The 72089-nt window shown below is 33.7% G+C and overlaps 1 long non-coding RNA gene across 1 annotated transcript; it reads right to left on the bottom strand.

The window, feature by feature from the left end:
* Positions 1–15904: 15904 nt before the first annotated feature.
* On the bottom strand, positions 15905–53605 carry LOC134472933 (uncharacterized). Its single transcript, XR_010042967.1, has 4 exons — positions 53462–53605; positions 47995–48096; positions 23474–23602; positions 15905–17200 (listed from the first exon to the last, which is right to left on the bottom strand). It is a non-coding gene; the product is annotated as an uncharacterized LOC134472933 (long non-coding RNA).
* Positions 53606–72089: the final 18484 nt, after the last annotated feature.

The raw sequence follows: 72089 nt of genomic DNA, 5'->3' as shown, positions 1-72089 counted from the left end.
TTTACTGGGTGAAGTCTTTTCTTGAATAATTATAATTATCAATTTTTCATCAAGAGTCGCTCTAAAAAAATCTTTCTTTGAACTATATTTGTAACAATCACATATAATGTTTTCCCAAATCTTCAGACTAAAATGAAGTTTTTCTTTCCATTAAATGGCTTAGCGACAGTATTTTATTGTTGAATATTCTCTAATTAATATAAATGAACCTGGTGAGAAATGTGCATATAATAACTACACCAGTTTATTAAATGTATTGGCCTTGATGAGAATTTTCTATTGCACTAATGCAGTCAAACATTATCCTCTATTTTGTTAGCTTCAAGGTTAATGAAAGTTGCTGATGGCTGCAAAAGAAATAGAGTCAAACAATAAACTGCATGCCCTTTTGTTTACTACTAAATGTTGGTACTGGAAATATTTTTGTGTTTCTATTCATTTGCATTATATATTTTGGTCCAATTTTCATTTTAAAAGCAACTGTATCTGCATCATTAAAATTTTTAATGCAAGAGATGAGGAAATTAATAATTTAACATTTTAATTACTTATTTTATATTGATCAATCTTTCTTTAAAATGTTAAGTCCCATGTTACACACTAAGAATAAAATCAATCTAAACATGCTCACACACATAAATACTGTAAATATTTCTTGATGTAAGAAATATACTCAAGTATTATTTAGGCTCTAGTGACACAGAAAATTTCACTTGCCATTTCTTATTCACAAAGAGGGATGAGATGATGAGGAAATGGAATATAAGATAAACTATTAAATTGTATATTGCAGCAAAGCAACCATAACATGATTGGCAGGGTTTATTCAGGTCAAATGCTCTGCTCTGAAAGCACCCAAGTGACTTTAGTTTTACAGCTAGATGATTAGAATGTTTATATTCTATATAACACTAATTTTCATGTCTTCATCTTTAATGAATATAGGAAATATTGTAATTCATTGCTTATCAGAAATCCAGTGCTTTCTTGATTTGGAATCTTTAAAAATGATAACTAAAAAAGATACTATTAATCTTTTTCTGTATTTACTTCTATCCATGCTGGAAACAAAAGAAAAATCAGCTTGCAACTTAAAGTCTGCCTTGAATTATACTGAAATCAAGTTTTGGACAATTGGTTCTTATTATTGAAATTCCATTGCATAAATGCAGTGCCTGTAATTCATGCAAAAATATTTGAGTTTAGCTTCCACTCACCCTATAGATATTGAGATTGATTTGGGTGATGCTTCGTTTGCATAAAAATAAACAAGCTATTTCAAGTTTGAGTAATAAATATCAATAGAATGCTTTAGTGATTGTAAAAAAATTTTTGAGAAAAATTTGGGTATAAACAAGAGATATGTTGAACACATTTAATGATTTAGTAGTAATTCATTAAATGACCCAAATTCTGTAGAAAACATTCAATTTAATCTACAATTCAGCTATAATAGCAAGTGTGAATACGTATATATGTATGTATAGTATATATACATACATACACATTATAAATACATATCATATACATAAATATCTGTATGTATGTGTGTATATACACAAGAATTTAAATAGCACATTTCTAGGACAATGAAATAGCCATAATATGTATATATACATATTATATATACATACATACATATATATATATAGATATAGATATAGATATAGATATAGATATAGATATAGATGTATGGCTATTTCATTGTCCTAGAATTGTGCTATTTAAATTCTTCTGACCTGAAAGAAAGCAATAAAAACAACTGGGTTATAAGGCATTTGTCATAATTTCTCCTATGTTGATGAGACACACAGAGAGAGAGAGAGAGAGAGAGAGAAAGAGAGAGAGAGAGAGAGAGAGAGAGAGAGAGAGAGAGAGAGAGAGAGCAATACTTGCTTATTGAAATACAATCAATATAAGCATGCTAGATGGTATTTCACTCCCAGGCCACACTGAAGTGGATGTATTACAACAATCAAAAGAGGACATCTACACTCTTGCTACCAGCACTGTAGGCTTAGAACCCCAGATTTGAAGCGCTTCTCCTTCCGTTCTGGACTTTTTATGAAGTGCCTCACACTGTCTTCCCTTAGTAACTGACATGACTTCTGTAGCTAGCTGCCTCCAATTGGCCTACAGCTGTTCTTCCAAAATCTGTGCTAGACCCTGGCATTCCAGTAAGCGTCATGCTCATGGCCTTCTACCCTCTTTTAAGACTAACTGTAGCATCATCTGGGAAGATCAACCTCATCTATCCCAGTTAAATTATCAATAGGCCACATGCTAAAATGTATCTCTAACGTTTTATTGTTTATCTGGCATTAAAATGATCTAAAATGTTCATTTGATTGCTGTATCTTCTGTGTAGAAATTTGGTGTGGGCTCCTGAGAATAGGACTAAGCATGTATCTTAGAAATACAGTGGAAGATATGGCTTACATAATTATCAATCTTCTGATGTTTTTCCTGCTTTTCCCACCGAAGGACATTCTCACAAGTCATTTATAATGAACTGCTTCCTTTTCGTTATTGTGACCTGAGAGTTTCTGATTCCTCGGATTGTGGAGTCTCAGTGTAGGGAGAAGCCATTGCTACTCAGAATCCAGTGATTTTCCCTAGAGCAATGACTATTTTTTATCCGCAGCAGTAAAAATATAGGCACAGGTAATAGTCTGCAATACGATCTTTGATCTGATGTACTCTTTCAGAAGTGATGAGTTATAAACTAAATTTTAGAGATTAAAAATAAAAATACAGCAGCACTATGTTATTTTTATATGTGAGGAAAGGTAAATTATATAACTAATTTTGTGAGGAAAGGTAAATTTTATAACTAATTTAAGGCTAGATTATATTTTAGTAAAAGAGAAAATGAAAGTGGAACAAAGGAGAAATAAGCTGGCTGGGTAGCAAGTAAAACCTGAGGATTTATAATCTGAGAATAAAGGAAAGATTCTAGTGGATTCAGTAGTACAGACATGCAAATAGACGGGATAAAGGTAGATGATTGTGGTAAGATAGTTTAAAATACTCTCAATTTCTATTTGAATAGTAGTGAGCCTGAGTAAAACAAGACCAGTACCACCATGAAATATATAGTACACTTAGCATATTAATAGTGTTTATAGATATAAAAAGGAGTAGCTGTTAGGTTGCAAAAACTTGACTTAGTTGGAAAGTTCCTGTACTTCTGCATGGATAATGGCAACTTTCATGCAGTTTCAGGCATGGCATTCACACTCAGCTGTCACAGGAGAAGATGGGTCAGACAAGAAAATGTTAGATTTTTGTCAGACTTTCCAGAATCTTTTGGCTGATTTATGCACACATCTTATGCACACATACACCCACATGCAAATACTGCTTTTGTTTATATGTGTGTACTTATTTACTTTGTCAGATAAGCTCTCATTCCTATTCCTAGTTGCATGAGAGCTTAGAAATTCAGCATTCAACTTTTCAGCATCTATCACACTGATTGGCAAGAAGAAGAGGCACAGAATTAATGTTGGAGCACCGGCAATGTGTGTCCTAGGCATCAATTATTTTACTATTAACTCAACTATAAACAACATTGTGAATTTTCACACAAAAGATACCTGCTCCAAAGATGGTCACTGTGATTTTAATGGGCAAACTCAATTGTATAAAATTCTGAATGGAAGTGATCATCATTAAGTTAATCAGTTTGTTCAAGTTGTTAAAATGTCAGAAGTTTAAAACTTTCTGGCTATGGAAAGCAAACAAATACATTAATAATTAGTAGAAATACATTGTTTAGTTGAAGCATAAAGACAATGATTCTATTTTTTAAATAAAATACTTCAGAAATTCAATTGAATGAATTTGCATTCAATGACAGTTCTCAGATAATATCTTTCTTTGTGTTGGGCTAAAAGTGGCATATCTTCTTGAGCTTTTTTTATCCTTCTCTGGAATCTCTCAGAAAGAGCGTTAATTTTATAGTAAGATTATTTGAAAAGTAAGATCGTTCCCCATCAGATTAACACTTTTTACTTTGAAGAGAAGAATGTAATTAGTACTGCTTTTGCCTTCTTCACAATGGATGAAAAGGATTAAAAGAACAGTACTAGGGAAATATTTATGTTGACACTCTTTTTTCCTAAAGATTTTTTTCTCAAATATTTTGACTTGCTTTTCTCTTCTTAATTTGATCATGACTGAGTAAACAATTTCTTTAAAAAGCCGAGCATGATTCTTGTAAACCCTGCACACCGTTGATGTGCTCTGATTTGTTTTGTTTCTACTACCCATTGGGATGGGGACTGCTTTGTCGGTGCACACATGGCAGTTTTGAGTTTAAAGAATGCAATGAAAAGTGGATACATAGATTCCATTCAATACACTGGTGACTGGGAGTCTAGTTTACATTTACATCAACCAAAATAGTAGGAATGTTGGACAAATCACATGACCAATTTCATCATGAATTGTAATTAATGATTTAAAAATTAGTTGCATATTCCCTTTGTCTCTCTGTTTTCCTCTGTTTCTCTTTCGTCTAGAATTATAAGTAAGTGATTAGAAAGGCAATTGTCTTCATTCTTACATTATGGCGTAATTTTCAGATGAAATTCGTGGTGCTCAGTTACATTTGAATTGGAACATGATATCAATAACAAATAATTATTGTAAATTTTCAAAGTGCTCCATAAGATATGCTAAAAACAGTCTTTGTTCATCTAAAACGCAAGTTGCACAAGTACTATGCATTTTTGTTTGTTAATGTGGTTATCCACAATTAAAGGGAGTCTTACTTTATCTTTTCCTCTAAGGGTTTGTAGAATCTAAAGTTAAAAAAAAAAAAGGAATAGAATGTTACACTGTTTTGATTCACATTTGTTGCAAACATTTGAGTTTTATGATATTAGATAGAAAAAGACTTTTTTAACCTAGTGTAGTAGATCTATATGATCCAAACAGTGGAAATCAGGGGGAAAATATTAGTATGTGTTCTAAGAAGTAGGAAGGAACAGAGTCACCATTCAACAAGTGCTACATGAGTCTGGTGCCTTTGAATAGGGAACAGGCTTTGTGACTCTCCTGATTTTATCATTTGTCATAAACACATTCACCAGAACAAAATCAGGGTATGAAACTACTTCAATGAAAACCATTGCATGGGAGGATTTATCGATAAGAATAGCACTGAGTGATCTCCTAAAATACACTTGAAATTGTTAATATGCATGTCAAGTGTTGAAGAGGAAAACGTATCAGGAAATAGCTTTCTCATATGAGGTTTCTGGGCAGCTTTAGTTAGAGACCTAGAGATTCCCCTTGGCCTTGATAAATGCTAAGACTTGACGTTTCCATTACTTAAGTGAGAAAAGTATGCAGGTAATACTGGTAATAAATACCAGGGAAAGGTGGTTCAGGTTTTTTTTTTTTGTCTTTTTCCTTTTCCCTTTTTATCGGTACCGGGGATCGAACTCACGACTGCCTGCTTGCAAGGCAGGAGCTTATGCTGCTGAGCTAAATCCCCAGCCCCTGGTTCAGTTTTGATCTTAATTGACCCCTAGGTATTCCTGTGTTGGAGGCCCGGGGTAATATCTAGAGGCACTGGATATTCCACTTTTAGCTCTATTAAAAAATAATACCTGAGAACTATCATTGATTATAAATTCTATAGTTGGTAGGAAGTATGTATTTTTCATTCAATTTATGGAGTACAGTAATAAAATAATAGAATTATTGTCTTATGGTTATGCATAAGCATTGTATACTTCCCATATATTTTAAACAAAAAATGTTCGGGGTGCAAGTGTTTTAAATTTTATTTCTAAATTTTAGAACATTTACTTATACATATTAAGACATAGGACATACACATAAAGAAGAAAGTTTTTTTTATGTTTATATTTACCTTATAAACATGGTAAAAAAGTAAAATTCATCCAACATTTTAAAAAATTTGGTGCATAACAGAAACTTTGTGGTGTGAAAACTTCTATTTCTGGTATGTTGTTAGTTTTCAAATGTTTAAGAATTGGATATATTTTGAGTTTTGGATTTTCAATAAGGAATGCTCATTCTGTGATCACATGTCAACTGAAGTTTTTACACTACCAAATAATTAACATGCAATTTAATGTCTACCCTAGTAATATTCAAATACAGATACATTTAAAACTTCTCAAAGTTATTAGCAGGCAAAGATCTAAATCAACTATGTCACTATTGTTTTTGTTGCTCTGCTTTTTGGTCCTCTATTCATACACATGCTTGCCACATATGTGGGCGGGACCCTGAGGGATATTAGCCTAGCAACTTTGGAGATTAAGTATTTTAAATAAAAACTTTGCTGCATTTTTACCTAAACTTGTATGTATGTCTTGAGACAGCATGTATTTTTATAAAACTTCATTTTCATATTGCAATAATTAATGTCTCCAAGAGAAATTTAATAAAATTGGATTTTAAGTTCTTTGTACTTAATGGACTTGTTGCTGTCTATTACACCATATCTCATCCACCATGCCAGTGAAATGGTTCATGGTATATTCTTCCTAAACTTGCCTTTAGTGTTTATATGGTCCTTTTTGTTTAGAGCAGCCTGGGGTAAATGTGCACGCTATCAGATTATAAAAGATAACTATGAGCAAGCATCATGTCCATCTTTTAACAATGCATCAGTGAATCTCTTCTGAGACTGATTTAAATGCATTTCTATATTCAAGTCAATAAGACTGTAAACACATTTAAATAAGTGCATCGTGTTTATTTGAATCTGAGATCATGCCATACATGTTTATTTGAATATGTGATGTGCGATCAATCAAATAAATGCTCTGAGTGGATTTATGTCATTCTGTGATAGCATATTCAAATAAATGTCTCCAACATTTATAGCTACTCAAGAATTTAAACTAGCAAGTATATTTCTTTTGTTCTTTACAAAACCTCAGTGCGATATAATTTCTTCATTTGAGTGATAAATACTTCGCATAACAGCCAGATGAGACTAAATTTCATTAACCATATGTAAAACATAATACTTTAAAATTTATTTTGTAATTTAAATCTATTCTTCCCATATGAACATATCACTGGAAAGATAGTTCTTTTTTGTTATTGTAATCATTGTGATGATCAATTGTATCTCCTAATAAATTTGTCTATATCAAATATACTGATTATGAAAAAAGACAATGAGATAGTCACCTATATAATGATTCTGGACACAAAAAGTAGGATAGAACTCACACATCACCTTGTTGTATAAGACTACTTTGATTTTACAGTGAGAAGACTAATGAAAAATATTTGCTGTAATAATATAAATGTCAACTCAAGAGAGAACTGGGTATTTGCTTCACTGCATCAAATAAACAACCACATAAAAATAACAGTCAAGACATCTCCTTCCTGTTTCCAGCATATTTCTCTCTCTCTCTCTCTTTCTCTCTCTCTCTCTCTCTCTCACACACACACAAACACACACAATTATGCTGTATAAATTAACTCATCAGTAAGAAATAATCCAGATAAATAACGTAGAGATATTTTAATAATGCCAAAGAAACTTGAGTGATAAAGTAATATTGATAAAAGTATATTCTTACTAATGTCTAAAGCCCTCTTGTAGCTTTTCAGGTCCAGAAAATGTTATCAAATATACTACTTAGTCATCACGAGGATTAAATCTGAGTCATCTGTTGGAAAATGGTATCGATGTTAAGACCATAAATAAGTGAAACAAAGTAGACAAAGAAGGCTAAATTCTCTTATATGAGAAAAACAAAAAGTGAATAATTTGAACAGCAAAGTAAAAGAAAGGGGATAGAAACCAGGGAGGCATATTTTGTGGAGTTGGGAAGGGGACTGAGAGAAGAAGGGGTCTCAATGGCAGGGGAAAGAGAGAGGAAATGATCAAGATTTCATATGTAAATGTGTGTGTACTAACTCACCAGGATAATCACAAGTATTATGTATCACAAACATGTCATAAGAACCTTTAAAGTGGAAGTAGGTCAAAATTGAAAAGATTTAAGATAAAAACAAAAATATCTCAATAGTAATGAGTAAAACAATAAAATGATTTCATTGCAAGATTATCTTTAAGTTTTGAGGCTTTGTGTGTGTGTGTGTGTGTGTGTGTGTGTGTGTGTGTGTGTGTTTAACTGAAATGAAAAAGTTGGGAAAATTTGTAAAACGTTTCATTGCATAAATGACTTTGATGGAATTCTTGAGTCCGAAGAAATCACTATAAATCTTTCTAAGGTAAGTTTGCTTTAATGCAAGGAATGCTACAGATGGCAACTTGGCTACTGATATAAGGGTTGATACTCAATTTAAGAATCTAAAATCATTCAGGCCAATGCTTCCTTCCAATGTGGCCATAGGCAATACAGTTTTCTCCAGGTAACTATGAAGTCTTCTGCAGCATTCATGAGTTTTTCTCTTCACACACATAGACACAGCACCCTGACACACAAATCCCTTATGTAAACACATGCATGCATACACATTCACAACTCGCTCCACCTTACTCTCCATGTTCCTAAATTAATCTCCCCTACATTAGTGATCTTCTGTATCCCTATCTTCCCTCTACTCCGTAGGCAGTGCAGAATACACACTGGTCTGCATGTTAAGTGCTTTTCACTAAAGTGAATGAGTGCATGGCAGTTGCTGTATTTGTTTTGCATATCGCTATGTCTTGCACCTAGCACAGTAGCTGGAATCATCGTGGGTAGTGAATATTTGATGAATGGTGTAACATTTATTTACATGCTGTCTTAATTTCTTATTAATGAAACACAATACCCAATACTCACAACTCCAAGGAAGAAAGATTTATTTTGAGCCACAATTTATAGAGGTTTCCGTTTATCATTGGTTGCCTCAAAGGCAAGACAGCAGGGTAGAGGAGAAACAGCTCAAGTCATCGCAAAGGGAAGACAAGAGAGAGAGTTCAAGGCAGAAGCAGAGAAGAGATAGAACCAGTTCGCATCCCCAGTGACCCATCTTTTCTGACCATACCTCTAACATGTAACCTACAAACTCCCATCATCCAGTTACATATCTAAAGTTCCACTCATGAGTGCATGAGGCTGGAAGCGGGTGTCTAGATGCGAACCATAGTATGTACCATACTTGTGATTGGGGAAATTGGAGTAACACAATAGTGCATGTGTTAATGTACCTGAGATTGCCTCGCAGTATGTTGCAAAGCAGCTCTGAGTATTTCTTGTCACTAACTAGCTTTAATTTCTCAACTTCTTGGCATCACACTATGTTTTGACACATTAAAGAAATGGCTCAAATGACAGCTAAGTCCTATTTAGATCTAGGATTAACACTTCTTTAACTGTCGTTTGAAAATTTCATCCTGTCATCAAATTAATTTTAACTAAAAATAATTAAATGTTTGAATTATATAACATTTGAGACCACAAACCGAGTTGCTGTGAAAGACTCTTGTTTCTCTATCAGTATCTACTTTTATTAAATCTGACATTTATTAAATCTGGCAAAGTTCATGAACATTTGCTTTCAATTAATTTATATGCATTGTTTGACAGTTATTTGTCTTGTAGCTAATTGGAACTATCATTAATAAATGCAACAAATTATCCAATTTCTAAGCCTTATAATCTATTGTCAATTATATTATTATTTGACAACAGTTTGCTTTATTTTAGCTATTGTCAATTTTTTTCTGTATAATGAGTTTCTAAACTTGTGGTAATTTATACCATACACAATTTAAATGCATATTATTTAAGTGATTAATTGGTACTGTAATTACTACAGTTGACTTTTTTATGGTTATTTTGTATCATGGAAAATTATATTAGCTTCCATACATATGAATGTTTTGATTAATGGTTGACTTATTTGTTGATATTTAACTAGATGTTTCTTGTACTCTCTTAGTTCAATATTTATAACTAATGCAAATATTGATTTTGTAGCATAATGATTTTTTACAAATTACTGTTTTATATACACTAACATACCTTTTCTATAAGTTAGTGTTTACTTACAAGTCTATATTAAGATATGCTCAGCCTTGTTGTTACTATAATTTTATACATTTATCCAAAAGATTCATATGCAACATCCAAATTAAAAGTATCAAAGTAATTGAAAATTTGGGAAATAATGCATGGATATTTTGGTAATACGTAGTTTTAAATGTCAGTTACACATACCTTAAAATAATTTATAAAACATCTATAATGTGCTGATATTTAAAGTGTTGCCAAAATTTCACAAGCTTATATTTCATAAAACATTGAAAATTTTGAAAACATCTCAAGTCAGTTTAAATGTTTGAAAGTATAAACAATATGCCCTAGCTTTTCTCTATATGTCCCAGAGTATTTGTTTTTCAAACTGTGGCAACAGATTATGCTGAGCCATCCATACTTTTCTGGGTTTTTGGCACACTTTTTTAAATGACGGCTGAGGTTAGAGAATATTGTTAACTTCTGCTCTTGCTGGCACGCTATAGATTGAAAAAATCTTTATAAGTATATGGTGATATGGTATAGATTATGCATTTAAATTTCACATGTAGCCATTTTTCAAATGAGCATAATGTAGGAGCTTCTTCCTTTTATCTCAGGAAAGCCTCCCTTTCCACAGGAAAATGAAACCCATTCCAAGAACTGCCATATGTGAATATATGCTGCAGATAGTTTTTACCATATGTGTTACAAAGACCCACAGTCCGAGACACTTTAACTGAGAATTTCCTGTCATTGATCAGTTTGAACCAGACTCCTTACATTACGATGAATTGAATGTAATTCCTGTGTCTTATACACTTTAAAATAAATGGAGGGTAATTATTCATTCATTTTGCATTCACTGAAGAAACATTAATCATAATAACTCCATTTGTAATTCATATGGAATACAGCCCACAATTCCAGTGTTCAACTATATACATTGTGTGTATTCACAGTCTAGGGTGTGCGGAAGAACTAAACATTTCTGCTAAAAAAAGTCATTTGGATATCACAAAGACGTATTTTATTCTCACATTGGGTTGTATAATATATTTACTACATACAAATAAACTATGCACTTTAATGCTCTAGCCAATATTCTTTAAAATTGTGTAGAAAATAATGCTTACTATATGAATGAGAGAAGTAGGTTGATATGGTATCATTAGGGTTCTATGACAATTTCTTTTTTTCCAATTATTTTGTGGTTGTAAAAGAACAAAATTTTTACTATTTAAAAGTCAAAGGTATTTTAATAAATAATACATAGTATAATAGTGAGATGATATTTTATTTAAATCATTTTAGAAGATTCAAATGTAAATTTAGTGAGAATTTGATTATATCTATAATGTCAGAAACCAACAAACAGTTGTAAAATTGTGCGACTTTCCCACAGAAAAAAATTTCACCCCTTAACAATGGGCTTTTTTCTTAAATTCAGTGTTTTGTTTCTGCCATCTTATCTTTATAAAGGAAGTTTTAACATCAACTCTAACTGAATTGATTTGAATTGCACTGGCATTGAACTCTCCTGTAGAAATTCAAGAGGTGGATTAGAGAGCAATTGTGATCCAACGTTTGTTTTCTGCAAAGTTCTCCTGCATTATGCATAAATGACATTTGGATTCTGCTGTGTGAAGTTTATAATTCGGATAGCTATTTAAATATTAATGAGTTGTTTGGGAAATTTTACCGAATAGATAATGATCAGTCAGGAAAACTGGATAAATGTTCTTAGGAAAATGCATAGTTCTTAAAACAATTTGACTTGGTGTTTTCTCGTTGGAATACTGCATCCTGTTTCCTACATGTGGAAGAAACAGTATGTGGAAGAAAATTGAAAAATTAGACCTTAAAAATGCCATATACAAAACCAAAGTGAAATGATAAAGAGTATTACAACCAAACAGTTTTAGATCTTACTGAAAACTGATTCATGCGAATCAATATCATAAGTTCAAACTCTAAGAGAATTACGTTGACAACTTTAAAATTGTACAAAACACATTGAAAAGAGAAAATAGGTGAAAAGAAAAGATAACAAATCTGATGATTAATGTTTCCTCAAGATATAATTTTGTATTCACAACTAAAGGGAGTGAGTGAATTCATGCTTTACTGTAGAGATAATATTAACTACATAACAAACACAAGAATTTTTGAGTCATATTTAACTTCTATTACTTTAAGGAAACATCAATTCAATAAATCAGGAATTATTGAAAGTTCTAAATTCTGTTTCATTATTTAAAATTATGATTTATCAAGCTAGTTTTTATTCAAAGTAGATCATACTAGACATGTTCAAAAAACTTTAAAGGTCAACTAATTCTAACATGTATAAGAAAGTCTCAAAAGTTATGATATTTACAGCTAGAATTTCTACCCAAACTGTCCCATAGTCATTCCCTTTCTACTCAGTTTTGCACAGGCCTAAATTTAAGTTTAAAAATGAAAAACAAAACAAAAAACAAACACAAACCTGTTAAGCTGAGTTAGAGACTCAATATCTCAAAGTTAATAGGTGATAATTATAAGTGATAAATCGATAAACAAATTTAATGGCTATGATCTTCCATTAACACCTAAAAATTACAAAGCCTTCTTTCTTACTCTCTTTAGCCACCTGAACACTTTTATGTCTTCTGAGCACAACCTTTTTACATTATGTGAAAAGAAAATAAGGTCAGAGAAACTATGTGACTCTCTCCATCACAGAAGTAGTTGGTGAATCATGGTTCTGAAAATCAGGTCTCGTACCTGCACTTGCCACGTTTATTTATCTTTAGCTTTTAGTCCTCCTTTCCCTGCCTATTAAAAATTGTCACTGAGTTATTTCAAAATTACCTTTCAGAAATCCTGCAAATTTTTCCAGTACATTATGACTTATTTTGAAATTTCTCAGTTTTTGTTTAAAGGAAGGCTGTTTTCTAAATTCCAGGTAGGACTTTTGTTTTTTTTTTTTTTTTTTTTGTCTTTTTCCTTTTTATCGGTACCGGGGATCAAACTCACGACTGCCTGCTTGCAAGGCAGGTGCTTATGCCGCTGAGCTAAATCCCCAGGACTTTTAAATAACAAGGAATCACCACTTTGTTTCTTATTTTGCCCTTGTGGTCATTACACCATGCTTACATTACATCAACAACTGTTTATTCATAACAGCTCTGTGTTAGGAGGAAACTATTACAAGTAAATCAATCACCTGGATATATGGGTACAAAAGCTTTATTGTGCCTTTTTATTCAATTTTGATAACATTTGGCTCTTTTCCATTGCCACTGACACCAGTTTAGATCGTTATATGTTTCTAAATTGTCTATCTTTCCAGTATTTCCCTTCAAAAAAAATACAATTGAAATTACATCAATTATTGTCCTATTTAAATATCTTCATTAACTCACACACTCAAATTGAACAACTTTTAATTATATATACATATATATGCATATATATGGTGCTTTTTTTTCTTTATTTTTATCTGGTATATGAAAACATAAATCTGTTCATATTAAAGGGATGTCTTGTAGCCTTAGGATACAGGTATATATCGTGTTATGCTTTAATCAGGTTAAACTGATCTATTACTTCAAGCATTTATCACTTCTTTTTTGATGAAAATCTTTCAAAATACCTTTTCAAACTTTTATGAACATACAGAACAATATCATTCTATATGGACACAGAGCATTAGCAAACTAGAAACTCTGCTTTTATCTTACTATGAATTAGTGACCACTGATGGGTGTTTCTCCACCCTTTTTTTCTCTCTACAATTCCTGGTCACTGGTGTTTACCATTCTATTCTCAACTTACATGAGATCAAGGATTGTATAATTGTTGATACATGTGAGAGCACACAGGATTTGCATTTCTGCCTTATGTCATTTAGACTAACGATCTCCAGTTCTATCCATATTGTCGCTAAGGGCAGCCTTTCTTTATATAACTAAAGGCAGTCCACTGGGTATATATACACATTACATTTTATTTATCCATCTACGATTTGGTGGACTGTTAGATTGTTTCCACTTCTTGCCTATTGGGAATAGTGCTGCCATGAACATGGGTGTTGTAGTCAGGGGTTGGGAGGACTACAATTAGAATAAGGACACAAAATTTATAGTATTATTTCATGATGGTCACCCAGAGTTAACAGAACGAGGTGCAGGATATCTATCCACAACACTAAAGATACAGAATATTCAGCCAAGGGCCTGGATTCCTCAGCAATGTCCCACCTGAGTCCAGATGAAGACAGCGCTCATGATAATGCTCCCACAAGTCCAGCTGGAGATCTAGAGCCCACAAGGACTCACACTAGTCTCTTTATGGATATATGCTGGGAAGACCCAAAGGTCAGCAGTGGAAACTAGAAAGTCTATTCCAGGGGGGTGAAGGAGCTGTGCTGGTAGGTTGAGTTTCTACACTAGAGCCAACAAGTCACACTCAATACAAGACCAGCACTGTCCTGAAAGCACCACAGTCATCCTCAGTGACACAGAAGTCCTGAGCTCCTCCAACGATAAGCAGAGGCAAGGAATCACCACTTGCCTGCCAGCAAGCCAGCATGACAAGTTTGTCCTGGAAACTAAACAGCATATGTCTTCTGCTCTGAAGCCAAGAAGCAATGCTCAATGTAAGGACCAGAGCTCCCCCACAGTGAACCATAGCCTCTCTCATCAACAAGGTTCCTAGCTCCTCTGATGACAATGGTTGAACTCACACTGGGGAAGCTAGTCATGACGAACTCCTCCAGAGAATCAACAGCTCTAACAGCAGCACATAGGAGAACCCACAATGCCTCCTTTTTCCTTCTCCACAGCTCTATGCCGGGAACTTTCCTCTGGGGGAACATCTACGCTTGGCACCAAGCTGATTTAATTCCGCCGGCATTAAGTTGACCACCATTTTTTAATCCATAACAATGGGTGTACAGATATACCTTCAAAATACTGATTTAATATCTTGCTACAAGCCTTCTAGCAATATTTTGGGATTATAAGATAGTTTTGTTTTGTTCTCATTTTTAAAAGAATTTCAGTACAGTTTTCCACAATAACTACTGGTTTTCATTCCTGCCACTAGTATGTACTGTACATTTCCTCACATCCTTCCAGCCCTGAGCTTTCTCTCTACAATTCCTGGTGACTTTTCTAACCAGTGACTCTGCTTCATGGGTGAAGTACTATGCGTCTCACCTCATTGCACTGTGACTTTGAATTTCCTTTTCCTGGTGATCAGTGATGCTGACCATTCTTTCATACATCAATTGGCTACTTGTATATTTTCTTTAGGAAATTTCTGTTTAGGTCTAAAGGTCATTTTTAAAATTAAGTTATTTGCATTTTGGTATTGCATTTTTGGAATTTTTATACATTCTGGCAATATCTTATAATATGTATAGTTTATAAATTATGTAGGTTGTCTTTTCATCTTTTCATTGTGCTGATTGACTTTGGCTGTGTATTTAATTTGATAAAATGTTGTTTCTTTTGATTTGTGTTTGTTTCCTGTGATTTTGATGTCCCACTTATTCTATATCTATTTCAGTATCATAAAGTATTTCTTCTCTTTTTTCCCCCAGTATTTTCCCATTTCAGGTATTACATTCAAACCTTCCACCCACTCTCAGTAAATTTCTAGGAAATTGGTGAGAAATAGGAATCTAAATTTATTTTGCTATCGTTGGAAATCCAATTTTCCTAACAACATTTGTGGTGAAGATTCTTTTTGCTGTAATGCATTGTCTTAGCAATTTTGTCAAAATTGGTTAGTCATAGCTATGTGAATTTGTGTTTAGGGATTCTTTAACTTTTTTTTTTTTTTTTTTTTACTTTAAAGAGGGTAAAATTAAATAGAAAACAGATCATAAGAAAACAATGTAAGAGACGCAGATTTCAAATCAAGACAACCAGAGATTTTCACTGTCTATCACATTGTCTCGTTTTATTCCACATAGTTGTCCATATCTTTGCATACAATGAATTCATGCAAAATATAATATAGAACTGATCCCAACAGGATGATAAAGGCATTTTAGGTCTTCAAGACCAGAATATAGAGAAGTCAACAATGGCTGCCATAATGTCTCTCATTCTCTTCAAAATAACTGTCCATAACTTTACCTATGTTGAAATTAAACCAAATTAAAATCACTCTGAACAAAGAATAATAGTGTTGCTGGATTTCACATCATGATGCTACAGAATCAGCAACGGGTACCTTAGTGTCTCTTTTTCTTCAAAGTAGCTGTTCATTTTATTGATCTTTATATAATTGATTCCTATAAACTGTTTAGAAGTTCTACGCAGGCATGATTCGCTACATGCGTACCTATTCTTTCTGTATTAGAGGAAAAAAGACAAAACAAAACAAATTCCTAGAAAAACATGAAACAAAATGACATTTAAACAACAGTAGCAAAGAGCCCAGAACACTGACAATATAGGCTTTCAAAACAAAGAGCTATGAGCCTAACTAGGGCTGCTATTTTACATAATGATCTTCAAGAATTCCTCAGATCACCATACAATAATATGCACAAGTGTTCCAGTCCTATGAATGTTAGCTATTTTGTTCCAAGAACTAATAGAGTTTGTAGCACAATCATCTTGGCTATACTAAGTGTGTTTATATAATTTTATATTTTTTTTTCTTTTCCTTTTCTTTTGTTCCCCTCATTTCCCCTGAGATATTATTCTTTCCTCCTTAAGCAAATTCTTGTCCTTTTATTGTGTTTATTGAGCTTTTTTGTATCTTATGTACTCTTACCATTTCTTACACTAGGGAGACTATATGGTATTTACACAGGTGAGTTTGATTTATTTCATTGATGAGAAGGTCTCAAGTTGCATCCATTTACTTATGAATATCTCAATGTGATCATTTTTTATGGCAGAGTAATACTCCATTGTATAAAAATACCACATCTTTTTTATCTATTCCTCAGTTGATGGCTTTCAAGATCTGGCTTTTACAAATTGTGCTGCTATAAACATGGGTACACATTCTATTTAGGATTTATATTGTGTATTTGGTCAATATGTCTTTTTCTAAACCAGTATTAAACAATGCTGTTTTTGTTACCACAGCTTTATAGCATATTTTGAAGTCATGTATTGTAATGCTCCTACTTTATTCTTTTTTGTTCAGATGGCTTTGGCCATTTGGATCATTTGCAGTTTCAAACAAGTTTTAAAATTGTTTTCCTCATTCTGTAAAAAAAAAAAAATTATAGATAAAGGTTAAACTGAATCTTAAAATTGTTCTGAATCTTACAAGTATCATAAAAAGAGTACTTTCAATTCATGACATAGAATGGCTTTCTACTTATTTGTGTTCCTTTCTATTTATTTCATCAACATTATTTAATTTTCATTGTAAAGCTCTTTCATCTATTGCAAGATAGTTTTGTTTGTTTCTTGGTTGGTTGGTTGGGTTTGGCTTTTTTTTTTTTTTCCCCACAGTAAATGCAATTGTTTTCTTGAACTCTAGATTATAAAATTGTACACTGATATATGCAATAGTGCCAGGTTTTGCATGCTGATTTTGTACTCTGCCACTTTACAAAGCCCATTTATTATTCCTAATCATCTGTTGACAGATTTGAGTTCATATCACCTACAAGCCATTACAGTTTGACGTCATGCTGTCTAATTTGGATCATCTTTGTTTCTTCCTCTTTGGTGATTGCTCAGGCTATTTTAATACTGTGCTGTGTAAAAGTAATAAAAATGGGAGGCCCTATCTTTGTCTAGATCTTAGAGACAATGCTGGTCACTTTGTCCCCTCTCAATATAATGTTAGGTGTCACCTTTCAGGAAATGAAATTGCCTTTATTATGTTGAGACCTCTTTCTTTCATTCCTACTTTGTTTTGCAGTTTTATCTAGAAGAAATGTTGATTTTATTACAGACATTTTCCACATCTATTGATACAATCACATAAATGTTGTATTTTATCTTGTTTATATGGTGTTTTATATTTATCAATTTATAAAGAGTTGTGTACCTTGAAAACATACATGAAATATTTTTCCAGTCGACCGTGGTGAATATTTTTTTCAGTGTGCTCACATTTTGGTTTGATACTTTTTTGTTGATGATTTCTACGTTTATATTCATCTAGCATTTTTCTCTGTAGTTGGTTTTTCTTCTGTTTTCTTTTCTCTTTACTTACTGTGTTGTTTTAAGATTGTCTGACTTCCGTGATAGGATATTTCTATCCCATCACGGGATAGAAAGGTACACAGAAAGGTACAAAAGGATGTTTTCTTCCTATGTGCTTTTCAAAAATTACTTAAGGACATTTGTTATTAATTTTTATCATTTTTTTCAGTACCAAGAATTGAACTCAGGACCTTACACTTGCCAGATAGGTGCTAGGTCACTTAATTATATCACTGACCTCATAATTCTTTAAATACTTCATATAATTTAATAATGATGTCAATTTGCTTTTCACTGTTGAAAGAATTTTCATTACTCTTTCCATCAAACTACTAATTATTGGTCTATTATTTGTTTTTATTTCCTTATTATTCAATTTTGGTAAGTTACATGTGTCTAGGAACTTCTCTTTCTTCTGTGTTATCAAATTTATTGGTATAAAGTTGTTCACAGTAAACTCTGGTTACCCTTTATATTTCTGTGGTCATATTGCAATATTACCTTTTTTCATAATTTAGCTGTTTTTAAAGATTCAATCAAATTTATCTGGATTAAACCTCTATTTCCATAAGATTATTCATTACATTATGTCAACATTTTGTAAAGATAAAATTGGTGCTATCTACATGATGGAAAGAAATACAATAAAATATGTTTTTTTAATCCAAGTGCTTGTAAGTTTTTTTATAATGAAATATAGAATATTGTATAAACATTTTGAAGAACCTTACAACCATAAGGAAAAACTCAGAAATCTCAAAAGATGGATTGCTTATCTTTAAAGACTTCCAGAAGAAAAGATTTAAAGGTCATTTCTAACTTTACTTTGAAATTTCTTTCTTTCTTACGTTCATTGTCTAGGCAGACTTTGATCTTCATTAATTCTATTCTTTCAAATGAATCACATTTGTATACTAGAATGCATGTACGCTGTTTTACTAAATGATTAGTGAATCTACAATTCAAAATAATTTGACATATGTTACCTACTGATCTGATACAAACATCTGCATTCTATATCGTATTGTAAATTCTACATCAAAAAAGCCTAGAGCTCTCCACCCGCTTTGGTCCTTACAGGGACTTTATGTGTTCTGAGAAAACCATGATTCATCAGACCTTCTCAGCTAACACTTTCTTTCACCTTGCCCAACAATGAATGACAGCATTGCCTTTAAGACTGAATTTTTGTGACTTCTTTATCCAGACTCAGGCCCAAAAGAGAAATTAGCTGTACTTATACTGTTAGGGAGATAAGGCTTGTATTTGTGCTGATGATAGGATGCTCTTTACTGAAATTTATCTCATAATCCTTTTAAAAATTCTACTATGGAATACAATAGTTTTTTTTTTTTTTTAATTTAAAGACCATGAAAATAAGCATATTTTTGGCAAATATATAAGTTTCACAGTACTGAACTTAGGATGATTTTTCTTTTAATCTTTGGAATAATTCTTTCTGCTGAGTCATACCATGACTAATATCATTCAAAACCATTCCAAATTAATTATCTCCTGTTATGCTCATCTGATTGAAAACTTGGTTGTTATTGCATGTACGGTTCATATTTACTAAGCTAGAAGAAAACTAGTTTTCATCACATTTCTCCAACTTTAGAATAATTAACTTGTGAATAATTACTGATAACAAATGAATATTTTACCTTTAGCTAAATGGTAATGTTATAAAAATTTGTATAGGATGAAATGTATTTAATACAGGCCAACTCAGCTGAATTTTTAGCTCAAAATATTTAAACAAAAGAAATTGATTCAAGGATTGTTAGAACAAAATGTATTGGTTTTTAGAAAATGCAATTGCTATCCCCTAGTATACAAAAGTGTATGTTTATCATTATTTTTTCCTATTATCTGTTTCATCTCAAATGATAATTTCTCTTTGTGAAAATCCTTCCTTTGCTTCAGGACTTGCTCACAAATCACATGTTTCTTAAAGAATTTATTGATAAATTTCTATTAGTCACTTTATGCTAAATTATAATGCCCCAAGCCACATCATATGCTAGTACAGGTCAGTTATGGGTCAGCTATGAGTTAGCTGGATGAAATCCTCTATCTGCAATGGTCTCAGCCTTTTAGAAAAAGTGCAAGAAACAGACAGCAAATTCAAACTAGAGTTTTAAAGTTTACCTTAGGAGAGTTCAAGAGTCATGGGTCACAACAAGCTGCATGACTCACTCTGAGAGAGATAATGGGTCTTAAAGGCAAGAGTGATACTGACAGAACTAAGAAGTATAATGCACACTTAGCAAATTTTACACAAAAATACTACCTCTAATACTGACAACTGTAATAAAGAAGAAAAGAATTCAATATTTTTGAAATTTTTTCTATATTCCCACTAGCTCTCCTATTGTTCTATGAAACAATATGTAAATTTTTTTATTTGACTGTTTGTCTTCTTTTCCCGATCTAGTTTTCAAAGATCCAATCACTTGTCAGGATTTTAATAGAAATTTTGAATTTCCTTCAGGGTTTCTTGATCTAGATAGACAACTATTTGAACTAATAATATTAATTTTAAGTCTGGGTTTTTGATATATTTTATTTTTATTATTTAGAAGAAACTTTTTTCCTGATTTGTATGGTTGCAATACCACTTCTGCCAGAATCACTGGAGTCCTCAAAGGACTTTATTACTCAGAAAATGATGGGGCGTGGTGGCTCACGCCTGTAACCCCAGCACTGGGGAGGCTGAGGCAGGAGGATCATTGTGAGTTCAAGACCAGCCTAGGCTACAAAGTGAGCTCAAGGCCAGCCTGAACTACATAGTGAGACCCTGTCTCAAAAACACAAAAAAAAAAAAAAAAAAAAAAAGATATGAAAAAATGGATCCTCTGTAAAACTAGGTTGACTTTTGCTTTTGTGTTCACCTGTCCTGTCCTGGCATTTGCTTGGTGGTAACAGAAATGCAAACCAGCCTTAGTTCTTTCCGTCATTTACTGAATGTGTTAATAGAGGATGCTTAGGCTAAGAAAAGGGATATTGACCTACAGTTACTGCTATAGAATTTTAATAAATAGATGCATATTGTTCAAATAGAGATGTTCAGTTCTATTTCTTCTATGGAAAGAATAATACTTGCATAGGAAAAAAATTTTAAAAGCATCAAGGGAACTGATGCTACAGAAACAGAATTTCATGAGGTTCATGATCATTAGGTAAAATGCTTTATAAAATCAACTAAAGAGAGGTCTGCAAACCATCTGTTTGTTCAGGGAATTAGAAATTGAAAATACAAAGAAATGTGCGTATTGTCTAACTATTTAGTGAGGCATCATGTGAATACCTAATTCAGAGAAATATGATTAAATTTACTTCAAAAAATGCAAGTGATATTCTACAGCCACTGAATCACCTTCATATCACAAGGTTAATTATTTTTAAAATTTGAAAGCTGAGAAAGATATAAGAATTATAGTTTTAGGGAAAATAGTGTTTATTTGAAAGAGGAGATTAAAAATAATAGCTAATATTTTACCATTTGTATTAATAGTTTCTACTAAAGAGGGATAAAATGAAAACAATCATGTACATTTTGCATGTATGATCCACAAACTCTAATTATTGGATTAAATTTTCTGGTACAATGCAATAAAAATCTTGGTCCTATTATTAAGCACATAAAAATAGATGTGTGTTTGCTTTCAGGAAATAAACTTGACATTTTGGAGTCAGAGTGAAAGGCGAAAATGGGGACTAGATGGATGAGAGATAAAGCATGTAGAAAATCAATAAAGAGGAAAGTTCCCTGACATCTGTCAGAAAAGAAATTTCAAAGAAGTGAAAGGCTAAAGCAAGGTAGTAAAGGACATAAGCTCAGTTTAACAACTTTAAATTTGAAAATAAGTGATAAATTGTTAGAAGTACCGTAGTAAAGTACTGTAGTGGACTTTCTATTCTGCAGTTGTTCTTCCTTATTTTATAAGAATGTGACTTTCCTTTGGGAACATGGAACTTCTCAAATGACAGTTCACATTGTTTGGGACATCAATTCATATAACTCAGTTTCTATAACTGGCCTACACAATCAAAGGAGTCCCTCCTCTAAGCAGAGGTATGGGATCTGGGATAGACAGGAAGTCAGTTTAATAAGGGTACACTACTTAAATTTTCTGGAATGATCCAAAAATTGAGTTCTCTTCTTAGAAATGCTAGCCCAAGCTCTGGATATGCTACTATTCATCATTGCACTATATTATAGAAGATTGTTGAAAATGACTGTTATTTCATCTTGAATTTAAATGCATACAAAGTATAGATTAGTTTTCTCTCATATAAAAATATTTCTATACTTCTATATGGAGGTAATTTAGTCCTGTTGTATGGGCATGAAAAAGGACTTATGCTAGTGTAGAAAAAGGGCTTTTCCCATCTGAACTATCTCCATCTTGGTACTGGAGAAGACTCCACACAATTTCATTCAGGTATTGGTGTCCAGAATCTTGAATTAGAACCATGTATCTAGTTGCAAAGAGAACTAGAAAACAGTTTCTTTTGTTCCAAGCTGAAGTGTGTCCAGTAAAAGACAAAAATTTCAATTATCAAAGGGAAAAAAAGTTAATCTTGGAAAAGACAAGCAGGCTGGCTGCAAATTCCATCTCTAGGGTACCTAGCTTACATAAATCTTCATTTTAAATTTTTTCCAAAGTTCCTTCAGCCCTGTGATCTTCACACATTTGTGTGACTCTCTCAGGAAACTTTCCATCCTGTATTTGTTTGCCCCACATGAGGCTTACCCTCACATATTTCTAAGAAGGGAATACAACAATCAACTTCCAATACTTGTTACAATCCAGTTCAGGATAAAAGAAACACACGCAGCATTGTATATAAAACACTGATGTTGAGTCTCAGTTCTTCCTGACATAGTGACTAAAAGGTAAAGCGAATAGACATTGCTTTTATTCTTTAAATCAATTGTCAATCTTAAAGAAGATGGCTGACTCCCCTTAAAGGAAGGTTATAAAAGGTTTTCAAAACCATTTTCTTTTATACATGCAAACACTGTCTTCTATTTTTGACCTTGATTTTTCATTTGTAAGAATGCATTCGCTATTCACTTAAGAGTTTTTTCACTCTGTCATAGATAACAGTTTTTCTTTGAAAGGAGATACTGGTAGAAAAACATATTATGTGTATTTTTTTTTTTTGTGCCAAGGTTCAAACTCATGACCAGGCGCTTAAGCCACTGAGCTAAATTCCCAGACCCAACATATTATGTCTTAAATCAAAAGATTTCTCATTTACTTCTCTAAAACGTTTGTTTGATTAATTTCATTCATAAATGAAATATACCTGAAGGCCAACAATGAGTTCCATTCTGGGTGGAGTCCTGAGGACATTCCCATCCATTCAGGTTGTGCTGCCCAACCATCCGTAACTAGTACTGTGATGCAAGAGAAGATGTAGAGATCCGGAAATCCGCTAGGAGAAAGATACATTTTAGAAGCTGTAATTGTTCTGTAGAGCAGAAGTTCTACACAGGAGAACAATAATATGCACACTGTGTTTCCAATGAAGAATGACATTTGCACTGAAAAGTGGAAAGAAAGAATTAGCTAGACAAGGAATATAATAGATGTGCTAGAGGTGAGGAAATGCAAGTGGACAAATGCATGTCTGTAATGGAAATAGAGTGGGACGTCCATTCATTCCACAAGCGTTTTCTGTACACCTACTCTAAGTACATGAGATAGCGTGAAAGGTACTGGTCCTGAAAGGTCTGAGTGGAGAAAAAATTACTCTTATATGAGTACAATGTAGCCAGGTTCACTGCTATTAAAAGTGGTTCAATGTTTTAATGGTCAGACATAAAGAATTCTCCTTTAATTTTTTTTAGAAGACCCACAAAAGATGCTTACAGAGGAGTTCTCTCCTGAGCTGTGAAGCAGAGATCTTCAAATACATGATCACCGTCTCTGCCTTGTTATTTTCTGTCAAAATCACTGGATTTTATTACATGTCTGTAATAGGCAGATCTTTGTGTTCTCAGCTGAAGAGAAACAAGAGCCCTTAAAATCAGGAATTTCCAAATTAGAAATGATAGCTTAGGAGCATATCTAGTAGAATATGTAATGAACCTTTATTTTCTCTATTTTTAACTTTTTCTTAGAACCTACAGTCATACAAATCATGAGGTCCAAAATAGAGAATAAAGGAAATACGGTGACAAATTCTGAGTGAAACTGTAGTCTTAATCGCTGTTCACATTCCATGAGAAAATGAGGGGTGTTCATTCTCTGGCAGTGCAGTTATTTAGAATACAGAAAATCATATGTTTATCTGCACTATCATTGTGGTTAAGAATAGAAGTCATCTGAGCCCTTATCATGTGACTAGCACTACAGCTGCTAGCAAACCACATTAAGAATATATATTTTGTGATTAAAGAATAAGAGAATACATACAGATAGGTGCACCCACACAACAATACCTAATAAGAAAAAAGTGGATATAGGTATCACTTGTTACAAATATTCTGACATGGTTTGTTGCTCTAAAACTATGATACATGGCTGTAATTAGTAGAATAGCCCTAGCACCCCAACTCTGATAATATTACTCAATTATCATTATGATTTCCTTATTATTTCAAGTTTCAAAAACAACAAAATACTTAAAGCAATCGCCAAACATGTATTTAAAACATTGATTCCTGTCGTATATATAAAACATATTAATGAAATGGACATATCTATGTAGACACCTCAGATTTTAATGAAAGTTGAAAATTCCTTTTTAAAGTAGCGATCAAAAAAGCCTCTTTGCCTCCCCTTTCACTTATGAGCAAGCTAAATCTTTCATGTTTAACTAATACCTAAATTTACATTAACCTAAATTTACACTATCCTTGTGATAAATGCTGTTTTTAACTTACTTTAACAGATTAAGAATTCTTCTTAAAACTTTTGAGACAATTTAGGGAAAAAATAAAGATGAAACGAAAAAAATAGAAGTTAGGGATAACGAGGGAAGAAGGCAAGTGGGCATAAGGAGGAAATAGAGGGAAGAGGAAAGAAGAGGAAAGGAAAGGAGACTATGCTCTTACGGTATTGGTTCAGCCATTGCAGTGGGGACATCTGAATCAGGTTATTAACCTAATTAATATATCTGTGGTGTCTTAGAATCTCTGTTTTCACTTTGTTCTGATAAATAAGGAGGTTGTATTAAAAAGATGATTATACTGAAAAACAAAACAAACAACCAGAAAGGATTTCTTGCTGGTTTTCAGTCATTTTTCCCACTTAAGAGCGGCATAGCACAGCTTATCATCAGGCAGCTGCAGTGCACAATTTTTCCAATAGTGCAGAGTGTGAGCTACAGGAGTTGACCACGGGATGGTGTTATCTAGTCGTGTTTCATGTTTTATGTCTCTTGTTCACTGTTGAGTTAATTTCCTTTCAGTTCTCCGTAAGTCTGGAAGAAAAAGTGTGTTTTAAAGGATGAAACTGTTTTAATGCATTATAGTTTAATATTAAAAAGATTAGCTGCTTGTATAGAATATAATCATTTCTTGGAAATTTTAAATAGAATAAATGTGGAAAATTTGCTTTAGGTTTGTACAGATGCACTTAAGCAAAACTGGTTAAAAAAGGTGCTTGGAAAATATTTAATTCTCTTCACCCCATGACATATTCCAATGTCACATCAAATTATATGCCTTGTTTTTAAAATCAATAATGGTAGTTTACATAAAATGTGTGAAAAATATGAAAGAAGACATAGAAATGCTTTCATAATTATTTCTGCATCAAGTTCTATGCTGCTCACTTAAAATTTAAATAAGGTATTTTACATGAGATTTAGCTTTACTTTATACCAAAATTATTTCCAAATGTGGGTTTAAAAAATTTCATTGTTATCTTCAGAAAAATTAAAATATATGTTAGAGCATTTTAGCAAAAAATGTTTTTAGTTAAAGTTTTGTACAAGTTCAGATGACTTTCTTCTTGTTTTCTGCATGAAGCCAAACAAAATAAAGCTTTATAAGTGTATTCAGAATAGAAAATATTTTATTTTATTTTTATTTAAATTAGGGTAGAATTTAAAAAACAATAAAATGTTTACAGGCAGGAGTAATGGAAAATACATGTAATTCTAGTGCTCAGGAGGATGAGAGAGGCAGGAAATTAGAGGCCAGCCTGGGCTACATAGTGAGTCCAAGGCCGGCCTGGACTACATAGTCAGATTCTGTCTCAAGCACTCGTCTCATAAACAAAGATATGAAATGTTGAACAACAAGGTACTTCTATTACCTTGGGTTTTCTAAAGAAGCAGAATCAATAGAAGATAAAAATATACTTTACACAAGGAATTTATTAGGTAGGCTTCCAGGATCAGATTGGGAAGCATTCCAGTGGTTGTTTTCACAGCCAGACAGTCCAGTAGCAGTAGGTTATGGATCAGAAATTCATTTCAGAGTCACCAATGTGACCGCAGTGAGAGGCAGAAGAGTTCTCACTAGAAGTTTAAAGAAACTGGAGACCAAGGTGCAAAGGAAATGGTGAAAACGGGACCCCCCCCAAAAAAAAAGAGAGAGAGAGAGAGAGACTGCTTCTCTTTTACCTTTTCATTCTAGACAAGCTCCAAGTCAGTTGGTTAGTGCCACATACATGGGGAGTTGCCATCTTTTTGCCTTCCTTTGTGTTCTGTTTGTTAATCATACAAGAATATATGCAGAGCTTAACTAATTTGTTTTAACTCAAGTCGAGTTGATACATTACACTGAGCAGTCAGAGGACTGGAGCACCTTCACAAAGGCTTCCTCTACCTCTCAGGAAGGGTCATGGCATCCCAGGTACCTCGGCTGTGGCTAGATGAGGATAACCTTGCACATGCAAGATCCCCAAATCCCAAAGCATAACTCAACTTCTGAGCTAGCATCTCTGGCTCATTGATGGGATTGTCTTCATTTGTTTATAAAGATCAATTGGCTTAATTAGATAAGGTGGAGTTACTGTGTGGTTATAGTAAACTATGCAAATTCAGATTGTTTCCTTTCGGTTTAGCAGAGCCAACTTGCTCAAACATCAAATATTCATTGCCCCAAAAAGCATAGAACATCAAATTTTGTGACAAGGAAAGAGTTAGGTCAAATTATATTGCACTTTAACTTTAAGCTGATCTGTATGGAGTTTGAAGGCAAATTCTCTATTTATTTTAGTCTCTATTCCTCTTCCTGCATTTAAATTAGACTGATTTTTCTTATCCTTAAGAAGACAGATTTCTAAACATAAGAAAGGTAACTCTTTAATATATCATAAAAAGAGCAGACACAAAGACTGCATTATAAATAGTGCCAATAGAAGGAAAAAGGATGGGAATCATTAACACCTTTGATACTCGTGGGCCTTGAGAATCTGGGACGATCGCTCTACACCTGACTTGTTGCTGTTTCCTGACCCCATTCCTTTCTGCTCTTAGGAGTCTTTAGGATAAAAGCTGAGGTAGGATAAAGAAATAAAGAGGGAATGGAGACAAGAAAACTGGAATTTTTAAATTGTAATTTTGAGAAAGCTATAGCTTTGAGACATAACTGAAGTTCATTGTGGTTGCAATACCTTTTCTACACTCAGGCTTCCATGTTTGTTTTTGTTGTTGTTGTTGATGTTATTAATATTATTATTATTGTTGTTGTTGTTGTTTTACAAGGTTCTGCTTCCTAAAATCCTAAAGGTCTTAAAAGTACCACACATCACAAACTTGGCCTGTGTCTTTTTCTGATACTATAAATGAACACAATCATCAGATATGCATCACCAACAAATAAACAAACAACACTCTTAATTGGGTAATATATCTGTAAGTTTCAAAATGCAATTATATGCATTTAACATGCTTGATTGACATTAAAGCAAACCTAACAAACAGGAAAATAAGCATTCTACGTCATTTGACTTGATTAGGCCACAAATATATTTCCAACCCAAGGTCTCTTGTTTAAGCATCCCTACTTTTCACTCTGTGAGTGTGTATATTTTTTATTCTTTTTAATAAATCTGACCATATCTCTCACCGACACATTCTAAAATTATGTTCCATATGAGCCAAAAACCTTCCTGGTTGAGTTGAGGTCTCTGTGTACTCGTTAGAGGGACCTTCTCAGACTCCACCTAGGACGTATTTCTTTTTCTTTTTATTTTTATTTTTTATTTTTTGTCTTTTTCGTTTTTATCGGTACCAGGGATCGAACTCACGTCTGCCTGCTTGCACAATCCTAGTGTCTGTGTGGCTAAACAGAGTATGTACAGTTGATCAATGAGTCCCTTATCCAGTGAACCCTTTGCCCCACATGAATATAGCCAAATGAATACTTTTAGAATTTCATTTTAAAATGTGTTTCCTATTATTTAATAAAGAGGAATGAAAAAACAACAAAGAAATAATCCTTGAGAAGTACACTGCAACTGAGAAATTCCTCAGGCCCAAAACTAGTTTTGGGGCTTCTTCTAATTTCTTTTCTAAAATGGCTGCCAGTCTCGTTGGAAAGACTACTCTGCTTTTTCTTCTGCCTTTCTATCATCAAGCTTAGACTTTTCCATGATGTGCTAAACAATTTTCTGATTTCCTTTCTTCCACTTTTTGATTTTTCTTTAACACCAGGTGAAACTCGCTGTTGTAAATTATAAACCAATTTCAATAGACCAATAATAGGCGAACTTTACTCTGACTAGTTACTTGTGTGACTTTCATATCTGTGTTCCTCCTTCACAAATAAGCAGTAGTTTTTATGCTAGAGTTTTCTCCAGCTGGCCTGTTGCTATCTAGACAAGAACCAGACTCACTCAAACTTCCAGGAACTGTGGTTAGTTTCATACTAACCTTTCAGCAGAACACAAATCAGGTGGTTTGTCTTTTGCCTTTCAGGTTTTCTTTTGAAAATGATTACTAAAATCATGGTTTGCTTCTTAATTTATGGAGTTAGAATTGAAAAGCAGGATTCCTTTTATATATATATATATTGGCATTGCTTATCTGGGTAGGATTTATTGCAGACAACAGAAAGTTGGATTAATGATTTAAGAAAATGGTGACCTACTGCAAAGGAGGTTTAAAAACTTCCTAGCCTAGGAAATTAATTTACAGCTTTGAAATTAGTGCACATGATTTTCTAGTGCTTTCTGTTATCATATACGTCTCTGAAATGCCACAGCTCAGCTGAGTGTAGCTGGCAGACTTGAGGCACTCTGTTTGAAAGTACAATTTTCTCTTAATGCTTAAGGATCACTTTGCAATTGCTGTGATTAATTGAAACAATATATTTAAATGTTGCCAAGCTGCCACTAGTTTATTAAAGGAGCCAATTCCATCCCAAAGCCTGTTTATTTCACTCAACAGATTCCGATCCCCAGACATAGGTTGCAGGGTTGTAGGTAGCAAGCCAGCTCCCAAAATGTATAATTTCACTTAAAAGTGCATCACAGTAACTGTTTTGTCTTTACTCTTCCCACTTCTGTGATTATGAGGGCATTACATTTAGTGTAGGGCAATTTAGGTGTGTTTTACCCAGAGCTGGTGATCATGTCTCACCTCTGACCTTCAGGTTAATGAGAAGTTCCTGTGCGAAATTGTCTTCTCTTAAGACAGCCCTGTGCTATGTAATCTTTATTGCTATAAAATGACATTTAAAGTTTGTTATACATGAGCAAGAAGGAGAGCATTATTTCTGTAGTGAGCAATAATTATCTGCCTTCTAGCTGAAAATACATGCTGTGGATAAATTGTGTTCATCTGGTAGCCTTTGTTTGTAAGACAAGTTAATTAAAAGAGGAATGTTGAAAAATATGTTTGCCCACTGAGTGCTGATGGAGTAATAATATTAGTTTACAAGAAAACATTACAGGCAAAACAACTTGGGTTTTGTTCTGAAATTATGAACGAAAATGAGGTAAATGTAATATCCCCACAAGCAAAATCTGATCATACCACAAACACACACAGAACAGATGAGACAAATTACGTAGTTATTCTAATCAAATATTCAGTGTCTAAAATTCTCTGTAGCTGGGTAGCATTTATACTGGTTACTGGTTAGTCTAGACAAAAAATATTGAACCAAACAACATTGGTTTATTAAAACAGCCAAGCAAGTCTCTGTACTACATACTAGTCTTCCATCTGCCAATGGAATCAGTGTATTAACTGAAAATGCATTAATAGTTTAAACTAAATATGATACATTATCTCCATATCCCTTGCAAAAAATTATTTTAGCTTAAAAACTAATTCATTTTTTGTGAACAGACCAATAACTCAAATTAGAATTCATTCAGCATTTGCTAGAAGAACTTACTAATGTTTCACTAAGCACCTTCCCAACTTTAAAAGCATCCTATTGTAATTGCATACTATCATTGCAATTAGAGGCCTTATTTAATAAAAATATTTATTTGAGACTAATTTTCCTTTAATTTTGGCAGAGTCACTTTTCATTTGTTTATGTTAGTAACAAGGAATCTAACAGCAGTTTTGTCAATAGAATTTCTATGCCGACCTCGAGGAATGAAGGCATATATTTTCCAAGACTTCTTGTCTATCACAAATCAATACTTTAAGGAGAACCATTGCCAATGGATTACGACAGTTCTCCATGGTTCTTTCAGCTGACTTGGAAATGTTTATCAAATTTCTCCAAATGCCCCGACTTCCCTAGGAGAGTCAAAGATGATAAACTTAGAGTTGATTTGTCGTTCCAAATTTATATATTTTGTATTAATATGTTTACATTAAATCTATTTAAGATTACTTTTACAATTTAGAGGCATACTTTTTATCAAGAGAATTATAAAATGAAGTTAAATGATGTGTGATCAATTCATAAAAGCTTGTTTGAAGCTTTCTATGTTTATGGCAAATGTTTCTGAATTATTCTGAAGAATGTAAATACTCTACAATTCAGACTAACACTATTTGGGAATCTCATGAAAAATACACAATGTTCCCCTCCAAAAAAAATGACACATACTTAACACAATTTTGGATACATTTTCAGATTAGTGGGCAGTTTGAAGCTTCTGAATTCATAAATCTGAGGCTAAGATTATCTGAGAAAGATCCTTCCAGATTATAACACTATAGCTACATTAAGTTTCTCAGATGGATGCTATTGTTGTTGGTGTCTAACTATTCTCCCAAAGCCACTTGTGGTACAGGTGAGGCTTCTTCAGAGGTGACTGAATCTACAGTACTTGACGCTGTGACTGATTCACGGTACAGTGCTAAACCCTAGGCCTCTAGGATTGAGGGTGTGAGTCCTGTACCCCTATGTAGCCTGGATAAAATGTAAAGAACAGAAAGAGCTGTCTGTGGTCTTCTGTTGTTGCTTCATTGTCTTCAGTTTGCCATGAATTTGTTCTCCTCTGTGAAACCCCTCTGCCATGTGCCATCCTGCCTTGGAGCCAGCCAGCTATGGACTGAAACTTCTGTAAACTAATCTAAATATATCCTTCCTCTCTTAACTTTGAGAGTTGGTATTTTGTCTCAACAATGGAATAGTAACTAAAGGGTATACTCCTATTGTCTTTCTTTAATATTATCTCTTTAAAACAGGAATAATTTTCAGATATATTATTTTTACTCAATAAAGAAAACTGGTAGTTTTCCATCAAGAAATTTTTCTTTTTTTTTCTTCTCTGTTTTCCTTTTTCTTTCTTCATTTTTATTTTATATTTTAAAAAAAGAATTAATCTGAATTAATGTTTCCCAAACTCCCTAGTTGATTCTAGATTGAAAAAATGAATTAAAAACTTTGAAGTCTTTCACAGACTTTCTTGATGTTCCCCACTCATTAATTCTATCACTTATTCAACAATCTGTGTCTATGGAAAGCTAATTTCATTTTTTGCTCTGTCTACTTTTCAGAAAGAAATTCATGGATGATAGAGATTCACTTCTTCATAAATCTTTTTCCTTTATTTCATGTGAAGCAACTGAGGACAAATATTGTGAAATGAATTTCATGTGGTTTCTGCGAAGTGCCCCAGCAAGAGGAGCAGAATCAGGGCAAGATCAGCCACTGAGGAACTAATGGATGAGGAATACGATTCTCGGTTTTAGGTATGCAACGGATTTCCTGGCAGAATTGCTTGTAAAAATAGTGGCTTAAAAACTAGGATACAATGGGTGCCATATGCAGGAAATAAGACAACTGATATTCACCAGTTATAATTATTTCAGGGTTTCACTGTAGATTCACATGCATGTAGCTTCACTATACAAAAGGGGAGCCCTGTCTCTTCCTGAATTCAGAACCATAGGTCAAAACACTGTGTGCAGTGTCTCAACGTATATTACACTCACCTGGGTAAGATGAAATACGGGTACTTCTGTATTAATAACCAAGGAAACACATTCATAAATATATATGTGAATAAATGAATAAATATACATATTTACATGCATTCATACACATAAACATTCACATACACACATAGAGAAATGATGTAGAATATAAGTAGAGAGATGATGAAGACCACTGTCATGTGTATATATACTAAGTTTTATTTGGTATAAAGTTATAATCCAAAAATAAATACAAATCACTTTTATAGCAAAGTCGAATTACAAAATTTAAAAATATGTGAAATGTTAAAATAAGTAGTAGAAAGTAATATTCTGATGAGATCATAGAAAAATTTAGTATTTTGACAAACCATGCATGATTTTCTGATTACTTATTTTTTGGTAAAATATTACCAAAATGTAAGTGGTTGACTACAGCATTACGTTTTGCACATAATTTTGGAGGTGAGACATTTGGAGAAGACTTAGGTGGGCAATTTTTGTGTGATGCAGTTAGCATTAGCCTCGAGCTGGAGCAGCTGGGGCTTTAGGACATACTTCCAAAAATCATTACACACCGTTAAGTTTTGTACCTATATTTATTGATTGATCATCATAAGCAACATGAGATTTTTAGGCTATTGAATATACTGGTTAGTCACTTACTGATTTAGCTCCAGCTCACAGTGCCCTAATCCCACTCCAGGTGATGCAGACAGGGCCAAATGTACCCTGCCTACGCAGCATTTGAGTCAAAGGATCCAAAAGCTGTGAAAGCTAGTAATTATATTGGCTGATAAATCTCTCTCTCTCTCTCTGTCTGTCTCTCTCTCTCTCTCTGTCTGTCTCTCTCTCTCTCTCTGTCTGTCTCTCTCTCTGTCTGTCTGTCTGTCTGTCTCTCTCTCTCTCTCTCTCTCTCTCTCTATATATATATATATATATATATATATATATATATATATCAATAAAATCCTCTCAGAGGAGAGACGATCTCTAAACTGCTATCATTTTCAGTGCAAAGAAATAACCCTGAAGACATAAATCAATTTCCTCTGAAGATTTCTTTAAATTTACTAGTTACCACACCTTCTTCCCCTGGAGCAATCTCTGCTGAGAAAACCATGACAGGGCATTTCTGTCTAAAATAATTAAATTACTTCCTAATGCCCGTATCTGGCACTGTGATTCTCTTTGATTATTTTGTGTCATTCCCTGTCTTGTGCTCTTTTCCCCTGCGTGTGTGGCACACTGCATTCCGCAGTCTCCCCTTGACCTGTCACATATGGCAGTCAGAGGGAAGCCATCATGCATATATCATAGATGGCACTTAAGACTGCAACAGGCAAGGAGTAAAAACTTGCCAGAACCCCTTCAACTTCTTTTCCTTTTCTGTTCTGTTCTATTTTTCTCCATGTATGTATGTGTGTTACTAAACAGTTGAACAGAGGGCCTTCACAGTGAACTGTTCTTCCAACTCCTTTTTGTTTTTGAGACTGGGTCTTGATAAATTGCTAAACTGAGCTCACAGTTTATGTCCTCCTGCCTCCCGAGTGCTGAGATTACAGGCATGAACCTCTGTGTGCTTTACTTCTACCTCCTCTATTTGTCAAAGGGGTCACAAACCCTCCCCATTTTTATAGTGTGGAGAAATAATGTTTAATTATTTAAAAGGAAATGAGAGGGTGACAATATACACTGCAGAGGACAGGGGATATATTTTGTGGCCATTTTAGTAGACAGAATATGATATGAACTATACAGACAGTTAAAGGAATGGAAGCAGCCTGACAATAAATATTATAGAGTGACTGGTAAACTTAACCATAAACATAAATAAATAATATGTGCTCACATGAATGCCTAATTTTGGCCAATACATACATTACTGAGGATCTAGTTTTATTCCTAAATTCCTTAGATGGAAATGCTTACATATGCTCTTGGGCACAAGGGTAATGCTCCATCTTTGCACTGGTTCATCTCTTTCAGACCTGTTCAGGGGAGTCTGAGGACAGTATTGCCACTTCCTGTTCTATGTCAGAGGTGTCCTTTGGATTTAAGAGCTTGATTTTACTTACAGATAAACTCAGAAACTTTTTTAGGCAGCTCCTGAGTTTGTCAGCTTTGATGCGTTTCTCAGCCTTTCTCCATGCTGATTATTCTCAGTAGTCTCACAAACATTATGGAAGCCTGACCAAGCTGAGACTGATTCTTTTCCACTCTGAGACCCACATTCACTCAGTCTGACGGGGAAAAACAAACAAACAAACAAGCAAAAAAAAAAAACATATACTGGATCCTTAAGGTAGTGTTTTCCCTGCAGTCTTTGGAAGTCCTTATCAGTTTTATAAATGCTGCTCCATTTTTTTTCTCCTTCTCATGTTTTAAAATTATTGAACAATAAGTCACAAATAGAACCCAGGAGAAAGACAGCAGGAATTCAAAGAGGGCTGGAAGATTAGTTGTTCTAAGTCTGACTCTGTAAACCAAATAGGTCCCAGAAAACCCGTGGCCTCATATTTCCTAACTAGTCTGGCTGAATTCTTGGTACTCTTCTTAAAGTCACCCACATAACTCTTAATCCATCATACCCTCACTCTACTCACGAGGAAAGACATTTCTAGCAGTTTTTACCTCTTGAAGTTGCTTTATAATATCAGTTCTGTACATGTAGAGCGATTATGCATCTCTTTGATTTTCATGTATTGAGAACACATAGGTTCTACTCTGGTAAGAAAATTTGTAGTAGAATGTTATTAACTATAAACATTAGGCTTTAGCTTGATTTTCACTTTTCAGAAGATGAGTTTTGAAAAACAGGAGGAGCACAAATTTAAACGCAACTTGGGCAATGTAAAAACCTAGTGAGATCCTGTCTTAAAATTTTAAAAAGAAGGAGAGGAAGAGGAAGAAGAAGATGAAGACAAGGAGACGAAGAAAATGAAGAAGAAGATGAAGAAGAACAAGAACAGGAAAAAGAAGAAGAAGAAGAAGAAGAAGAAGAAGAAGAAGAAGAAGAAGAAGAAGAAGAAGAAGAAGAAGAAGAAGAAGAAGAAGAAGAAGAAAGAAGAAGAAGAAGAAGAAGAAGAAGAAGAAAAAGAGGAGGAAGAAGAAAAAGAAGAAGAAGAACAAGAAGGAGAGGAGGAGGAGGAGGAGGAAGAAGATGAAGAGGAAAGAAAAGAAAGACAAAAGACTGGCTATATAGCTTAGTATAGACTCGGGGCTCAATCCTGAGTATTAAAAAACAAGTGAGTGTGAAATATGAAAATGTGAGTTTAAGTGGATTTATATATGGAAATTTTTCTAATTAAAATCCAAACTATGAGTATGCAAATCATTATATTTTTATTCATGTATTATACCCATGTTCAATTTATTTTAGCTGGTGGTAAAAATCAAGTATGATGTTAGAATTGGAAAGTAACTAATTTTACTTCCAAAAAATTAATATGTACACTCTGACTTATTTTCTTCAAAATTACTGAGTGTGTGTAGTTGATCAGCTAATTCAGAGCGGTAGACAAGATCAAGGTTTAGGCTGATACATAGTGGTATCAATATTTTCTAACATGTTAGAAATCCTTTGAAAAGATAATAAGATTATAGAGTTACCCATTGTGCCATATCAGTGATTAACCAATTTCTTGTGTGTTCATATACTGTGTAGAATTTTATCAGAAAATGGATTAAGTGGGATTACACTCACAGAACATATTGCAGACATTAACATTTTAACATTATGAAAGTAAATTCATTTATCTGGCAAGCTTTGTTTTATCATTAGTGTCTTGGTTACTTTTCTCTCATTGATGAGACAAAACACCTGATGCTTAAAATGAAGGAAGAAAAGGTTTATTTCTTAAGGTCTTGGAGGTTTCAGTCCATATTTAGTTGGATGCAAGGCAAAATGACATTCCTGAGGGGCAGCCTTACACGGCCACCACTAATAGCAAGAGCAAAAAGGGGAACACACGCCATCTTCCTGCCCTTCGATGCAGCACTCACCCACTAATCCCAGTGCTAGACAATGAGCCAATCATGAATGCTACATTCAGCCACATCCGTGAATCACGGATGAATGCATGCGTGGGGGGGGGGCACACCTAGACACAAACCTTAACAATTAGTTTACTGAAATACATTGCACTCATTTTATAGAATTATTTACAATTCTTTAAATTATTCTAGCAATGCTAAAGCCTGATGTAATGATATTGCCTAATTTCCTTTTATCAATAAGAAAATAAAATGACAAAATCTGGAAATAACTTGTTCAGTGTTACACAACTATTTTTAGAAAGGTTGGGCTAGGTCTCCTAAAACTTTTATATTTAGTAAACCCCCCATTAAATATTACATCATATCATCCTGAAATTATATTTATTTGGCATCTTAGTAACAATTGCTAGCAACTAAATGCATTTTCTTAGGAAAAGCCTATTTATAATTGCTTAAACATAATAATTGGTACTTTATCATTGCTGTTATATGGTATTCAAAAAATTGCATTCACTAGGGTGATGAAAACATTCATAGCTGTCAAGAGAATAGCTGGTAGCATGCACATTTGAAAGGTTCAAAAGACATACTCATATTATTCATTGCGTGCCATGAAAAGCATTTATGGAAAAGGACTAAATATAGTTCATAGTAATAAATCTAAAAATTATATGGTTTATTTATATCAAAATAAATTTAGAAAGTTATCAAAAATCAAGTTTAATATCACAGTCTACGCAGCCAAAACACCATGTGGAAGTCTTCCTATGGAAGACTTAAATTATTTCCAATCCTATTTTTAGACATAGCAAACATCTTTTGCTAAATCCATTTTTGTTTCAACAGATTTTTAGTTTATGTGCATATCAAGTTTTAATTATGATGAAACTATTTTCTAGGCCATTTATGGTTTATACTGAGATGTCCTGCCTAATACCTCATGAGTTCAAAGGCGAGTGAATCATGGCCATCTAGAGCCAAGTGTGATGTAGGCAGGGAGGGCATCACAAGGGGTGGCTTTGTGGGCAGGAGGTGCAGGTGAGACCAGAGGCGGGGAAAGATCTCATAGAACAATAACAACACCAGGCAACAGGTGGTACGGTAGGTGAAGGAGCACTGTGCTTTGGCACAAAGACACATCTCATATTGAGAAGCTGAGGAGTGAGGCTGTCCAGTTCCTTCTTGTTCCCTCCCCTCCCCTCCCCTCTTTTCCCCTCCCTCCTCTTCCATCCCTTCTTTTCTCTTTTCGTTCTCTTTTCTAAATGACTGGGAAGAACTCCAACCACAACCTCATCCTGCAAATCCAGAGACAAAGATCAGCACACATCCACCTGCACTTCGGCTAGAGCGCTCATTTCTGGATCCTGACTTGGCCTGACCAAGGAACTGTAGACACTGAGGAATTTAATTACTTTTATTTCCTCTGTCTGGTCTTCTTCTTGGTATTCTGCTGGATTAGTGTTTTGTTTTGTTTTCATTGTTTGTATCTTTTGTGTTTGTTTTCCATTTGTTTTTCTTTTTCTCTCCACTCTGTTTTGAGCTGTTTTATTTATTTTTTGGTATGTTTGTTGTTTTTATTCATCATGTGAGGATATTCTTGTCAAAATTTATTCCTGTTTATTTTTTTCCTTATTTTTTATCTTGTTTATGACTTAGATTGCTAAAATTTCCTTTTGTTTGGTTCTGCTTGTGTCCTTTCTCTGTTTCATCAGTTATCTCACTTAATTTTATGACACTTTTATGTGAGTAAGCATTGTTTTTTCTCTGTCTGGTTTACTTCAGAACTCCTAGGCCTTCTCTTCCAATCCTTCCCTCTTGTGTGCTACAATTACCCAAAGCTTGGATGATCATCCTGTGCCCTCCAGCCTTCCTCCAGCTATATTTAACCTCATTCATCTGTGCATCCTATTGCCTATTTCTTAGGAACTCCCCCCCACCACCACAAGGTAAAATCACTCTACTGGGTGAGAAATCATTGCATACAACTTCCTGGTATAAATTGGATTATTTTATGTATATTTAGAACTTCCTCCTATGGTTTTATACATATACAGAAATATATATATGGTGAGACTGTAGGCTGGTGCATCCACTGTGAGAATCAGTGTGGAAATTCTAAAAAAAAAAAAAAAAAAAAAAAAAGCACTCAGATTAGAGGTCTCATTCTACCCAGCTGTTCCCCATCTGAGGATCTTTCCAAAAGATTTAAAAACATCATATTACAGCAATAAATGTGCACACATGTTTATAATAGCACTATTTGTAATAGCTACACCCAAATGCCCATCCACTGAGCAATGGATAAAAAGTACCCTTTTTAAAAATATAACGGACTACTACTCAGTCATAAACAAGGATAAATTGAGTGTTGTAGGTAAATGGATGCAACTTGAGACCGTACTCATAAGTGAAAAAAATCAGTCCCAAATGTGTAAATATACTGTCTCAGTAATATGAGAAAAAGAATGCTTAAATAGGATCCAAAATGTACAATGGATGTGAATTGGCAAGGAATTGTTCAAAAGAAAAGGTAAATGTTGTGGGTAAGAGGTGAAAGGAAGGGTGAAAAAAGGAAAAAAAATACGTGTACTCAAGGTAGTTAAAGTAGGTGTACAGCTAGTTTCTTTTGGTTTATTGAGAAGTAAGGTTTGTGCTAGTATTGTTTGGACAAATTTCCATGCCTGTATCTTGTACACTGATTAACTACAACAAATATAACAATTCTCAGTATATTAATTATTGTTAGTTTCCTACTACTCAGTTTTGAAATTCTGTTTTATTGTTATTTTTGTTATCATTTTTTTCTTTTAACATAAAAAGAAGTGACTCTACCAAAAATTGGTTACTGAAGTTGCCTTGGCATTTTTATTTAGCTTTCAAATTTTACATTATGTTTTTTTGATCATTAACTGGAGATTTTATTTTGTTTTATTTTAAAACATAAAAGAATAAAAACAATGATACAAAATTTCAAATCAGCTTATGAGATATATTTATTAAATTCCAAATATATTGTTTTTCTCCGGGTAAAAACACAACTCAATTAATGAAAATTATAGCTATAAATAATACATTGAGAATTATTAATTTACATCCCATTTTGAAACTGAAAGATTTTTGCCCTAGTGTAAATTACTGTGCAGTTATGGCGCTGGTGTAACATGGCAGAAGGCCCAAACAGGAACACTTCCCCTGATGAAGGAGGCCACTTCCTCCTTCTTCCCCTTTGGCCCAAATTACAAATTCCTCCTTACTTTCCCTGTGTGTGTGAAGAAAATTCATCAGTTCCTTGCACATCATGAATGCCCACATCTAATCAAAGTCACACATACCCCTAGCGCCCTGTATCCTACCGCAGGAAAAAGCCAAACCCGCTCAGGTTGTGGGCTCCTCTCCTCGTCCTCAATAAAAAGGCCACTTTCTCTTTTTTTGGTTTTTTATTGTGCCAGAAAACTCTAATAGAAACCCTGTATTGTTTTCATTGTCCTGTTTAGCTTGATTGTATTGTTTTGTTTTGTTTGACTTTATCATATTTGATGGCTTGGACAGCTACTTCAATTAACAAAATATATATTATGGTATCTATTATTGGTTTCCACTTATCTTGTTTTGAATCCCTGAATTGTTTTACTTGTTTTCTTCTGATTGATTTTATTCTATTTTGTTTTGTTTGACTTTATTATGTCTGATGGTATAAGCAGCTGCTTTGGAGACAAGATAAATTACAGTAGCCATTGTTGCATTCTTACTGTCTTGTTTTGAAGTCCTGTATTGCTTTCATCGTTCTGTTTTGATTGGTTTTACTCTGCTATTTTATTTGAGTTTATTATGCCTGATGTTATGGGCAGTTATGTTGAAGATAGCAAAAGGCTTCATTGTAGTGGTTGTTGGTTTCCTTTTATCATGTTTTGAAATCTTTACCATGGTCATTGTTTTGTTTTATCTCATTCTATTTTTTTATTTCAGTTTTATTCTCTTCAAAATAAAATAAATGTATTTAAAAAAGAATCTATGGGAAGTATCTTGTAATAATGTGAAGAAAATAAAGGATTCCAAAGGTAAATGAAACAATGATGAGAATATAATTAAATTAAGCAATGGCATATGTTATATTTTTATAAAAGACACACTTTCCCTGAGATTTCTACTATTTTTATGATGCCGTAAGTATCAGGATAGATTAAAGCCCTTCCATCAAAGCCAAATCAGAAGATAGAAATAAAGGAATAAATATATCACTAAAAGGGCAGAATGAGAGAGAAAACTCAGTATGTCCCGGAGAGCTAATAAAAGTAAGAAGGAAATTAGAAGGTCACAAGAGACTGGAGAAGAGCTGCCTGTGTAGAAGAGCGGAGAACTGAAGCAAATCCACAGGATGTTTCAGAAATTATAACGAAGGCAATAGAATATTTGTATATTAATATTGTAGAGCAATGGAGCAATTTTTCTTTATTTCAAGCTATTTTCTGCAGAATGTTCAAAATCGTCCCTGGTTTATTAAACCATTAAAAAGGATGGATGCACAACAAATTATGAATGCATTTATCAGTTATTCTACATTTATTTTAATATTTCTGGCAAACCTGGAAAACAACTACTATGAACTTTTGTTCAGAGGCTTTGGTATGGGTATAATTTTCTTTCTTTGATAAGCAGTAATGAATGTAGCTTTCCATGGAATTCTTTGTCACATCATGACTACACATTTAGTGTCTAAAGGGACTGCCAAACACTACCATGCTGCATACATTACCTCAGAAATTTCCGATTTCCGTACTTTCCATCAACAATTATTACTTTTTTTTTTGAGACTGGGGATCGAATTCATGATCTGTTGCTTGCAAGGCAGGCGTTTATGCCGCTGAGCTAAATCCCCATCAACAGTTATTACTTTTGAATTTCAAATTATTGCTATTCTATGGAATGCTATCTCATTATGGTTTTAATTTTCACATCTCTGATATGTAATGCTTTTGGACTCCTTTCACGTGTTTATTTGCCATTTGTCTAAGCTTATAAATAAGCCTATTCATATTCTTTGCTCATTTGCATTGCTTTGTCTTTTTAATTACTAAGAGATAAGCAATATTGAAATACTCCAGATAAAATTCTTTTATTAAACATATGATTTGCCAGTACTCTGCCCCAATCTTTGATTTCTCTTTTACTTACCTATAGTATTCTTTCAAACACAATTTTTAAAACTTTTTATGCAATATACTTTTTATTTTTTAAAAGCTTTTGATGTACGAATAACTTCTTATATTCAACGTCATAATGATTTCCTCCTAAGAATTTATGCTTCTAAGAATTTTAAGATTTCAATTGTTATATTTAGGTTTGATCATTTTGTGTGAATTTTTGGTTTAGGTGTAGCAAAGGTGTTCACTTATAGATACTATAAGTGTCTACTTTTCTTAGCATTACTTATTGGAATATGTAATATATCCTCAATGAATTTTCATAAACACTTGACTTTAATTAAAAAAAATTAATTTATATATCTGTAACTATATTCATGCAAGACACACGTTAACAAGACATCATACTTTTGTAGTAAGTTTTAAATTTGGGGATCCTTGAGTCTTCCAACTTTTTTTTTTTTCAACATTGCTTTGGATATATTGATGCCACAAATTTTAACATGTGGTTAGAGTTAGTTGGTCAATTTCTGCAAAGAATTGAGATGAGATTGCATTAATGCATAGAAATTGCATTAAATCTTCGGATCAGTCTGGGAATATTATCATCATAAAATAATAAGCCACTTGATCCACACTTATATAATGGTTTTGTGTATGTTTACATTTCTAATTTTTTTCAATAATGTTTTTCAGATTTCATGGTATAAATTTTGTGCTTATATTGTTAAAAATGTTTAAGATACTTTATTTTTAGGGTATACAAACACATTTTCTTAACTTCATTTCCAGTTTGATAATTGCAGAATTAGAACAATGTAGTTGATTTTTGTGTATTAATAGTGAATATGCAATTTTGAATAATGCGGTGTTGATGAACTCAAGGTCGTTTACTTAAAAAGGGAGGTCATTTACTTCTTTTTCTTTCGCAAAGAATTTATTTCCTCTTATCACTAACCATACTCTTCAATCATAGACTCTTCAATATAATGTTGAATAGAAGTTTGAGACAGAAATTTTTTTCTTGCTCCTGAGCCAATCTTTGCTGCTTATTCTGACCTCAGTCATGATCTTTTTTTTATTTTTTACCTTCATGTAAACAACATAGCATCTGATTTACTTAATGCCTTTCTGTCCTTCTTTTAAGTATTTGCTATCAGTCAGGCATGGTGATGCATACTTGGAATCACACCACTCAGGAGGTTAAGGAAGAAGTACATTACAAGTTCAAGGCCAGCTTGGGCTAAGTAGCAAGTTCAAGACCACTTTGAAGTACATAGCTAGATCCTGTCTCAAGCAAACAAACACAAAAAGGATTTGCCAAGAGAATCTTAATTTTCCCCTCTAACACCGTGGGCTCTTGTCTTTTCAGCCTGATTTTGCCAGCCTGGAACTTCTGCACTGCAAACAAATCAGAGCAGGCACAATTCCTTCCCTAATCTTTCAGCCTACTACTTCATGTGGAAGGGAAATGCTGTCTCTGCAGACACACTATCATTATCTGAGCATTTGCAATCTACAATTCGTGGCACGGAGCAGTGATAGGAGAAATGTCGGTAGCCTTTATTTCACTATTAGCTGCTGTATTCATGGAGCAGCCTCTCAGGGGAGAGGCCCTCACTGGAGCAGAGCTCTTCACATGTTGAGTTGGGAGACAGAGCAAAGGAAGCACCTCCATAGGCTCTCACTATTTCTGGAGGATTTGGAATCAGTATTTTTTTTTTTTTCTTAATTTGTGTTTTCCGTATTCCATTAAGGCAGTTTTCACATAGTCTCCTGGTACTTTGTTTGACTTTGCCAATTACCCTGGCAGTGTAACTGGAAGGTGGGTAACTGTGCTCTCACATCTACAGGGGCAGTTGGGAGCAACATGGAAGGAGACGATTCTTCATGAAATAGAAACACTGAACATTTAAATGTCCAACAGTTGTTTTGGAAAACCTGCTTTGTGCTAGAGGTAAAGTTACTAACCTGATGAATATTCTATATGAATTCTATCAAGAGTATTGCTATGAAGATTATCATTCATTAATAAATAAATACAGAAAATAACTACTACAATTAGGAAGAAATACATAAAAGAGTAACACACTATAGCATGAAAAGATACTGTAGCAGAATAAAAATCAGTTATCTTAGAAAAACTCTTCTTCGCATGAATTGGGAAGCTCTACTAAGTGACTGATATATTCAAGTTGAGATTAGATCAGAGGGAACTACGCACATGAAAAACACAGAGCAGTTCTTTGAGACAGAGAATAATGACAATGAAATTTATTTTGTTGGGGGGACAGGGTCTCTCTATATAGTTCAGACTGGCCTCGGACTCTCTGTAGCGCAGGCTGGCCTCCAACTCAAAGCAATCATCCTGCCTAGCCTCCCAGGTGATTGTATTAAAAGTGTGTGACATCGAGCACAGATGAAAAATTTTAAATTATAACAATAATGGTTTCATATACAACGATGTCATGATATCCATTCTACATGATTTGTTTTTGTTTTTGTTTGATACCAAGGATTGAACTGACGACCTCATGCTTGTCAGGCAGGTACTTATTATGCTACTGAGCTAAATCCCCGACCCTTATTCTACATGATTTGTTTGCAAATTAACACACTAACCATCAAAATAATCTATTTTATAAATAACAGGAAAGAAACAAATAAATGGTAAAATTGACGTGTTAGTATAGGACGCATGGTTTAAGAGACCATCTCTAAAATCCTAATAGTATTGTCTTCCTTGAACTGCACCTACAAAAGATGGTGTTTAAGAATGCTTGAAGCCTTGGCACTCTCAATTTTAGTAAGATTTATATATAGAAGCAAAGGTACTGAGTTCTAACTTTATTGTCACTTGCGTGTTCTAAAGAAGACAAAAAGAGCAGTAGATGCTGTGGTTAATAAGGCCAAGGGAGAGTGTCACTTTGTTTTGCCCTGCTGCTGTTCTTCAACGGTTTATTAAAATCAAAGTAAGAGGTAGGAAAGAAGAATAAGAGGAGAAAGTAAAGATACAGAGTGACTATTGAAAATTGAACAAGGTCTGGTGGTGTAAGGGATTAGAGTTGGAAGCATAGAAAAATAATTATGGAAAGGTTTAGCTACAATATTATGGAATGTGATTGGAGATTTATTTTTGTTAGTGAGTGATAAACCTTCCTAAGCATGGAGGTTGAGTAATTTCACAAAGTAGTAGAAGAAATAAATTTAAAAATAAGAATGACATTAGAGTCAAATGTGGATATAAAAAGACCATAAGTAAATTTGTTTTATACCACATACAGTACTACGATGTGTCAATAAATTCCAAAATATCAATTAAGATAAAGTATTTTGCTTGCCTTAAAATGAACAAAATACAAAGTTAAATATTTGAAAAATAATCATGTTACTAGGAGTTTTCTAGAATTTCATTTGCTAATCTATGCAATATATATGTGTTAGTGGGACACAGATTCATTTTACTTTTCAATTATTAGATGAGTCAAAACAGATAAACTTTAGGGATTACACAGATGTAAGTAATAAAACAAAAATGAAACAAATCACAGCACTGTGTGGATTCACTTATGTACCTGAAAAGAAGGCCTTATGCTATGATGAGATTCAATAATAGTTCAATTACAGTACATATTATGAAGGGCCAATTTAGGGCTAGAAATAAATGCATCAAGTTCAAAAACAGTTTCTGGAAGTCGATTGAAGGCACTGACAAGCAATTATATATTCACATAGAAATCTACAATCAAATAAAGTTGGTTTAGCTGTCCATACAGAAGCTAATTGACCAGATGTACTCCAGAATAAGACAATCTCATATTTGCATTGCACAAGTAAATGAAACTGTTAAACCAATTTCATCTAAATAAAGAGGGAGAATAAAATGAAATTTGCAAACATCAAGATAAAATTCAATAACTGATATGTTTATAAAAATGTGAAAAAAATCCATGGAGAAGTAAGGGAAATGGACTGACATAAATACCCTTCACCAAATCATTAAATGCCAATATCATATAGTAAAAAAAAGAGTTAAATTTATCTAATGTCTAATATAACAGGCATTAACACATATCTTACCATAAAAAATAAAAATGTAATATTATGTCATAGGACACAAACTATTAATTTTAGCTGTCGTGTTGTGGATTCTTTTTTATTGTTTGTATTTATGATACTGAAGCTGAACTGAAAGAGAAACTTATTACTTATATAGATAGCATTCACAAATTTTACCTGAAAACCTAATAGGTATGACATGTTTCAGATTTTATTGTTTCTAGTACTCAAGAAAAAAACTGTCAGTGTGCTAAATTTGATTTTGTTACTCTTCCTTTGCCAGCAAAAAAAGAGAAAAGTAAAAGTAAAGAAATAAAACCTTTGCAGTATAAATTTCCCATCTGTCAACTACCTTTCCAGTTGTTTTCAAGTGAGATAGTCTGAAATCACCTATTACATACACCTTTAGACTTTTCAAATCAATGTATTTCAAGTTCAAATTTTTAGGAGGTGGAAAGTGACAATGAAGACCCTTAAGAAAACATGGCACACCACAAAGAAAAGTCTTTGTGTAAAAATTAGAAAGATTTGGCGGTCGTTGGTATTAAGTTTTCCTTTTAAATGAATGCGTGTGAAGCATTAGCATCTTTTGTCAGGTCCTAAAGCTCTTCCCCGTCTTTTCCTGTTAGTATGTGTTTGCAGCACATAATGACTTAATTCCTCATCTGTAATTGCTGCAAATGCATCACACATCCTTTTTTCCTCATTTGTTTCTCTCCTCTCTGCCTTCTCTCTATCTCTTGGTCCCCTTCCTTTTTGCAAAACATGTATCTTTCTCTTGCCTATTATCTATATTTTCAATTTCTTCTTTATATTTTGGATTTCTCTTACAATACAAATTACGTGATAGTTATGCTTGTGTATCAAATTTATTTCACCTAACGTGATCTCAATGTGCATACATTTTCCTACAAATGAGTGAAGTTTCCAATCTTTAGGGCAGATACTGTTGTGTATAAATAACACACTGTCTTCTCATTACACGGAAAGGGATAGCATATAAACTATTTGATTCAGGGGCTTTCTCATATAATCACTATTTTCTGCATACAGTATTATGATCCCAATAAAAATGGACCACTGTTTAGTAACAGAAATGAAATTATATAGGAACATTATTAACATGGAGTATTTTCAGACTTTGTTCACTAAAGCTGAATTCAGAGTAATTGTGTCTATGAAAATGTATATTTTTATTGTCTTTGGAAGCTATTTTCACTACCTTCTTTAGCACACATAATCAAAAGTTTTAATGTGTCAGTTTATTGTTTCTCTGTTTAATGGGTATTGTGTTCCTTCTTTATGTGTTGTTAATTTGCATGGTTACTTATTCGTTTCATTTTTATTAGTGGTGCTTGCAGTGCACACAGCTGATATCCATCCTGGAGAGTGAGTATGTGTGCCTAATACCAGCTTAACTACTTTTTTAAGCTCCTTCCCTCCTGCCTTCCTTCTTCCTCCTCTGAATCCCTTTTCTCCATTTTTGTTCTTGTTGACATTATTAATCTTATCTTATGTTTATGATATATAATGTTTACACTCATTGAGGTAATGAGGTTCCTCTTCACATTGTATTTTCATCTATCTCCCTTCCCCTTGCTTCTCTCTCATCCTAGTTCTCCTGTATTCATACCCTACTGCTTGAATAAGCACAGTGTGTTTTTTTAAGACAGCACAGCTTTCCTCATGTAAATATGATTTTTCTTTCTTCCTGAATATTTTTAGTACTCCTTGGGATATATTGATCTTATCACCAATCTTCAAGTGAAGCCTCAGACAATTCTACAAAGTCCTGCAGCTATATCATGATGTAAACTTGGCATTTAAAAAAAAAACATTTGTATATTTATTAATTACCCAAAGTGAAATGTAATCTATAGAGACTAATACACATGATTTGGTGTAAAGGTGAGCTAAAGTGGCAAGGTAGGCTGAGAAGTTTATGAATTTTGTATTTTCTAAAGATTTGATGGGCATGAATTAATTGTTTATGATTTCTGTATGATTTCACTGTATATATGTTTAAGTGTATTCAATACTTTTTCATCTATTAAACACACTATATTTATTCTTTACTTTTACTTTATATTTGTCAGAGTGTATATCTTCAATTTATTAAATAACAACATTGGTTTTGCCCTGAGCTATGAGCAGGATCTTTTTTGCATAACCACCTTGCAACAGTCAGGATAGGTAGACCATTGGTAGGTATTCACCCCACTAAGTTTTAATTAAATAATTTTTGTTTTTCATTTCCACAAGAAAGTAGAAAAAAGCTCCCACTTGGGAAAGGTGAGAAAACTCATGCCAACAATCATATGCTTATAGAATACTTACATTATGTCAAATAAAATTCTAAGTGGTTCATGTTTAAAACCACAGATTTTGGAATCTTCTGCAATGTGTTTTATTCCCAAAGTTGCTTCTGCCTTGTATGATCTGTAATAAAATATTAATCTCAATAGCTTTCAGTTGAATAATTTATAGCAGTAAAATAAAAAAAAATATAATCTATGTTATAGGAGGTAATCATTATACAATATAACAATAGAACTCATTAAATTGATTGTTTCAGTTGCTTCCCATCCTGTTTTTTTTTCTACCAAACTTTCAAAAAATGTACATCGGAAACAGTTAAAGAATTCTAATATACAAGAGGGAAAAGAGTAGAACTTTTTCAATCAGGGTTTCACTATGTAGTTCAGGCTGGCCTTGAACTGGCCTCAAATTCACAGATATTCTCCTGCCTCAGCCTCCTGAGTGTTTAGATTATGCACCACGATGCCCAGCTCATTTTCTTCTTTTGAAGTGGATCACAGAGACTCATTAATTTATTCTATGTTGTAGGTGTTCTACTTCTTTCTCTAAACCACATTGCTGAGATATGGACTCTTTAGAACATAGGCATTTGAGGAGTAGAACTTATAAGAAATATTTGGATTTTTTATCATAAGTGAATCATGAAGGTACATGGTTAATTTGCTTGAAATAAACATTGACAATCTGATGGTTGTGGATCAGGGACAGAGGAAGGAATGACCTACCTTATTGTTACATCATCAGAGCATTCAGCTTTCTCTAAGGAAACCAAAGAGCCACATTTTGGGCCTGTAAGTGATCAACAACTGGGCATAGGTGGCAGGGCACTAGTGCCAGTCTCCATAATCTAAGAGCAAAGAGACAAGCTTGTCTTTAACCAAACGTGCCTGCCATCAGATCTTGGCCTCACCGCTTACCAGATACAAACTTCTGAGTTTTCTGAGATGGATTTTTTCAGTAACACTGTAAAATGCCATGCCCTCTAAAGTTATTTTGAAGAATCCAGGGGATACATGTAAGACTTCACAGGCTCCCTTTTGTTGTATTCACAGTCTTAGAACGTGAAACCATCAATCTTATACTTCAGTTTCAAGGCCAATATGTCTCATATACATTATACAGCAAGTAAAATTACTAATATGGAGAACTGTCATTTACTGACCGGTATGACTCTTGGATTTTATGTGTATGTCATGTAATAGTATTGCCCTTAGGGATGCTTACATCTCTGGTTGGAGCTCTACATGACACTGATAGTAGTCCCTAACTGATAGAGTCCCTAACTCCAGATGACCAATAAATTCTAATTTATTTATTTTGCAAAGACCCAACTTTAGTACTATATGTTTTGATTTTTCCTAGTTTTATAAATGTTCCAATATATCTTTGTCTAAATTCATTAAAATGAATCCTCTTGATTCCTTACTAAGTTAATCAGGACCCCTAATCTTACAAAAATTAACAATGTTCCAAAGTACACACTTTTAAAGAATAAATTTGATATTTTGTGACTATAATTAATTTTTTTAAGTTTTAATTTTTTAAGTTTTTTTAGTTTTTTAAGTTTTTAAAGTTTTAATTGTGATCCTTTCTGGATCATAATTAACTCATTTTAAATCAAGTAAAATAAATCATGAAAATCTCATTATAAAAATGATAAATTGGCATGCTATAAATATTTCTAAGATACTGCTACAGGAAAAATGTGCATGTTATATGATAATATGATTAAGAAATACTATACTCTGAAATTTGTAGTAATTAAATATTTTTCTCACAGTGTAACATGAATGCTTTTGTTTCACAAATATTTCAGAATAATGCAAATTGAAGTTATGATTTTACCCTAAAAATTGTGAAGTTTTTATAAACATATTTCTTATGTAGTAACTAGAAAATGAAACAGAGCTACAATAGATGTTAGTGCTATGTATCAAAATCTTGCTTGGCTCTTGCTTAGCTGACTAGGAGAAGTGATCTTCTTTGCTACCTTTAAATGTAATCATGTAACTTCTTTCAGGCAACGAAGTATAAAGTGATTCAAGCCATTTTTATGCAGAAGTTTTACACATCAGCACATGTATAAAAATCTGTATTGCTCATTAGTTTTGCAGTGGTGAACAGAAAATAGATCCACACATAATCTGAAATGGATATGTAGCCCTTTTGAAGAATAAAATTTTCTCTTTAATCTCCTAAACTTTTGAAATTTATTTATTACTGCCATGTAAGGTAGGATACTCTAACTGATGCGATAATTAAAGAAGTTAATGGTCATGGACGTAAACCAGTTTTTACATAGCCATGACAAGAATTCTGAAAACAATGAGAAAATGATAATAAAAGGGAAATAAAACCTTGTAAGTAAAAAGGGGAAGACGGGTTAAAGTGAGGGGAATGGGAAGAAAAAGAAGAATTGAGGTGTTTTGTATACAGGAACAAATTCCCTGGGATGAATGTGATTATTATGTATATCTAAATTGTAACAATGAACTTAGTGAAAAGGGGAAAAATAGAACTCTAAAATTATGTTTAGCATTTTTTTAAATTTTGAAGTTCTTATCGTATCCACTTACATGTTAAATTCTTTTTATCTGTGATCTTATTCAGTCCTCACAGAAACTTAAAAAAAAATGCATGCAATACTTCACTGAAGATTTTATGTTAGAGGAAACAGAGATTTACAGAGATTAATACTATAAATTCATGCAGTGAATATGCAGATGTAGACACCAAACACATCCTTTTTTTTCTAATTACGTCTAAATAACATGCTAATTATCTCTTGTACATTATGAAAAATGAGCAAATAAAGTGAACTGAATTAACCCTGAACAGTTAGTAATTGTTACTGTTTTAGCCACTTGTATCAAGAAACTTAATATGTGAAAGGCAAGGAAGTGGTAGACGATACATGTGCTTAGAAGAATAAGACATTAATTTTCATAACGGGATAGTTGGAGATCTTGGGGAAATGTGGAGGTGAAATTAGATTGAAAAACATGCGTGCGTCTGTTTAATAAACTACACAGAACACTCCTAATTAAGGAAATATGGAACCTGAAGCAAGCTATCTCGGAGAAGCTCAATCACAGCAAAGTAATGACATTCTAATTATGTATTATGGAATATTGTGAATCTCACAACAGCAAATGGGCAGAAAGTGCAGTCATGAATTCCCCAAAGGAGAAGATTTGAAATCACTGCTATTAGGAATTGAATCTTGAGACATTATTTGTATCTCATTTTCCCTAGAATGCATTTTCACTATGGAAAGAATAAGAAATATGTGAAGATAATTTACTCTTTTATAAGTCTAAAGTTTTGCAACAAAATTTAATATTTTAAAATATATTTTACCTAGATTAGTAACCTAAATTAGTAAGAATATAAGTGGTAAGTTTCAAAAATAATAATGGGCTTTGTGTAAAATAGTTTACACTTGATATTAATTAAAAAAAAATTCCACAAAATGGTCAGTTTTGAATTCCTATCTGTGTGTACATGTTGATACAAATTTGAAAGCAAATTTCTTAAGATATATTTCTTAGGCTATATTTTGACTATGAATGTCTTAGGAACTGAAAAATATAAGACATCATGTGTGCTTGAAGTAAGGTACACATATGAAGATGTGGGTTGTACATATTTGATATTTCATAATGTTCAAAGAGTGTAAAATTGACCAATTCTACTGACAAATTCAAAAATGCATGAGATTATCTTTCCTTTTATATATTTGTTTGAAAACTTATTATTTAGAAATGTTATATAGATTTCCTGATATAGTTTACTCTGTAGTAACCACAATTTTTAATTTTTTAATACAAAGCACAAAACTGTAATGAATAATAAATACAAATCCTTTAGCATTTTCTCAAATATTTTTGATACATTTGCTAATTAGAGACTTATAAAGTGCAAGATTTATTCCAAACAAAACAAGGATTAGAGAGTTGCACAGTTAGTTAAATGTTTATTTAAAGATGATTTTGAATGTCTTTTAAATAGGAAACAATTAAATTGTTATTCTTTTCCTTTTTGAACCTTCCTCATTTTCTGCTTCAGTGTGCAATGTGCAACATTGTCATATTAAAGGAAACATCGTGGAACATTAACAAAGATTTAAGTTCAAAAATTACAGCTTGATATTTTGTTTATACATTTTTTAAATCAAATCATTTGTTATCATTGTGTGTAGTAGGTTTCTCACAGCATCATCAGTCTTAGGGGTTCTGAGTTTTCTTTATTATATTTCTTTCATATCAGAGATGGAGTCAAGAGCATAACCTTAGTGTGTGAAGCCACCTGATCCCCAGGTCAGACTTTGAAGCTGTTTACATTTAACTGCCTGTTACTCTTTTTCCTGAAATTATAAATATGTCTGTTTTCCAGTTCATTAAAATAGCTCCACCCTCTGCCTGAGTCACTGTTATTGTCAAGAGTGACTAAAGAAGCCAGGTCCCGAGGCACAGAGGGGAGAGACACAAGTGTGACTTTATTCTGCTGTTTACTCTGGAAACTAACCTGTGCGCTGATGACATTTGCACACTTGTAACCTGGCTAAACCACAATACAAAGCAGGCAATTCTTGTTTTCTTGCCTAATAAGAAGTTGTATCTTCTACTGACTCTTTTGTGAATTTTTATCTAAAATATTTTTCAGTCAGACATTCCCTTCTTACATAGTCTCAGGTATTGTTTCTAATAAAGTGAGGAGTTCCCAATCTACCCTCAGGTCATAATTTATACTTTACAGCTCTACTTCTTCAGCTCTTAAATGTAGCGTAAGTAATTTATATCTTTAAATGCAGTGTGAAGAGTTAAACTGGAATTAAACGTAATTTACTTTATTCTCAGGTGTGATATCCTTTTGTTTTGATATACCTCCAGTTGGGAGGAGTTAAAAAGTATTAAACTTGAGTTCATTAACAGTTTTAGCTTACAATGAAGCCCCAGTAATTTCTGATCTGGTATGTGCAACCAGGCAATAAATTTCAGATCAATTTTCTTAGTTTGCAAATCTGTTTACATGGTAACTTACTCAGTTCTGTGCTTGTCTTTCATGTGTACTGACATTTTAGCTACTTAAAATAGAGGAATTTTCACACATAATATTATTTCCAATCCCTCCTTTGTATTTTTTCTTCCTTGACAGTCATATCTACCAAAGCATAACTCACAACAATTAAACACTAATGTAAAACCATGTAACTTGTCGTTCTGGAGAATTTACTTCTTTCAAAGATCTCTTCATTTTCTTCTCAAAGAAATTTTACATAATACAAAATATTTACTTTTATATTCAGTTTGGAAAGGTAATCAAGTTATAGTCATTATAGATATTTGATGATAGGATGATATGATTTAAATCCACCCAATAATTTATACTTCACCCAGTGCTTTCCAATGAATCATACCATGAAAATAAGCTTGCTTACTATTGTTCATTGGTGGGAACAATATAAAAGAATAATGTGACTTACCCCAAATTGTGTAGCTCAAGTGTGTTAATAGATTCCAACTCGGGAAATCTAATTTCAGATCCCTGGAATCTCCTGTTATGCTGACAGGGATTTCACAGAGTGAGACATTAAAAGACGTTACCAGTTAAAAGAGAATGTGATAGAACTATGCCGTGATTGCGGTTCTAAATCGCTTAAAATGTACATCTATATTTGAAGTGGGACAGAGAGAGAATGCGAGTCCTTGGCTTTCAGGAAAGATTGGAGGAAAATTGCATCATATTTATTCAGTGTTCAGTGATGCAGCAAATGATGATATCAATGTTTCCCAAATATCTGATTTGGCATCAAGTTCTAGTGCTTTCTATTTCGTCCCATTATGAATAATAATGAATGCATCAGTTAATCTCTCCCTGCCTTCACTTATTATACAAATATTTTAATTTCATGTAAATGCAAGGTTGCTATATTTTCATAGGTTTTAATATATCTTCTACTAAAATATGTACTCAATTGGAACATAACATTTGGTAGACAGAAAAAGCCCTATAAATATAAAAAACATAAAAACATATTACATGCAATGACGTGTTCATGTTTCTGGTAATTATATTTGGGGTGATAGTTGATTTTTAGAATTTAAAATACTAGAATAGGTTTTTCTTGAAAATAAAAAGAAAACTTTTCAGATGGTCTTTTAAAAATGGACTGAAGCATTATAAATAATATTTGATTATTCTGGGTCTATACTGATAATTTAAGAATGTTGATTTCTTAATGTTAAGGAATTTTAATCTTATCTTTATTTTAATAATTTATTTGTCTTTCCTCATTTAGCAGAGCTTTTACTGAGTGCCTGGAGTTAAACTTGCTATTAAAATAAATACACTAGGAAAGTTAAAAGAAGCATATGGAATCAGTTTTCAAAAGATAATTTGTCCTTTAACTACTTCCTTTTGAATGAGATGATAGAAAACAGGGGGGTAGATTTTGTGGGGGTAAAAAGGGGACTTGGAGAAGGAGGGCAAGAAGAGGAAGGAAACAGAAATAAGAACAATCAAGTTGTGATATGTGTATGCTCCAGTTTCCACAAGCAAATGTAATTATGTATTGCAAACATACACTAATAAAAAATAATAAAGCATCACAGATGCCTCCACAGAAATGCAGGAAATTATTGATACTAATTACAAAAATTTACATTCTAATGAGAGGCTAATGTCCCTACTTTTCCACAGTTATCTAATTATAAGTGACAGTATTACAAGATACCTGAAAGCAATAATGTAATTCTAATTAATATTTTTGTGGAATAAAGTTTTGGAAAAATGAATATGATACACAAATTTACTTATGATCATGAAACTGGTACTGGTAAACATAGTCAAAATGTAAACTACTACAATATATTGATTTATGTTTATAAAATATAATTAATATCCCAGAAAGTAGAAATTAATAGCCTAATGTTACCTACTATGTAAATATACTAGAGTTTAATACAGGTTCTTCTTCATTCTGCTATTTTTTGTGCTATCATGTTACTAAAAATAACAGTCTAAGATTTAGGTAGGAAGTTCAACAGATTTTCTTAGGTCCTCTTTATTTAGACCACTGGAATGTTTATGATGCCAGTTTATATGTCTTTGTGACCTAAAATCTGAACTTCAAAACAAACTTTGAATAATGATTAAGTGAGTACTGGGCTGTTGTGATCACATATCAAAGACTTTGCACATCTCTGGCTGACTCTATCCTTAACCAACAAAACCCATAAGAAACTCTGAAATTCCAAGTAAATGTTAGCACATCAAGCAGATCAGCATGACTTGCTAAATTCATATAGGAAACAAGAACAGAGGCAAGTTGTAATACACTCTTGCAACAAGAATATGTGAATTTTATTTTTTGAACTTAATAAACAAATTTTCCTGCTTTTGTGCATAGAGTTTCCGTGCCTGCTCTTTTATGATTCCTATATTCCCTTGCCTTCGCAGCGCACACATTCTGTATGCCTTCTTTGGCATTTTCCTCTCCTTCCAACCTTCACTTAGTATTTCCATTTCCACAAATTGTGATTAATAAACTGATCATTATGTTAATACTTGCCTCACATCAGGACAAAAAGAAAGTATTTTCAATCAGTATTTTCATTCACATAATGAATGACACATAATCACAGAATGTTCACTTCATAATTGCTAAAATCTCTTTCTGGCTTAGTAGCTAATCACGAGGCTCGCGAGCGCCCCTGCATGGACTCCCAAGGTTTAGTTTCTCCCATATTTTCCGCAGATACCCACAAGTATTTTTGTGTTCAATACCTGTCCTGTCTGGTCCAATACCTTTGAATCTGAGACACATTAACTTCAGGTAACGGGCTGTCACTGTCTGAATTCCTCGACTCAATTGTCAACAAAGTGCGCTGTTTATTTCCCCTAGTAACAAAGAATAGTGTTGAAGAAAACTACCTGAAGGGCCAAGTAAAATTAAAAGGAAAAATAAGAATTTATCTTTGCCTTACCTTTACATAGAATTTCCTTATTATTAGGTCTGAGACACTTTCTCCTTACTTAAGTTCTTGTACATAGACATCTTTTCAGTTAAAGGAAAAAAATTCATTTTGTATAATATTCTTTGCCAGAGAACCTGAAATATATATTATGTGAACTTGTTTTCCCTAATGTTACTCTAACTCTGCTTTTCAGAAAGGAAATGACTGTCTAATCAGTGTGGAGTGAAATATGTTCCCTTAACAATAGAGTTCTCCAAAGTGCATACTGCCTTTCTTGAAATGGTATTTTTCCCTCCCTCCACTATAACCTGTCATTATAACTGAAGATTCATTCAAACTTTAAAGCGATTAAGTTACAAAACTACCATAAAATGAAGGCTAAAATGCCTGCATAATTAAAACAAAAAGACTGACTTAAGTTCTCATCAAAATATCTACGTCTAATGAAGGTAATGGAAAGTTTTTAAGTGATTTTCGTCTCCCTTCAGAAACGGTTTACTCAGTAGATAAGTTGACTGGAAAAGCATTTTCTCTGTTTGCTTCAAGTTCATTTCTGCATCCCATTATTTCTCAATGTGAGATAAAATTCTGTTCAAGATCAATCAGAGAAATTTCTGAGTCAAAAAGTTATGAACTTATTAATTAAATTACAGTGAAATAAATAAATATTGGAGCATAAATAAATATTGTTATAAAAAAGGCATATTTATAAAACATAGTTTCAAGAAGATTGTGGATGTTTTATTTCAAAGGAATAAAAGAAATTCCATGACTTGCTTGGGGTTTTCTAAGGTACTGGTCTCCTGACTCCATTATTTACGAACTATGCTAAGTGAATTTATTCTTCGGCGAAAGAGTTGAATTTGAAAAGACAATTGAAATAGAAGGCTTTTATAAAGCAGCTACTGAGATGGGCCCTTCTGTTGTGAGTTGGAAGACTACTCGATACATGGACAGAAGTACTTGGCTTTCAACCCACTCGAGATGAAATAGTCTTGCGGTTTGTTTTCAAATTCTGTGCTTATAAAGACAAATGTGCAGGGTTCCTTAAGTGTTCCCAGATGAAAACTAGTATCATACCAGAGAAAGCAAAATCATATTGGAAGTCTTAAAAATGAATAGCAAGAAATGGGAAATATATATATAATTATATATTACAAAATATATTTTATATATTATATATTAATATTATATTTATACCTGGATTATTTATATATTACATATTATATTTATATATTTTTCTTACTGTGGAAAAATAAAATTCATTAGCAACATTCAATTTGCTTCAAATGTAAGTGAAGTTATTGCAAAATTAGTGTTTTATCTAAATATAAAATCTCAAATACAATCCTAAATGTTGCTGGTTGAACACATCAGGAATTCCTTTGGCTTGATTCACCTCGCCTGTCACATAACAAAAGTCTCAGGACTAGAAGCAGTTAAATACGTGCTTAACAAATTATTTCTGAAGCCTGGCTTTGGGCTGGGTATAGTGCTGGGTCAAGCTTCTCCATAATGAAAACTTGTTGGAAAAAGGAAAGTAATTTCAAATGTAAGGTAATGTGTTTTATGTGAGGAATCTAGACCTGGGTGATAAATTTAAAAAGTCAAGGGAGATATTTTTCAAAATTCTACAATAAAGGAGAAGAGCTGGACGTTTGAGCTCAATTCTATTAAAAACTAAAAGCAAAAAACGAGAATTAAGTGCTGGATTGGGAAAACAGATAAATGTGTTTGCTGACTGCCTTTTCAAAAAAAAACTTTATAAAATGTTGCATCTAAAGGGTCAAAGGCAGTATCTATTATAACAGGTAAATCAGGAGATCATGGTTAGGAAGAAATCTTTCTAAGTCAAGTCAAACAGAAGGGAACATTAGGACGTCTTTTGTCAAAGGATAAAAAATAAAACTGGATTCATTCTAAACTCAACTCAAGTGACCTATGAAAATATATCAATAATCTTTACTAAGCAGTACATTTATAGTCAAATCATTGTTTTTTTTTTTTCTTCTTTCCCATGTCCATTTATTTCTTGCAGCAAGATCTGAAAAGAGCAATATTCCCTGCCACCAGGAACACGTTTCAAAACAAACAAATATTTACATCACACAGTTCCTGCTACGCTATCAAAGCTCTAAAATTCATGTTGCCATGTTACGGTGCTTCACTTCACTGTAGCTTTTTAGACAGGAAGTATAAAAACCATTCAAAACCTTTTATCACTCATCTTCTACTTTTTAGAACCCACCCTTGTGTTTCGTGATGAACAAAAGATACAGAAACACATTTACTGTGACATGGTGGATGTCTAGTACCATTTGGGGAAACATTTTAGATAAGGTCTCCGTATAAAAGTTTTAATTAATTATTGAGCATGTTAATGAACACTGCAACACTCAAAATATCATCATACAAAAAATTTGCTGTGTGCTCTTATAGGTTGCCTTTGAACAAATCATCTCTCACATTTATAGGGCATCCATATCATAAATGAAATAAAACAATAACCAGACATACTTAAAAAAAAAAGAAGAGAAAAAATAGCACAAAATCTTTAGGACTGTATTAGTGAAGCTGTATTTTGAGAATGCCCGTATGTATGATCAGTGAAATAGTCTGAAGAATGAAATATTTTTTTGTAACTGCCCTAATATCATCAGACTGATTCTCATTTCTCAGAATAAAATAATTGAAGCAATTTATCCTGAAGACAAGTGCTGTATGACTCTATCTATTATTGTTGCTGTGAGTATAGTCGAAGGGTTACAGTACAGCATGAGCAGAATAGGCTGGATGTATAAGGAGTGTTGATTCCTTGAGTACTCGTTTAAGTTTTGCCTGCCAAATGACGCAGACAAATGGGCAGCTGTCTCTTAGCCTGCACACTCTGCGTGGATGGTTCATGCCATATTTCTCGTGCACGTGTTAGGTGCTATTAAACATTTAAATCCTTACTGAACACATAAATTTAAAAGATGCTTCTTATGTTTAGATCTTGGCAGAGGCCCAAAACAGAACAGGGAAATTAATCAATGCATATTTAATTCCAATGAAAAGCACAATTTTTAAACTAGAGCCATCTGAAATGCTTTTCCTCGTAGTCGTCAAGTAATTAAGTAATTTATCATCCAAATAAGGACTCTATCCAAGACAAATATTAAATGGACATATTTTGAGTTTTTATCACTCTACCTGTTTAACAGATGAAAAAGTATCGAAGGCTAGTTAGGGGTACAGCATCGCTAGAAATTGAGTTTCTTTTAAGAAAATAAATAGGCAAAAATAACTGGAAAGCATGTTTTTCTCATTAGTGCCCATGCGTCCATCCTGGCACTGCCCTGGATGTGGGCACTGCCCTGGATGTGGGCACTGCCCTGGATGTGGGCGCTGATGGCGGGCACATTTCCGATCCTTGAAGGCTTCGTTAGCTGTAGGCTTCGGAAGTTGCAAGTAGGCTAACTGCAAAGAACCGTGCACTTCCTTAAATAATGAGAATTACACACAACTTACCCAAATTTAAACACACATACGTATTTTAGAAACCACCCGTAGTCCCACAGTGGAATGAGGTCGCAAGCCTTTCGCTTCCCTGGTGGCTCCACTATAAATTTCTTGCTCTCTGGAGAAATGAGGACAGTGGCGGCTTCCTTCTCTCCCCCAGGGCCTCCTACATACAAGGCAAGTGCTCCACCACAGCGCTACATTCTCAAAAAAACCTTTTTTTTAAACAAAACTATTTTTCTTCTTGTTTGGCCAAAGTTTTCTTTCCCTAGTCTAGGCAGGGATTTTCATTCTCTAGATGGTGCATTGTCTCCAACCCACAGTGTCTTACGTAGGCGAAGGTTTGCTCTGAGAGGAATAGTTTCATACTACCAAAAAGTCCGTTCATACCATAAATACTTTTTAATTATTCAATAGTTGTTAAAATCCTGTGGTTCAAATATTGCTGATTATATCGGTGACAGTACTTTGCTAGCTGTATTTCATAGCATCTGTTCAATGGCATTTTGTCTCCTGCTCCTTTCCCTCTCCCTGTAATTAAAAAGATCATGGGAAAAATATGTTGCAGAAAAAATCCAAACTAGGATTGCAGCACCCATTTACTCCACTCTTCTTTCCTTTCAGATAGTATTTATGTATTTCAGATATATTTTTAAACTTATTTTTATGTTATTGTTTAGCTCTTTGCCCCCTTACTAGAACTTACGTGATATTGGCATAGAGGTTTTAGACTGTTTTATTTATTGGTGGTTTCAAAGTGTATAACAGAGAGACACATAACAAATGTTCAACAAATATTAAATAACAAAGCAATACATGCTAACACTGCAGCTCACAGACTGTTTCTTGGTTAACTGTCTGACTGATCATTTTGAGTCTTAATTTTCTTTAAAACCTGTCAAGAGGAAGAGGAACAAAGGAGGGGGAAGAAGGAAGGGAAGTAAAGGAATAGATGTAAAAATATATAAAAAAGAATGGAAGGTAAACTGCACAAACCTTTTGGAAGGTGCAGGGGAAGGAAGTTTGAATGATATGAGGCAGAATGAAAAAAAGATTAAGATATAGTATGTACAGGCACAAACTCTCTATAATGAATGCAATTATTATGCATGTCAAAAATGTACCAATTGATAAAAAATAAATACTACGTAAACCATAACCCAAAACCAGGCCAAGAAAGTACATTCCATAGGGTTATACTGAATTCTCTCTCTCTCTCTTTCTCTCTCTCTCTCTCTCTCTCTCTCTCTCTCTCTCTCTCTGTCTCTCTCTCTTTTCTCAGATGAAGTCTCACTAAATTTCCCAGGTTGGTCTCAAACTCAGACTGAAGTGTTCATGCTGCCTCTACCTCCTGAGTACCTAGCATAATAAATGGGTTCCTTCATGCCTTGACTCAAACATTAATGTGCACAAGCATGCACACACATGCATACACATATATGCATACTCATGTGTTACTTAGCAGAGTTGTTTTCTGAGAAATGTATGAACATCTTGTCAGGCAACTTCATCTTCTGTGAACATGATGCTGTGTTAGAACAAAATGCTGGATGATGTTGTCTACTACCAGATTAGGATCTCATGTAAACCCAATTGTTCCTTTGCTACAAAACTGTACAGCATATATGCTGTGCTGAATACTGTAGACAACTGCAACACAATGGTATTTGTCTATTTAAGCACAGAAAAGGTAACATGAAAATATGATATAAAAGATGAAGTGGTAAAGCTGTCCAGGATACTTTACACAGATAGAGATGTACAGCTCTAAGCTGCTCTGTGTCAGTCAAGAATGAATGATGAGTTAATGGAGAAGCTTGGAGCATGGCTGTGCACTACTATAAAATTTGAACACGGAATCCCTATGCTAGATTAAATCTTCCATAACAAATTAAACTTAGTTTACTATAACTTTGATTTTATAAACTTTTTAATTTGTAACTTCTGTGTATTTCACCCTAACAATTTTTTAAAATATACTGTAATTTTACAAAATATTTTTCTATATAAGTTTCTTTCTATTCTATTATTTTTGTAATTTTAAACTGTTTTTAGGAATCTGATCCCCAGAACCATATAAAAATCTAATGCACAAGCACATACATCTCCATAGGTATACCAATATGATCATTCATTATTTTCAAGTATTATATACTATTAAAAACGCCATGGGCTCTACTTTTATATGATTAATAATACAGTAAGTTTGCAGCAACATCACCACATGCGTGTGAGGAATGATTTGCACAGAATTATGCCCACTGTCATCTCATTGGCAATAGTTTTCCAGTTCCATTATAACTTAATGGGCCACTCTTGAGTGCACAGTCTGTTTTTTTACTGGAAATCACTGTAGGGCACACAAAGAGACAGAAAGATAACTACAGAACAAACCTTGAGCATAAATAACAATTGTACTTACTACTTATATGCTTATCATCACCTATTCCTTTTCTTATTAATGTAGGCATTCACACCCTGAAATTATGCTTATAAAGGGAAAGCAACTTTTGCATTAAATGCAAATTTTTAAAGCCCAAACATATTGTCTACAGACTTAAATGATAATCACTATTTGCTGCCGTAATGCAACTTTCAGAAAATCAAATCAGAACATTGGCTGATTTTGGCAAGTTATAGGACATTAGTTGTAAATGGCACCCAAATAAAGTAAGTCTCAAAGTGAGGATTATGATCATTAGTTCACATTGTGAGATGAATTCAACATGTTTTCCAAGTTTCTGTATTTTCAGCGAAATAAGTCGTGTTTGAAGTTAGTGTAGGGAAAACTGAAGAAACAATGAGTTTGTCGAGTGACATATAAAAGAACAAAAAAAGCAACAGAATTAATTTCAGACACAATAAAAGAGTCAAAAATATTTTATAAAATTTTGAGTAAGACAGCTCTCGCTAGAAGACTCATCTATTTGGTTTTCTACAGATTCACAGCATGAGACAAAGGACAAAGCCAGGGGGTCCACTCAATGTTTTGTGACTCTATGGAGACAGCATCATAAACACGTACCCTTGTTCCATTTCTATGGCAACAGGATGCAGAAGCACCACAGAAAGGCAAAGAGTAAAAGGATGCGCTGATGGTGGTGAGTGGGGGCTGCTGCTGACTGCAAAGATGGGTAGCCACTTATCCCTGACATTTTCTGAGAGGCATGAAAGGATGTTAAGTTTTAGAGCAGGGGAGAGCCGTGCTTTCTTCACAGCCACGGGCCCCACTGGGCTGTGATGAATTCAAAAAACCCAGTTTACCCAGAATCTACAATTTATCTTACATGTAAAAACATTACAATCTAACAATCTAGACAAGGGAAAAATAGAAGAAATGCATAACAAAAAATGCAAATAATATATACTCCCTTATACATATACCAGTATCTCCCTTTCACATTAAATCACTAGATGGAATGGAATAGTATTAATATTGTTTAGCTCCTGGAACGTAAGTGGCATTAAGTAGATAAATACTATTTTAGAAATTTAATTGTTTCCTGCTTTTCTCTTATTGAGGTAAATGTATTCTTGAAGATTTTCCCCCCAAATGTCAATGGCTTAAATGTTAAAAAGAGAAGGGAGGAAACAGAGTTAGAGAATTTCAGTATTTCTGTAGTGGAAATGGAGTTGTTCACAGTTAAATAGGTTCTTAGCCTTTCTCCCCATTGACATATGCCAAACATAATAGTAACAAAGAAAAAAAGAACAAAGGCTTTCCAGGCAATACCCTGAGCCATTTGTACAATGTCCTCAGAGTTGCAATTATAGGGAAAAATAAATCAGAAAGGCAGAGGTGGATTTAACAGGAGAGAGCAGCCCTAATGAAGTCCTCTACTGCCACTGTCACCAAATCAATTGGATGTCAGCTGCCACCTAAAGCTCCACGTGATCTATTTATTCTCTGTAGTGCATAGAAACCTCATGAAAACACCAAGATTTTTCTGTCCTTTCAACAGAAGTGCTTCATCCTGTGTGTGTGTGTGTGTGTGTGTGTGTCTGCGTGTGATGTTTAATGCTTGTTTCCTTCGTTGTGAAGCATTATTGATTTCTGTCCATTTTTATAACATCTTTGTCTTAACATTTCCTCAACAAATTCAATCCTAGTTTTGAAGAAATGAAAACAACTCCCTTGGAAGATTTGCTAGTTTTCCATTTCTTCCACTAATGTATCTTTCAGTGGTTCAATTTTCCTGTGAAGAGTCAGCCAGATTTCACACTCTTAGATTTGAGGGAATGAGGGAGCTGCAGCAGGGATGATAGGATCAGCTGTAGGAGGTAAACGACATGCTGTTTTTTTTTTTTTTTTTTATTAGTATTATGGGAGATAGCAAAGCCCTCTTGGGACACTTACGCATCTAACTGCAGTCTGTAGAAAATTTCACTCGATAAAGCATCTTAAGGTAGAATATGATCACTTTTATTAATCATTGATGAAATAATATCACATTTTTGAAAATCAGTTATGAAAACAAGAAAAAGCCTTCTGTATATAAATATATATATAATGTGTATAAGTGAATTATCAATTTGTTTTAGTTTCTACTTGCTTCATTATAATCATTTCTTATTTTAATTTGTATTTTAGAGTTGAGTGGAATAAGATTGTGCCTGACCAATAATATTTATTTCATTATGTAAGGAAAACACAAAAGGCAGATTCACAGGAAAAAAAAATTATCAGTAATCAAACAGTTTCATTTTTCAATTCAGACAAATTTATGCCTATTATATTATGCAGTAATAAACTGATGTATGTATATGAATACATCTGAATTTATTGGATGGCTTTGTCTTTCTTTTGGGAAGAACAAAGTAGCTGTTTTTCCTTTCCTCTTCCCTCACAATGATCAACACAGAAAACTTTGCTGAACTTAAAATAGGGGAGAAATTTTTCCAGTCAAGTAAGTTATTCTGCAGAAGGGACCATTAGCCAGGTGTCCTCTGACCCAATTCACTGCTGACTGTACATACCTGAGGATAGGTTTAGACCCAACAGTTTGAGAGAAAATTCTTCCCCTTACACATCGTAGGTACCGGTAGAAAGCCCGGGTTGTTTTACCTGGGCTTTTGACTGACTAGCTACAAATGAGAATTCTCACAATCTCCTCTGCAGAGTGAATTGCCTATTTCAAGAAATCACACATTTTTACTGATCTTATGGATAAAAGATATTACGGAGGATATTAGGATATTATGAAGAATGAAACATAAAAGATGTGTAAGTCCACACATGTGACAGATGGCAGGAAGCTTGTATGTCCTCTCTGTGTGCACTGCTCTGGGAACCTCTGTGTGAGGCTCAGAGGGCTACCATGAAAGGCCTCAGAACTCTGTCTTTCTGAGTTTTATGGATATTTCATTATAAGGACAGGATTGAAGTACGGACACTTGTCTAGAAAGTTAACTGACAGAAGGTTATTATACAATGCTAATAGGATACCTAAGGAAGCCCACAAGTCCTGCCCACTCTGGTTCTTCTTGGCATCTCTATACCCACGAGGGTATGAAGCAAGGCAAACTCTAGAATTTGTAAGGTCTTGTAATACACTGCCAAACACATGTTAATCAGAAAATTTCTTTAGGGCAGGCTCTAAGACAGAATGGCTGGGAAAGACTGCAGCTTTTATAACTGTCCTTGATAAAAATAAATTTTGGTTTCTATGGACTGCCTCAGAAAAGGAACTATAAAAAAAAATATCATCAGTGAAAACTTTTTAAAAAAAATCCTAAAATAGCATAGCCTGCTTTGAAGGGAGCTGACCCATGAGCCGAGAAAAAAAAAAAAAAAATCAGAGCACTTCAAATAATTTGAATTATTATTAAAATTCTACATTTTTGTATGAATTATAATCATATAGAGATTTGATGAAATTAAATTCAGAGCATCAATCTTATTAAGACAATTGCCCATACATTATAGTTCTTTATAATTCTTATACTTTGAAGGAGGGCAACAATTAGCTATATTAATTCTACATGAAACTTCAGTATTCCTTAAAAGGGTGTTATAAAAATCTATGAAAATACAATGATTAGTCTACAGTATAACACATGTCCAATGGATAGGCTAGGTTTTGTAAAAAAATTAATTTAATAATGGTTTTCATTAATTTCCTCTCCATAATATCAGTACAAAGGAAAGGTAACAGGAATTAATGTATGTGGACCATTTAGTATAACTTAGCCATTAAATTAAGGTTAGCACTTTCCCCCCTAATTCAGAGCACTCAGGCTGTGTTAGCTTCTCAAGATGCAGAAAACAAAACAGCATTTCAATTACATCCCTTCTTCAGCATTTGCAGTGTAACCTGCAGTGAGGTCACAGCATTACTACAAAGGCAAAGAATTCATGTCTTCTTTCAGACACAGATTCTTCAATACTCCAGTGCCTTCCAAGGCAAACAAGTGTAGCAGTTTCTTCTTGGGTAAAGCTTACTATTGCTCATCTGAATCGGGCCAAAGCCATTGTTTCACAACCGTTGAGGCGCTGGAGAGAGTGCAGTGTAGGAGTCACCTTTTTTCCCTCCTCAGCCATTTCTTCTTCACAATTTCCCTAAACTCCAATTTTTTTTCTTTCTAATAATTGATATTTTCTGTTCTCGGAGTTTGATATTATGGAATCCCCACTCAGAAGTCTTCATGTCCTCAGATTGGCTCCTAATTTTTCCTTTTAATGACAAGAAAAGGAAATACAATTATTATAGCACAGTGTCGGTTCCGTGTAATTCGCCTACTAGATGTATTAATGCAGGAAGGAGCGAAGCACTAGAACTGCGGATAAGCTTCTAAAATGAGGAAACGCGATGTAATTGTCTCTGGGGCCATTCCGTGTAATCAAGTTCTATCTGCCCGTAGTCATAAATAAGAAATAATGACATTGGGAGGAATAATGTCAGGCCACAACCTGTTGAAAAGCAGATAAACCAATAGTGATTCTTAGACTTTAAAACACATTTGCTTTTATCCGGTGCCTTCCTAAAGCTCTGTTTACTGTTCTGGTCTATTCTCTTTGACATAAAATTGTACAGTCTTTTCTGAATTCACACTTATTACTGGACAGGAAAGATATTTGTCATGATTTATTATGAGTTTAGAATAATAATGCATATAGATTTAAACTTATTCCTGTTATTAAATAAATAACTAGAAAAAATGAAAACCGAATCAACTAAACCCTATATTTTTATCACTTTTCCTTAAAATCTTCGTAAGTTTTATGTCAATTAATCCTTACAGAATGTCGTATTTAGTAAGTACAAAGAAGATGTGCCATAACATTGGAATTTCAGATATACTATATTTTTAAAACTACAGATCTTTTCTTTTGTGTGGGAACACATTTATTGTAAAACATCTATTCATTTTTTTGTCTGAAATTGCAATCTAATTTGAAATCTTATATTTTGTTTGATAATCATGAAGCTACTATAATGATAACATATTGTGGTTAATGATTTCTATTTAAGGGAAAAATAAAATCTGAGGTACTGGACCATTTCATCACGTGTTCCATGGCATACAGATATTTATTATCAAATAAAATCTCAGTAGCTCCTGGTTCGTGCTCCTAACCATCTCACAGGTCTCTGTCTGTGTCTACCCACACATGTCAAAAGGCAGCCAGATGTGATTACTCCACTCTCTGTCTCTAACCATCCATGACTTATTCCTATTCATCAGGCTAAAAACAAAGTAAAAAAGGTTATCCTTTAGAAGCTGACATCACCTCATTGCTCCAAAATGAGTGCTTTTATTTAGCGGCATCATTAAATAGCACTAATATAAATAACTTCTACATTTTTCTTGAGAAACTTCCCAGAGATCAATGTGCCATAACTGGTCAATCACTTAGTATATCAGAAAAATTGATTTCTGTAATGTGTCCAATGGACCTTGCAAAAGCTCTCCAAAGCTAACCTGTTAATCATTAGGTATTTACTGTTAAATTGTTAATAGAATAGTATGGATTTAAAAGTACAGGAAAATACCTTTCAAGTATCTGAAAGGCTGTAGTTCTTGACAGACAGGCAATTTTGTGCATAAAGGGGAACTGGAAGCTCAGCGTGGTCAGGGGTGTTTGTCTGGACTTAGTAAAACATTCTGTATTTATGTTATTTAGACTTATCATCAACAGGTCCTAGTAACTTCTTTCTTACCGCTAATCCATAGGTCCTAAGTCTCTTCTGGGGACACAGTAGAAGATGGTGCTGGTGTTCCACACAGTGGCCAGCTGGGAGAAATAAGCAAAGTTTCACACCCAAAATAGTTGTTTACAAACAGGAAGGGGGGTTTTCTTATACTAGCAGCATAGGAATGAAAATGTATAAGCCTTCTTCACCCCAGCAATGTAAAGCATTTAAAGAAAATATGCAGCGGGCCTTAGTGAAAGCCAGAAGTTACTAGTGTCACATATTATTTGCTACGCCAGTGGCCAGACCCAAAGACTTCACCTCTTCTACCACTTCATACAGAACTATCTACTGCTTCTGGCTCCATTGAGAAGAAGGATTTCATAATTCCAGTCAATGCTCAGAAGAGAAGAAGAAAAATTAATGAAAATCATTGTTTACCTCTTGTGGTAGTCAGGGGTTGTACAAAGAGAACAACTAGGATTAGGACATGGAGATTATAATATTTTTATAATGGTCACCAGAAGTTAACACAGGAAAATGCAGGAAATCTATCTGCAACACCAAAGACATAGATTATTTAGTCAAGAGCCTAAACCCCATGGCAATGTCCCACTTGAGTCCAAATAAAAACCCAGAGCTCAGGACAATGCCTCCAGGAGTCCAACTGGAGGTCCAGAGCCCACAAAAAGGACTCACGCCAGTCTCTTTTATGGATCTGTGCCGGGAAGACCCAAGGGTCAGACTTTCTGGAAGCCAGAAAATCTATGCCAGCAAGATGAAGGAGCTGTGCTAGTGGAATGAGGGTTCTACACTGGAGCCCAGAAGTCACACACACAAAAAAGAGCAGGGCTACCCTGAAAGGCACCACAGCCATACTCAGTGACACGGAGGCCCCGAGCTCCTCTGACGACAAGCACAGTCGGGTATGTGCCAGGAAGCAGTGTGACAAGTTCATCCTGGAGACCAAGCAGCACAAGTCTTCCCCTCCAGAGCCAGGAAGCAATGCTCGATGTGAGGACCAGAGCTTCTCCAGGAGAACCAACAGCTCAGACAGCAACTCATAGGAGAACCCACAATGCCTCCTTAACGCCTCAACCCTTCAACACCTCCCTTCTTCTCCACCTATTTATCCTGGCAACCCTCCTCAGGTGGAGCATCTTCGCTGAATGCATGCTGATGTAATCCAGCTGGCATTAAGTTGATCACCAGTTCTCAACCCATAACACCTCTGATGTACTATTTTACATCTCTTTTTGGGGGCAAAGAGGATACTGGGAATTAAAATCAAGGCCTCATATTTGCCCAGTAGGCTCAGCTATATCCCTAAGCTATATTCATGGACCATATTCCATATCTTTGCAGATGTACTATATGTTTTTTAGACATTTATGCTTTACTGCAATAACATTTTAGTCACATGCAAGTAAAACACACTGCTTAAGTTCTCATATACTAAATGCTGACTTGATAAACAACACTGATGTTCATGCAAAATAATGAGATGCCGATAATCTCCTTTATTTGTTTTTCTATTAAGATACCTGAGCATCTGAGCCAGAAAGTTTTAAAATGATAGTCCTACAGTCTCATTACTCATGATGTAAAGAAAAACAGTGGCTAACTTAATGCCTATCTAAAACATTACAAGCTGGTCCTTGTGAAATAAAGAGTGAAGTGTGTGCTTACAGCATTCTTCTGCTTGAAATCTTTTACTCCTTCTAATGTTATCATACTTCATCAGACACACAATGTTCTTCGCATTAAGGCCAAGATTAAAATGTTAAGCCTTTCCTTTATCACCTTGCCCTAAGTTTTCTCACCCTCAGGAATAAACAGCTACTTTGTCTGGCATACACAGCATAATTTAATACTTGAGGTGCTCACTTGCATTTTCCTATCAGATTGGATCACTTATTTTTTAATGCACATTCAGCTCTCAGAGTTTCACTACCTTCTCCGTGATATTCATATGCCAAAAAAATTGATTCTCTTCGTGTTTAAGCATTCAAATAAATTTAATTAGTGTTTTCCTTCAAAGAATATCATCATTTGCTGATAAATATCTTTAATATTACATAATGAAATCAGTTCAGATGCATTTAAAATAATTTCTATTACACCTAAAGCATGATATGCTCAACCTAGCAAGATAAATAATTTTATTTATTTATTTATTTATTTAATGTTTATTAAATAACAATCTCCATGGCAAGCAAGTTTATACTAATCTCTGAGTGGAAATAATATGTAATACATATATTTAGAGAAATTATACAAATATTTTCATATTCATTACTAGGAACACAAAATAATTTTGAAGAACATGGAGTTAATTTCTGTTGTATTTTGATATCAAGCATTATGAATGACCGAATATTTGCAAAAGAAAAACACCAGTCTTAGACAAAGAATTATCATTCAAAATTTTCTAATATAGTTGTGAATTTGTTGAAAATTCATTTAAAATCATGGCTATTGTCTTTGCTATTTTTCTCTCATTGCTGAAACAAAAGACCTGGTGCCCAAAATTAAGGGAGAAAACATTCATTTAGCTCACAGTTTAGGGAGGTTTCAGTCCATAATCCACTGGCCCCAAAGCAGGGTGGAGTGGCCCTGGGGCCACAGTTCATGGCAACAGAAGAAGGCAGAAGCAGCACGAGAAACAGAGGCAAAGAGAGAGGAGCAAGCTGTGCCCTCCCCTGGATTGTACGCAGGCTACCTGCTCCGGGGGCAGCACTCTTACCGCCAATCCCAGCACAGATTAGATTGGACCAATTAAACTCCAGATTCAGCTACTGCTGAGAAGCCTGCTCCCCTATGTCCACAAGAGGCTTTGGGGGAGTACCTGAACAAAAACCATAGCAGCTATCATCTTTAAATGTGAATAATAATAAGAAAAGGAGAAGAAAGTGAGTGGTTAGAGGGATCAGTATATAAATTCATTTTCCCATTTCAGAGAACTTGCAAACTGAATACTTGAATGAAATAAGCCAGGGTGATGGAACAGCTTAAAGCTGCTTAGCAATAGCAAAATAAAGGAAAACACAGACATGTTATTACTGAGTTATTTCATTAAAGAGAATGAAATTAGCCAAAATGGAATAAAATCATCTATAATCTTATTTTTATTCTTTTTCATTGTTCCTTTCTAAATTCAGTTTTATAATATTCTAGTTTCTGTTGCAAAGAAAAGCATAAAAATGTTCTTGACATTTAAACTGTCGTCTTATTACCATATTTGATATCTATTTCAGTCATTCTGCAGAAAGCTACTTTTTTATAGTTTCTTCTTTTGGAAATAATATCAACCTCTTCTGCATCTCTCTGACTATCACATTCATCGTAAACTTTCTAGCATGTTGTATAAAATAATCCTAGCACTTTCTGCTTAACATAGAGAAAAATAACAGGATGAGAACTTGACTGAGAAAAACTGTTTCATTTGCAAAATAATAAAACAATTTCAGATGCCTCCAAGATAAAAATATTGGAACAAAGCATATATTTTCTTCATTTTTATGAATAATTTTCTCCAGTATGCAAATTTCTGAACAGGGATCACAATAAAATTAACACCATTAAATTACTGACTACTTCATTAACTTTTTTTTTTTCTGTATCAGGAATCGCACTCAGGACCTTGCAATTGCCAGGCAGGCACTGTGCTGCTGAGCTATATCCTGGCCTACTATTATTCTTATTAAAAATTACCTATAGTGAAAAACTATCCTTTTATTGAGGAATCAAGAACTTGGGTTAAATATTAAGAAATATTTCTGAAGGATTAAAAAAAAGTTACAAGATTGCATGTGATCAACAATCTCCATAGACTGTACACATTTTGACTGCAGTGAGGTGTACAGTGTTCATTAATGCTTTTGTTTTGTGAGCAATCTTGTTTGAAAACAAAAGCTTTTGGCAAAATTTAGTTTTTGACTGTAAACTACATTGAATGACAAACACATCCATGGCTGTCTTTATCACAACCACAAATACAACCATCTTTTCCAAATTGTGGAACAAATTAAGTTTGTAAACTGAGGCACTTGTGTATTTAAAAAAAACCACAAAACTCTACTATTATCTAGAATTTTTCTGAAGCAAAGAGGAAAGAGGCATATCTTAATTTATGCGAAGCAGGAAAACAGTAATTGTACCTTGAAGGGTATGCAGAGAGATTATTCCATACTTCACCTCTACTTAGTTTGTGAGGCTAAAACAGGTGATTTTTCTAGTCTCTCCCAGATTATTTTTTTTTTGTAAGACAAATAATATCAATAAGGCTGCAATATCTAATAGCTTGGGAAGGTTAGTTTTACCATCCTATACTATTCCATTCCAGGAGAGGAATCTGAGAAGCATCTACTGAATGAAATCATAAAACTTACAGTGAGACTAAACATTTATTCAAAGATCTGTTACAGCACACAATGATGTAGACCCATTCTTCCTGAACTCTATTTCATTAAAAATCCTAGAACTAGAGAAAGAGGTA

Source organism: Cavia porcellus, unplaced genomic scaffold (genome assembly GCF_034190915.1).
Source record: "Cavia porcellus strain 051 isolate PalLab524CR breed Dunkin Hartley unplaced genomic scaffold, mCavPor4.1 scaffold_2, whole genome shotgun sequence".
In the NCBI taxonomy this organism is placed as follows: domain Eukaryota; kingdom Metazoa; phylum Chordata; class Mammalia; order Rodentia; family Caviidae; genus Cavia; species Cavia porcellus.
Note: the sequence above shows the minus strand (reverse complement) of the source record. Positions and strands in the feature narration are given on the sequence as shown.